The sequence below is a fragment of the Cervus canadensis genome, chromosome 1 (genome assembly GCF_019320065.1).
Source record: "Cervus canadensis isolate Bull #8, Minnesota chromosome 1, ASM1932006v1, whole genome shotgun sequence".
Classification (NCBI taxonomy): Eukaryota; Metazoa; Chordata; class Mammalia; order Artiodactyla; family Cervidae; genus Cervus; species Cervus canadensis.
In genome coordinates, this window is record NC_057386.1 from 34,753,935 (window position 1) to 34,824,557 (window position 70,623).

A 70,623-nucleotide genomic window follows, 5' to 3' on the forward strand; every position below is an offset into this window, starting at 1 on the left:
CTCTCGTTTTTCCCTGCCCCATGGTACGTGCTGTCCTGGGTCCTGGGAAAGCAGCCTTCATGAACTTTAGAACGACCTCTGCCTTCTGGTTTCAAAGTCTAGTCTCAGAAGTGAAAGTGGAAGTGTGTGTTGCTCAGCTGTGTCCACCTCTTTGCGACACCATGGACTGTAGCCTCTGTCCCTGGGATTCTCTAGGCAAGAATACTGGAGTGCGTAGCCATGCCTTTCTCCAGGGGACCTTCCCAACCCAGGGATTGAACCCAGGTTTCCTGAATTACAGGTGGATTCTTTATACCTCCAAAAAATATGACTAAAAATTGTGAGAACACACCCAAAGGAAAAGAAATAAGTAACTTGGTGCATGTAAGGTGGGAAGCACAGGACCAACTCCCCCCTCCCTAAACATACATGTTATCTCCTCTCATTCTTATTATCTCCATTTTACAGATAGGAAAACTGAGGCTCCAAGAGGTGAAGAGCATTGCTCAGGGACACACACCACATGATTAGTGAATGGAATAATCTGTCTGCTCTTCCAGAGACTGGTGAATTTCTTGCTCCAGTGAATTTCTGTTCCTTCTTAGCACCTCTATCCCTTGGTTCCCCTATCCCTCAGCTCCCCTTGGGAAACACACATAAAAGGAAGCAGAAGGAACTAGATGAGACATGGGGGAACACTTTATTTATCCAGCCGACTTTGCTCCACTCCTGTGTGTGTCCTGTTATAGAACAGTTTCCTCCTGTGGGTGAGCCCACACATCTGGGGTGTCTGGCACCAGGGTGCATGCAGGGCAGGGCTGGGAATTCCATTCCTCAGCAGCTCTTTCCTCTCCATCTCCCTAGAGGATTCCTTGATCCCACTCAATGATCTCTAGGAGAGTAGCAGCTCTCCCTCCCTCCTCCCATCCCTCCCTCTTCCCATGATCCCCTGGGCTCTAGCCATGACATTGGCTGTGTCCTCTTTTAGTAACAACTCAGCAGCACCCTTTCCAGAGAATTCCTTCATAATCTGAGATGGAGGACAAGCACATGTGTGTTGGCCTTGGGATGATCGAGCAGGGGCAGGAGGCTGTCCCTGTGTGCCCCCTGGGTGGGTCTGGAGGATGGACAGGTGGGTGGACATGAGTGGACAAGTTAGAGCCCATGGGAGTGGGACACTTTGAAACCAACCAGATCTGAACTCCAATCCAGCTTTTCTGCTTTCTGGGTATGTGATTTTGGCTCAGTCCCTTAAGTCCTCTGAGCCTCAGTCTTCTCATCTGTAAAATGGGGCTAAAACAGTACATATTTAATAGAGTTGTGAAGAGGATTACATGATCCAGTAAGCCATGATTCTTCCTAAGTGACAGCATCTTCCCCTGTCACGCTCACCTGGGGCAGACAGGTGGTGACATTGATATTTCCTTGGGCAGTAAATCCCTGAATGGCTCTACACTACCCCCGCCACACACACACACATGCACACATACCTTCTCCTCCTACTTGGCTTCTGTGTTTCTCCATCCTGGCTTTTATCCCAAGCACAAATCTGTGGGAACACTGATGGGGTGCGGGGGTGAGAGATTAAATTTGGATGTGCAATCTGGGAAGACTTCAAGGAGGAGGGAGAGTTTGTTCCAGGCCCTGAAAGAGCAACAGACTGCAGGAGAGGGGCCCTCCAGGCAAAGGAGATAGGGTGAGTGGACTCCAGAGATGGGACGACAAAGGCTGATGGGGGGAGAAGACAAAGAGCTTGGGAGAACCTCGAGGGAGAGGGCCATAGGAGGATGGAGAGGGGTGGATGGTGACCTGGGCAAGATGGGGGTGGGGCTGCCACGTGAAGGGGATTTGAGTAGGTGAGGCTATCCAGGGCAGGGGACAGGAGGGTGCTGGGGTGACAGCCATGAGCTTGAAGACAAATGAGCTCCATGCGGTCATGGAGCTCAGCATCTATACAATCTGACCTTTCTGCTTACCCTCCGCCTCCTGTCTGCCTGCTTCTCCTTATGTCCATCTGCACAGCCCTAGCCCTTCCACCCACTTTCCACTCATCCACCTACTTGTACACCAAAGCTTCCAGAAGGGAGAAACTCAAAATATGCAGGATCGTTAGAGTTCTACTCACTCGGTTCGCAAACTTGGTTATTAGGACTTTGCTGTTCCTATGCTTAATATTGGGGGCTCACACTTTGAAGGATAAAAGCGCATAAGAGAGCAGGGTGTGTTTCTATACAAATAGATCTTATTTTTCTAACATGTGTCCACAGGGAAGGGGATCATCCATTGGTTCACACCTGGGTCTCTTCTGTCTTTGTGCTCTGCCCCACTTAGAGGGCTGGCTTGTCATCTCATGGTCTTGAAGTGGCCACTCCACTTTCTGGCATAGCAGCACAACTGTGTTGAAGGTTCTGTGATAGAAATCCCTACAAAGGGAAGGGAGAGAAAGGGATTGGAAAGAACCAAGCATGTTTCTCTTTCTTTTATTAAACTTTTTGTTTTGTATTGGGGTGTAGCCAACCAACAATGTTGTGATAATTTCAGGTGGAGAGTGAAGGGACTAGGCTATAGGTGCACATGTATCCATTCTCCTCCAAACTCCCCCGCATCCAGGTGGCCACATAACACTGAGCAGATTTCTATGTGCTATACAGTAGGTCCTTGTTGGTTATCCATTTAAATATAGCAGTGTGTACATGTCCATCCTAAACTCCTTGTCTCTCCCATTCTTCCCCCTGGCAGACTTAACTTATTCTGTTAAGTCTGTGTGTTTTTTTTTTTCTTAAAAAATACTTCCAAACAAAGGATTAATTTCCCCTGATGAAGATGTTTATGGAGACTTTACTGTGCCTTTTACTATCGATGTGCTGTTTTCAATCAGGTTGAGGTAGGGGGAGATGGCCAACTGTGTAAGTGGATGACTATGGGCCCCATGTGAGTGGGGGGATGGAAGGGGCAGGGCTGGAGTGGGAGTTTCAGGGCAGCAGCTCTCCTTCCCCAGTGACATGTCCTGTGTGGCCAGGACACTCAGATTGAAGAGAAACACAGGTAATGAGCAGACCCTGCATATCAGGTATTCAGGGAATCAGCCAGTATTACATTTGGAACTTGATATTGTATTTCCTCCAGCCACTAGCCATCTGCCAGCCCCTATCCTGTTGAAATTTCTTCCATGCTGGCCTCTCCTTGTCTTCTTTCCCTAAGATGCTGACCAGGTCTCTTGTAATGGGCCATAATAGGCTCACACATAGAGATGGTATCAGTAGTCACATGAGGGACTTCCCTGGTGGTCCAGTGGTTAAGACTTCACCTTCCAATGCAGGGCATGTGGGTTCAATCCCTGGTTGGGGAATTAAGATCTCACATGCATCGTGGCCAAAAAAACAAAACATAAAACAGAGGCAATATTGTCAAGTTCAATATAGATTATTAAAAAAATAGCCACCTAATGCCACCAGATTCAAAAACCCTTCTATTCTGAGATGTCCTGTTTGAATTGAGCCCTCTGGACATTTCACAGGGTACCTGGCCAGTATTTCTTAGGACTGTCAAGGTCATGAAAGTCAAGGAAAGACTGAGAAAATGTCACAGAACAGAAGAGACTGGGGAGAGGGATAACTAAACACAGTGTGGTACCCTGGACACGAATGGAAACTGGTGAAACACAAATCAAGTCTGGAGTCTAGTCAATAGCAAGCAGCATGCCAAGCTGAAATTCTCAGCTTTGAACAAGGTACTCTGGTCATATAAGATATTGTGTTAAGTCACTTTAGTTGTGTCCAACTCTGCAATACCATGAACTATAGCCTGCCAGGCTCCTCTGTCCATGGGATTTTCCAGGCAAGAATACTGGAGTGGGGTGCCATTTCCTGTTCCAGGGGATCTTCTCAGCTCAGGGATTGAACCCATGTCTCCGGTGTCTCCTGCATTGCAGGTGGATTCTTTACCAGCTGAGCCATAGGGAAACCCCTATAAGACATTAACAATAGGGAAAACTTAGTGAGGGGTACACAAGAATGCTCTGCTATCTTTGCAACTTTTCTGGAAATCTAAAATTATTCCCAAATAAGAAGTTCATTAACATGAACCCATCTCCTCTTGAATCACTGCCATCTGCTTGAGGTGCTCCAGCAGCTTTTCTGAAATGACAGCTTTCAAGTTCAAGGCCTTTGATGAATGACTTACAGAGAAGTTCATAAAAATGGAGCAAAGACAGGGTGCTTCCTCTGCTCTGCACGTACATGCACGCCAGGCAGGAGGAGCAGAGCGGGGGTCCGTCCACTCCGCCACCCTTCCCACCAGAGCTGGCTTCCTGCCCCAGCACCCTTACACCCTCTGGCTGGTAACTGAGCCCGTGAGCCCTGCGTCTAACCTGACAGACCTCCGCCCTTAGCTGGTGATCCTTCAGTGCTTTCTGTTCCCCAGCCCCAGCCAGCTGCAGACAGGAAGGGTGCTGGGGTCAGGCAGTTCTAAACTGGATCCAACACACTCTTGGCCAGCACCTGCCACATCAGACCCCACACCACACCACGGCCAGGTAGAATTGTCATCATACCACCGGTTGGAAGAATCATTCATGTCGTCACTTACTGAATATATTACCCTGTGCCAGGAACTCTGCACTAGAAAGTGGACTCTTTCCCCATTTTGCAGATTAAAAAGCTACATTCAGGCAAAACGATTTTGTTTGCCCAACCAGAGAAGCAGAACTTGACTTCAAAGCACTCTCATTTCGTTCCCCTGCCTCTCTGAAAGCAAGGCCCTTCGCTTATGAATTAGACGACCACCCATTTTACAGAAAGGCAAACCAGGACAAAAGAAGTTAAGTTTGGCATGAGGTCACACAGCCTATTCTAGTTTAGTCAGAAAAGGAACTTGGGGGTCTACCTTGGTAGTCCAGCGGCGGCTAAGACTCATGCAGCGGCCTGGGTTCGATCCCTAGTCAGGGAACTAGATCCCACATGCTGCAGCTGAAAGATACTGCATGCCACAACTAAGACCTGGCACATTTCTTTATTTATAAAAAAAGAAATAAATAACAAATATTTTTTTTTAAAAAGGAAAAAAAAAAATGGGACTCAGTCTTCCTCCTCATTCTGATCCCAGCTGCCTCTGGATTCCTGAAATTTTCAGGGCACCTCTGGCCCCTACCTAGGAAGTCCAGCTGCTCCCAGACCAGACCTGTCCTCCCTTGCCAGGCGGCGGGTACAGATCCCCACCCTTCCCCACCTCACACTCTGATATCTGCAGACACAGCTCAGCAGGGGGTACAATTACCATCTGTGTCGCTGGCGTCTTTGCAGAGGCATATTTAAGCCTCTGCGGTGTGCTCATGGGAGAGAGCAGGTAAATAGGAAGCGTAGCAAAGTGGTGAAGCCAGCTTCAGGTCTGAGTGCACAGAGGGGGCACCAGTAAGTCACAGCACCACGGGGGAATAAAAGCAAAAGAGGAGAGAAGAAACTGCATCCCTGTCTTTTCAGATGTTGCCAAAGGTTCTCTGGGTCTCTGAATGATGCTTTTTCCAATGATGCAGGGCCCTGCCAGGAGTGAAAGGCAACCTTCACGGGCTACTCTGGGATGGTCAAGCCCGTGTCACCTGCCAGGGTCCTGATGGAGCAGCAGCCAAGAGCTACACAGTCAAAGGAGGAGGGTGTTCAGATGCAGGTGCTGGCAGGCACTGGAGGGGCGCCTACTTCCATAACCTGCCATAGGCCTCTGGCAGGGGGATGAGAGGCCACGGGCCATCCACGCGCGCCATCCTGGTCTCCTTGCTGGCCAGTCATACCCAATGGACCATTATAAAGTGGTTGGACACAAACGTGGATCTGTCTGTGACCTGAACAGGAATAAGCAGTCTCTGAGTTCTTAGGAAGACACAGGGAGACTATTGGGAAACTGTTTGGGTTCCTTAAAAATATGCTAGGCATATTGCATTTTTAAAAACCAGTTAATTATTTATCTAGTAAATATGTGGTGGGCATGCCTATGTGCCAAGAATTAAGCTAGACACTAAGGATATAGTTCTGAACGAGATGAAAATTGTCTTGGCTTTGTGGGGGCTGAAATTCTAGCTGTGGGGGCTGGGAAGGTCTGGGAGAAGACAGACAATAAGCAAGTAAATCCACAAGGTGAGGATGGAGTATGCTTTATGCAGCCTGGGATGTCTGGGCAGGCCTCTGGGGAGGTGACATTTGGAGGATGAGAAGGTACTGTAAGCCCGTGGATCAAGAGACCGTTGCACAGGTGGCATTTCTGGATCGTAGTAAAGCCTTGGGAGAAAGCTCTTCATATCATGTTTACTAAAAGGCATTACGTGTGTATCCTGTGGCAGATAGTGATACAAGCTCACCAAGAATTTCCTTTGATCCTCACAAAAGCCCAAGAATGTGTGCATTTTCTTTAATTTGCAGATGAAGATGGTGAAGGCATGCACCACTTATTTTGAGTTCTAAGGGGGGGCCAAGGGCATGAAAGAGTTAGGGCCAGCTCCACTGGCATGAGACCCGTGCAGGGCACAGGGCCTTAGCTCAGAAGGGCTCCGTGTTGGGTTTCACACTTCTGTTCTCATTTCCTGAAGTTCTTACCCATTCTTGAACAAAGGCCCACATTTTCATTTTGCACTGGGTCCCACAAATGATGTAGCTGTCCTGGAGAGGGCTTTGAAAATCAAAACGCAATGCAAAAAATGCACAGTGGGTTATTGTTGTTGGTAATAATAGCAACAATGGACATGAACTTGAGCCAACTCTGGGAAATAGCGAAGGATAGGGAAGTTTGGCGTGCTGCAGTCCATGGGGTCGAAAATAGTCCAACAAGACTCAGTAACTGAATAACAGCAACACTAATAGCAACACACACATTCACACTCCAAAGAGACGAGTATGGGGGCTTTCCTGTAAGCACCACCCCTCACTCCCTGTTCCCTCCTCCAGGTCCTCCCGGGCCCCAGCACTACTCACCTTCGTCCCAGGGAGGGGTCTGACTCTCCTAATTCCTGCACTTGGCCTGACTAGCCAGGCTAACCCAAGTGCCTCCCTTTCCCCTCTGGGTACCACTTGACTGAGCTACATAAAGCGGGGCTCCCACTGGTCCCCAGGCTAATCCTCTCCCGCCTGCCCTCCACCTGTTGAAAACGGCTCCTCCCAGCCTTGCCAAGCAGCGCCGCCCCTAGTGGGAGTCGGAGGCATGCGACTCCCTTTCAGAAGGACCCGCTTAGAGCCAAGCCGGCGCCACCTGTTCCCGCAGCCTCTGCCGGTCCCCAGTCATCGGAGCGTCTCAGCAGCCAGCCCCAGGTGAGACACGGCCAAGGATGTGCCCGGCAGGTCAGGGGCAGCACGGTGGCCTGGGGACTTCTGAGGAGCAGGAGTGGGGCGTGGAGGGAGCATCCTGGAGGTTGGACCCAGTCCTTATTTTAAAAAGGGGATGGGTGTGTAGCAGCGTGGTTGTATACCTGTGTGTCTGTATCAGCCCCTATCCACCTCAGGGAGTCTGTGGGCCAATGGCCAGTAGGACTCTCTACACAGCAGTGTGTGTGTCAGTGGACTCCGGTGTGTGGACGGATCACTACACCTTGGTGTGGGTCTGGCACTGTAGGTCTGTGTGGGGCAGTGCAGTGGTTGGTGGTAGAGCCCTGAGTGTGTGGGCATGGGAGATGGTGTCGGTGTATTTGTCTGTGGGGTAGCGATCTGTGGGTCTCAGAGTGCATGTGTATGTGTGTGTGTGTGTGCGTGCATAAGGATGTGAGTGTTAGTGTCTAGCTCTGCGTTGGGACAGTGATCCAACGTGTGTCTGTCTGCCTCTGCGGGTTGGTATCAGAGTGCTACAAACTGGGTGGCTGTCAGTGTCCCAGGAGAGAGCCCTCTGTGTGTGTGTGTGTGTGTGTGTGTGTTGTGTGTGAGTGTGGGTGTCAGAGTGTCTGTGAAGCAGTGGTTCAGTGTGTTTGCATCACGTGTGTCCCCGTGTGTCTGGGCGAGTGTGGGAGCCTGTTCCTCTATGTGGCAGTGCCCAGTGTGTTCATGTAGAGGTGTGTTGGTGTGAGCGCTAATGCATTAGCCTGGTGTGTATTACAGCAAGGGAGGCTGTATGTGTGTGTATGGGAGTGTGTGGATGGGACTGGGTGCCGGCGACTCTGCTTCCCAGCAGCGAGCGTGGCTGCGCCGGGTGGGCTGGTCCCCAGGACCTGGGCGACCCCTCCCACGGGCGGCGGGAGGACGGTCGCCTCTAGGACCCGGCGGCGGCCGGCCGCTGTCCCCGGGCCGCGCGAGTGAGCATGTGCAGAGCCGGGCGCCCGCTCGCCCGCTCGCCCCGCTGCCCGCTCGGCGCCCGCTCGCTCAGCCGCCGCGGCTCAGCCCGGACGTCCGCAGCCCAGGGAGCCAGGCGGCGGCGCCCTGTGCCCGGGGCGCATTGGGCCGCTCCTCGCCGCGGGCCACCCGGGGGCGTGCGGGCGCCGGGGGCGCCTAGGCTCTGGGCACTGCGGGGCTGCGGGCTCAGCGCCCCAGGGAGGCGGGGAGCGGGCGCCCCAGCCGGCAGCGATCGCGTGGGTGAGTGCGGTCTCCGGGTGGTCCAGCCGGGACCCCTGCGCGGGCGGCGGGCAGGCTTCCCCCAGCCGCGGGCCAACAAGTTTGTGTAGACGTGGCCGGGATCGCGGCGGGGCTGCACCTGCTCCGGCTCGGGGCGCGCTGGCGGGGGTGCCTCTCGCGGGGCCGGGGCGGCTTCGCCCGGGAGTGTGTGCGCTTGGGTGGAGGGAGGTTTCGGAAGAGCGGGATGGGGCGGGGGTGCTCAAGGCAGTTTCCCAAGCCGCGTACCCACCTTGGAACCCTCAGAGACTGTCCGTTTTCCGGGATGGAGCCTTGGATCCGGGCCCGGGGAAGGGGTGAGGACAGGATTTGGGGTGCGCACTGCCTTTTCTAAGAGGAGACGTTTACCTAGCGGCAGCTCTCTCTCGTTCTGCTAGCACGCCAGGTTTGCTGTCAGCGGAGGTTTTTCTCCGTCTCTTGGTGAACTTGAACGGAGGCATGGACAAAGGCGAAACGTATGTATTTTGTCCGGAAAATTACCCTAAGTAGAGCTTTTGCATCTTCCTAAGTGTAGAAGGAGATTCATGACTGGAGGCTGCTAATTGCGGTTTTTCGTCTCTCATGAGAAGCCTCCGGGGGGTCCTCTGCCCCGATAACCTCCCGGGTGTCTGTTTTCCCGGAGCATCTGTGCCCAGGAATGATGCCTGCTCGGTGCCGGCTCGCCAAGTGGGGAGGCAGGGGCGGGGAGGGAGACCTCTGACCCTTCTCTGAGCACTGGGAAGGCTGGACGCGAGGGTTCCAGCCGCACAGCCCTGCCCTGGGATCCCGCTGCTGCCCACACTCGCCTGGTCCCCAGCGGCACCCAAGATGGACAGACTCGGAACTCCACTGCACTTTTCTAACAACATTAGACGCTGTCGTCTCTCTTGTCGCTGGAAGGGCGGGCTTCAGTTTATGGAGCGCTTGACTTATCCCATGTAGGAACGCCATGGTTGGAATCAGGAGATGGGGAGAGGAGGTGACTTTTTCTTTTTCTCCTCTGAATCGCCTAGGTTTTCAGGCACAGGAAGTGAGGGCTGGTGGAAACGGGAATACAGGCAGCAGAGGGCTGGCTTGCTGCGCTCTGCCTGCAGCAACCTCGACCTGGCGGTTGCAAGTGCTAGAGAGAGGGCAAGGTGGGGGGAGGTTCTCTCCAGTATTCCCCTCACCGCCCCCACCCTCCCCATACACTTGGCTCTGGCCTCACAAGTCCCTTGGAGATGATGCCCCCTGGGCCCATTGGTTGCCCCCAGAGCCCAGTGGTTCCATGGGGGAAGAGCAGCTGTGTTCATCTCCTGTGCACACTCGCTAAAGGAAGCTTGGCCCACAGCTGGGCTGGTGAGGTTAGCCTGGCAGCCCTCATCTTCCTCGCAGACAAGCCCCCTGGCCCTCCCCTGCCGCAGCATCCTCCAGTCTTCAGCATGACCATTTCCACAGCTCCTCTGGAAGAGTGCTTTGTTTTGGGGCGAGGGGTTCCCTTGTTTCACTTGGAGCGCTGTGGGGTGTTGCCCTGTGCCCTACAGCATGTCTGGCTAGAAGTGAAGAGATGCCTGGATTGAGCAGATGGCGGCCCCCTGCCCCTCCCCTCCTGTCTGCCTAGTCAGGCGGAAGTGGATGTTGTGGACCACTAGTGGGCTGCTAAGGCCTGAGCCCTCGGAGCACTGGGGAGTGAGTTGCAGAGCTGCTTTCCTGTACAGTCTGCTTCAACAGGCAGCCCGGAGCCTCCAGGCTGGGACCGAACTGTGTCTGAGCAGTGCTTCTTGGGAAGGTGTGTTTCTCTATAGACACACCTGGCTTGTGCTCCCATCCGGCTCAGACCCCAGTCAGTCTTGGTGAGGCCAGTCCCCTGGATTCTCCATCTGGAGCGTCACTGAGGCCAGGGCAAAGGAGTCTGGGGGCAGTTCCGTGTTTATTTTTTAATTTTTCAATCAGTTTTTACTGGAGTATGGTTGCTTTACAATATCGTGTTAGTTCTGCTGTACAGTAAAGTGAATCAGCTGTACATATATCTCCCCCCTGTTCTGGATTTCCTTCCCATTTCGGTCACTACAGAGTGCGGAGCAGAGTCCCCGGAGCTCTATAGTAGGTTTTCATTAGTTATCTGTTGTATATGTAGTATCAGTCATGTCTATACGTCCATCCCAATCTCCCAATTCATCTCACCTTGCTTCCCCACTTGGTGTCCGTAAGTTTGTTCTCTGTGTCTATAGATGATCTTATTTACAAAGCAGAAATACAGCTTGGTGTTTAGACCTTTACCCATAGGATGTGAGTGATGATCAGACCCACCAGCAGGGGCAGAACTGGGCTGGAGGCAGGCCCCTCTCATTGGGGAGTGAGAGCTGGAACGTGGCCTTGGACTATCTTCTCCCTGGGCTTCTTTTCACTCTGCTGCTTTAAATCTCTCCTCCTCTCAGCTTTAATAATCAGCATGTGGACATATCAGGTGGTGGAGCGGTAAAGAACCTGCCTGCCAATGCAGGAGACACTAGAGACACTGGATTTGATTCTTGGGTCAGGACGATCCCTTGGAGATGGAAATGGCAAACCACTCCAGTATTCTTGCCTGGAAAATTTCATGGACAGAAAAACCTGGCAGGCTGCAGTCTTTGGGGTCACAAAGAATCGGACATGACTGAGCACAACACACATGTAGACATGTCACCTGGAAAGTTGTTGGAAGGGTGGCTCTTTTGGAGAACATAGTTAGGGAGGAACTGTATTTCCTAGGGTGGATGTGAGAGTGGTTGGAAGAATGGGCCGGATTAACCATGTGCGGCTTCAAATACTGCGAGCCTCTTGGTAGCTATTAAAGCTTTCCTTCTCCACTTCAGTTCTCTGTCTCTTACTGCTGAAAACTCATGATGGGGTCAGGAGGGTTCTGAGGACAGGAGGGTCCAAGGTGGTCCCCCCTAGCATAAGTCCACCATCCCAGTGACTTCAGGCATAGACCTAGAGGAGGGTGAGGCTAACTTTGGCTGGGTGCTCTACCCACTTGCCCAGATTTATCCAAATCACTCAGTGAGGTTTGGACAACCCTCAAGAGTTTGCCACTCAGTGGAAGAAACATCCAAGCACATGAACAAAATAGGGTTCTACCAAAGAAGTGGCCCAGAGATAACCTAAAAGAGTCTGTACTTGGCTCTTGGAAGAGTGGGTTGGGCTCCAGACCAACCAACTAAAAAGGGGAGATGCCACCCCCCATGGAGGTGTTCTCTCTTTCTTTGCAGCCCTTGCCCCTAGCTGAGTGTCTGGAAGAATGGATGGAGTTGAATGGATGAAGGCCACATGATATGGTAAATGATATCACAAACCTGGAATCTGAAAACTTGAGTTCAGTCTAGCAATAACTGTTTGTCTTTGGTCAAGTTAATTTGGCCTCTCTGTCTCAGATTCTGCCTGTCCATGATAGAGATGGTAATGATTTTGACTTCACAAGTTTATGGGAAGATCATTCATTCATTTGATGATCTGTTGATTCTTTCAGCACACTTGAGAGTGTGTGAGAGTACCTTGCCGTCTCTAATGTGGTACATACAGATTTAGTCTTTTTTATCTGAACCCTTCCCATCTCCAGGGGATCTTCCCAATCCAGAGCACTGAGTTTACTGGAAGAATCCCCCCTCCCCCCACCTCCTTTGCTTTGACTGGAGTTTTGACCTTAGTATTATGTTTTATACCTTTTAAGCACCACTTCTTAATTTGGAACTTTTCCCTTAAGTTCTGAAGTTCAGAAGATCAAAATATTTGCCTCTTCAAAGGCAGGGACCCCACCGCATTCCCATTTCCCAAACCTTGTCCCATCCCAGGGCCCAGCAGATCTCTGTTTAGTGGGTTCTTTGTTCTCTTTCTGAGCCTCCAAGACCCAGAGCCTTGGGACCTGGGGGTGAGGGCAGTATGGCCCTGAGCACTGGGGGAGGGTGACCCATGGGGACAGATTTCTGGGGTCTGCCCTGTACCCCACAGACACTGCCTGTGTCTATGAGGGGCCCATAGGCTGGGAGGAGAAGTGGGCAGTGTACCTGGGACTCAAGGCAGGACACGTCACCTGAGCATCCAGCCTCCCCGTTGAGCTCTGGGAGCAGCTCTGCTCTGGGGACCAGGAAGGCTTCATGGAGGAGGTGGCATTGGAGCTGATTTGGTGGCCGCAAAGCATTTCTGAGCCACAAGACAGGGCACCCATTAGCATTCCAGGCCGACAGAAGAGTAAGTGTGAGCGGGCTTGAAGCATCGCATGCTGGCCAGTGGGGCATCAAGTTCTGGAAGGAATGTTGAAAGGAATTTGCTGGGAGATTGACCCAGGAAGGGCCAGTGAATACCAGGCTGAGGGGCTTGAACTCGGTCATCTGAGTCCTGGAGAGCCATTGAAGCCTGGAGCTTTGCTAGTTCTTGGTATTAGAAAGATCTCTTTGTGAGGCTTCTAGGAGAGGGCAGCCTCTGGGAGAGGGGGACAGCGTCCAGATGACAGGCATTGAGCCTGGGCAGGGCAGTGGCAGGGACTGAGGGTGGGAAGAAATGGGGCGGGGAGAGGGTGGCTAATTCATAGCGCCGAGCCCAGCTGGAGGCTCTCAGTGGGGCTTTGCTGAAGTTTAGAGGCTGAGACACCCTCCTACCAATCATGGAGGCTGGGGCTCTGAGCCGCTGGACCACGAATGCCCATCTCCTTGTCTGCGGGAGCAACACGTGGGTTCCTGTTTTTTGTGTTTGGGGCTCACCCAGCTAAGAGCGCACAGCTCTGGATCCCCAGATGGTTACAGCCCACACGGCAGTGGCCGTGGCGTTCCTAAGGCTACCGGTGTTCTCTCCTTCCCCGTCTGTCCTCTCTGGTGGGGGCAGTGGTGGGGAATGGTAGAGTCACGTGACTGAACCCCAGTGGCTACTGGTCGGGCCTGGGCCCTCTCTGAGCTCTTTCTGCAGCCCGCAGTCCCCTGTGGCTGCCTTCTCTCCTCTCCCGGCTGTCGCCAATGCTCACTTGTTCAGTCCCTCGGAAACCTCAGCCTGGTGCCATCTGCCCAACGCCCCCCCCACCCCGCTTCAAACTGAGCTATGGCTGCCACCTGGGGTCCAGATGACAACAAAGTAACAGCTCAGGTTATCTGTGTCCCCACCTGTGCTAGGCTCCTGCTCCCGCCCAGAGACCCCCCCAGAAGCCTCCCTGTCCCAGTGCTCTCTTCTCATTCCTCGGAAGAAGCTGAGGGTCTCCCTCCCTGGGCCCTGGTCTCCTCTGGGGTTGCTCTTGGGCCTCTGGCAGACCTCCAGGCAGGGCATCTGGTGTCCACCTTGTCCAGCCTGAGGCTCTCTGCCTCCTTGGCGCCCCCTCCTTCCCGAGAAGCCTGGAGTCTCAGGCAGGGGTGGGGGGGCCCCTGCCCCCCTACCATTCCCCTGAAGCACTTTGCATGGTTCCCAGATGGGAGGTGTCACATGGGACGCGTGCCTTGGGGAAAAATGGCCCAGACCTGCAGAGAAGGGGCGGGGTCAGGAGGCTGGGACTGTCACCACATGGCAGCGTTGGGCTGGCTGGGAGGGGGGTGCTCTGTGGGTGGCACCATGTCTGGGAGCTTCATCCTGGCATGTTTTCAAAGAGATCTGATGGAGGCATACCAACCCGCTTTCAGGATTTCATCTTGCCTCCTTTGGAGCTGGGGTGGGGAGAGAGGCAGGCAGCTGAGTGGACACGGTGGGCTCTGGGAGCAGGGAGCTGGGGTCTGAATCCTGGCCCTAGTTTGTCTGGCCTTGACCAGCTGAGCTTTAGAGACCCAGGCTCTTAAATGGGGGTGATCAGGTTATCCCCCTTGATGGGAGATATCGAGTAAATAAGATGGTGCAGGTGAAACACACAATCCAGTGTAGCCTAATTACTAAACGCTGTAAAAGAGGGATGGGAGTGTTAATCGCTTCATTGTGTCTGATTCTTTGCGATCCCATGGACTGCAGCTGCCAGGCTCCTCTGTTCATGGGATTCTCCAGGCAAGAATACTGGAGTGGGTTGCCATTTCCTTCTCCAGGGGATCTTCCTGACCCAGAGATTAAACCCAGGTCTCCTGCATTGCAGGCAGATTCTTCAGCATTGAAAAAGCAAGCATGGACTTCTCTGGCAGTCCAGTCGTTAAGACTCCACACTTCCAGTACAAGGAGAACAGGTTCAATCTCTTAGTGGCGAGCTAAGACCCCACGTGCCTTGTGGCTTGGCAAATAAATAAGTATTCAAAAAGAAAGAAATAGCAGGCAGTTGTTAACACCTATCTTAGCACGGAGGCAGCTGCAGGTAAGAACGGTATACTGGTCCCACCGCAGGGAGTTGGAAGCTCACTGGAGGTGAGGGTGGCTGATGTCCCCCACAGCTCACTGCTGCAGGCCTCTCCTCCAGGGAGCTTCCAAGTTTGCTTCCTTTGCCACTGGCTGTAGGTAAGAGGTTTCCTCTGTCATTCGGCCCCATGACAATGCTTAACCCCCATTCCACAGATGGGAAGCCCGAGGTGCCACCTGTTCGGTGACTTGCTCAAGGCGGATTTGCTCTCATGGAGGGCCTCCTGGCTTTGGGGTGCAGTGGGCACAGCTGATGGGCAGTGGCTAGATATAGCCCCCCTTCCCAGGTGGTGGCTGCTTCTGTCCTTCAGCTGCCTTGTGGCTTGGCTCTGAGTCCTTGTGTAGATGCTGCACTTGACTCAGCACCCCTCCCCCCACCCTCCAGGCCTTTTTCCCATACAGTCACTCAACAGACATTTACAGGCACTGTCCTGCGGGCTGCATGCTAGGATCTGGGGATGTGATGGTAAATCAGGTGTCGTCTGTGCCCTGGGGGGGGGGGAGGTGAACATGGCAGAGAGTGGGGGATGATTGCAGAGCAGAAACCTGGGCCAGGGGACAGGTTGCTAATACTGTGGGTTTACAGGGCCCCACTCCCCACCCCCATCCAGGCAGCGGCAGGTATTCTGGGCTGGGAATCAGCTTTGCAATGTGGAAAGTTCAGAGTGGCAGCCCGTCGTATCGTCTTATCAGAAGCAGGGGTCATGGAGCTCTGGCCTGAAAGCAGCTGTCCCCTGCCCCCTTGCCCACTGTCCATCTCCCCAGACTAGGGGAGGGCCCCCGTGGGAAGGGGTGGCTCCAGAGAGAACTTGGTGGGGGGGCAGGTGCCTTGGCGAACCCAGGTGTGATCACTCAATTCCGGAATGATCAGCGTTGACCACACCTCACCCCGCTGTACCCTTTGTAGCATGTTCGCAGCTCCTCTATACAAACGTATATGGAATTCAGGCTGCATCTTGCCTTCAAAATTCTGAACTGTTGATCCATTGCCCACCTTTTGGCTCCATCTCATCAGAACCTTTCTTCCCACAACAGGGGTCCACACTCCCCTTTTATTTTAGTTTTATAGGATTTTTCACTGATAGAATCTCAATCTTGTAACCAGAAGCCTTTGGCAAGCAGATTTGGAAGCCCCTTTTCTTAAAATGACGACACAGGAAAGATCACATGTAAAGCTCAGCACCTGTGTTAACTTCCACGTGTCTCTAAGGCCTGAACTGGTGAAGCTGTGTCCTTCATGCTCAGGTATCGCTTTGTCTCCCACCTTTCTAGGGAGGCCCCCACAGCTCTAGATAAGCAGAATTTGAGATTTCATTGCCCTAAGATCACCCACTGTGGTGCTGGAGAAGACTCTTGAGAATCCCTTGGACAGCAAGGAGATTAAACCAGTCAGTCCTAAGGAAATCAACCCTGAATATTCATTGGAAGGACTGATGCTGGAGCTGCAGCTCCAATACTTTGGCCACCTGATAAGAAGAGCCAACATTGGAAAAGACCCTGATGCTGGGAAAGATTAAGGGCAGGAGAAGAAGGGGGCGACAGGATGAGATGGTTGGATGGCATCACTGACTCAATGGACATGAGTTTGAGCAAACACTGGGAGATGGTGAAGGACAGGGAAGCCTGGAGTGCTGTAGGTCATGGGGTCACAAAGAGTCAGACAGGACTGAGCGACTGAACAACAAGACCCCCACAGAAGCAGGTTTCTGATATCAGGATCCACCTATCAGTGTATCTTCTCATCCATTTAGAAAATGTATTCAGACACAGAGAGGGCTGAGCATCTATTCTGCTGGGACTCATGTTGTGAGCTGGGGTTACCAAAATGCATACATAGTATATGACCTCCAGCCTGGAGTCAGTTGCAGTCCTGCAAGGATGGTTGACAAATACAAGGACAATTAAAATCATCCCAGGATGGCAAATGCTGGGATGAGGGTCAGCATGGGGAGACAGAGAAATCTATACCAGTGGGTGGGTGGTGGTCAAGGAGAGCTTCTCAGAGGAGGTGACACCTGGGCTGATTCTTGGAGATACAGAGGGATTCACCAGGCAAAGAGGGAGGAAAAGACATCAAGTGAAGTATGTGCAAAGGCACCAGGGCAGACGTGCTGTGGTTGTTTTTCTGGGCCATGGGGTGTGTGTGTGTGTGTGTGTGTCTGTGTGTGTGTGTTTACACACACATGTGCATGCGATGAAGAAGCAGAAGGGAAGGGCCCAGCAAGAGACGAGCTGCTTGGGCTGGATCAGGAAGGGGCCTTGTATGTCATGCTAAGGAGCTTGGAGTTTATCCCAAAGCCACAGGGAGCTATTGAAAGGGGTTTTAAGCAGGGGAGCGCCGTGATCAGATTTGCGTGTTAGGAGGATCACCTTGGCAGCCTTGCAGAGGATGGATTGGAGGGGCCAAAGCTGGAGGCAGGGGGATCAATCCGGATTTCTTGGGATTTTCTCTGTGGTTTTACAAATCTGACGAGGCTAGCTGGGGTGGGCCTGGCACACACCAGCTAACAGAGAAAATAAAAGAGACCCGTCTGAAATGGCTCCCAGACTCAGCATTTAATTCCACCTTCATTTGCTGACTCCCTACCCTGCCACCCCTGCCCCAGCCTAAAAGACCCACTGGACCCCCCTAATTCTCAGATCCTACCCTCCCCAGAAGCCTCAGAAACTGGCGGCTCTCGGCATTGAATCAGAAAGGGTCATGCTGGTCTGACACCACCCCCTCCCAGACCCTGGAATGCCAGGCCACAAGAGCCCAAACGTTGTCTTTCCTCTCACACCCGGCTACTGTCCCCAGGGCACAGAGCAGCCATTGAGGGGCCGCGGGGTCCTGGCGGGGGTCCCGGGCCTGTTAGTTACAGGCAGCGGCTTAGTCACGCTCCTCGGAGCCTTTCACCCCGGGACAAGCCTGTCCTTGTGTTCTGGGCTGTCCTTATCCAGCAGCCCAGCTCGCAGCAGCTGCGGGCCCCTTTGCCAACCCCCGACAGTGCACTTCAGAGGCGCCGTCAAAGGCAACCAAAGCCCAGTGTGAGAGCTGAGTCCTGGGGAGCAGAGGGGCACCCTGGGAAGGCTGCTCCGAGAGCCTCCTTGCTTCTCTACACCAGGAATCCAGCCTCTGCTGACAGGTGCATGGCCCCGGGGGCTCTCCTGCTCTGCTGTCCTCCCTTCAGGAAGCAAGGAAGACTATGCAAGCCCACCCCCTCCTCTGTACCCTCTCCTGGGTTAAAACCAACCCACCTCTGTAGAAGCATTTCCAAAAGACAGTTTGCAGCCCCAGTACACACGTGCATCGAGCACCTGCTGTATACTCATGCCCTGGCCTGAGTGCACCTATAGGTAGTAGGGTCTCATTACAGGCTGGGCCACGTGGGGGTTCACAGTTCAGGCTCTGAATTCACGCTGTTCCAAACCTTGGCTCCTCTTCTCCCCAGTTGTGTGACTTTGGGAAATTTACTTAGTCTCCCTTTGCCACAGTTTCCTCATCTGTAAAATGGGGGTAAAGCTGTATGTATCTCTCTCTGGGTTGGAGTGAGGATTAAATGAGATGATACATAAAGTGTCTAACTCAAAGCCTGGCATATAGCTTAAGGATTCATACAAGGTCACTGCTGCTGTTTTTCCTCCTTCCTGTTGTCATCAGTGGATTGTCCTATTGCTCCAGGGTAGAGCGTTAGTTCCATTTTACAGATGAGGAGACTGAGGCCCCGTGAACTGAAATAGCCCACCTGCTGTCACATAGTCGTCCTGCAGCAGAGCTGGTGTTGGAACCAGGCTCTCTGTCCCTCGTTTCTGCAGCATAGCCAGCCCCTTTGGCTGACAGAACACAGAGGCGTGGGGCTCCTGACCCTGGGGCAGTGGGAGAGGTGGACCCTCCCATCGCCTCTAAGCGCCCTTTCTCTTTTCCAGGTTTCGGAGCCAGGACATGAAGGTCGCTAGAACCCAGGGATGGCGAAGTTCCTGACACTTGGGCAGAAGCTGCAGCTGCAGGGCCCAGGGCCGGAGCTCAGCAATGGTGCTATCTGAGCACCTGCTGGAAACGGGGCAGGAGGAGCAGTAGCCCCAGGAGAGAACAGGCCGGTGCTGGCATGCAGGGATGACACCTCCGGAGGCTCCGGCCTCCTTCCCGCCTGGGTGCTAGGAGCCGTCCCCGGGCTCCAGCTGGGAGCCCTGCCGCCCAGGGGCATGGCCAAACCTTTCTTCCGACTCCAGAAGTTTCTCCGCCGGACGCAGTTCCTGCTCTTCTTCCTCACTGCCGCCTACCTGATGACCGGCAGCCTGCTGCTGCTGCAGCGGGCCCGCGTGGGCCTCCCGCCGGGCCCCCGGGCCCCTGGCCCGCTGCAGGCCCTGCCTGTGGCCGCTGTGGCGCTGGGCGTGGGCCTATTGGACAGCCGAGCCCTGCACGACGCCCGGGTCAGCCCGGAGCTGCTGCTCGGCGTGGACATGCTGCGGGGCCCCCTGGCCCGGCCTCGGCCCGACCCCCGCTGGCTCCGCAGCCGCAACTCGGAGCTGCGCCAGCTGCGGCGTCGCTGGTTCCACCACTTCATGGGGGACCCCCCGGGCCCACCCGCGCTGAGCCCCGAGGCCCCCCAGCCAGCCACCAGCAGCCGAGGTAGGTGCTTAGCCTGGGTCCCCTTACACATATGAGAGCTCTTCCTGGGAGCCCCATTTGGGGGCACAGGACTGGTGTCCGCTCTCCCTGGCCCTGGCTGCAGCCTGAGAAGTGGGAACCGAAGGCCCATGGCCTTCCCACAGCCTGCTTTCCCCAGCCCCACCACAGACGGGAGGGGCCTGGGAGGAGAAGCCCTTGGGAGTTTTGCTCACTCCCTAGCTGGACTGCATGTGGCTGGGGGTTGAGATGTGTAAGCATCTTAGAGCTGAGACAGACCTGAGCTTAAATTCTGGCTCATTCCCCAAACTTACTGGGTGACCACGTCTCTTAATTTCTCTGTCCCTTGGAAATGGAGGTCGAGATACCTGCCCCAGGGTTGTGGTGAGGACTAAATGTGATAATGTACAGCAGCAGTTCGGTAAGTGGGATCCCAGGCCGCAACCCAGCACCACCCAGTAGCTTGTTGCAAATGCAGGTTCTCAGGTTCTCTTGGACTCCCCAAGTCTCGAACTCTGGGGCGAGGGCTGCAGAACTGCAGGCTGCAGTCTGGGGCAGCATGGTCTCCAGGTGGCTTGCATGTGCACTGAGGCTGAGGACCACTGGACTAGGGGGCCTATTGTATGCACTGGCAGTCAGGAATTATTATTATTATTTAATAACAATAGCTGACTTGTGTAGCAGTGACCGCACACCTGTAAGTGTTGTATTTACAGGTGCTATTATTATTGTTATGGGGCTTCCCAGATGGTGCTAGTAGTAAAAAGCTACCTGCCAATGCAGGAGATGTAAGAGACACAGGTTTAATCCCTGGGTTGGGAAGATCCCCTAGAGAGCATGGCAATCCACTTCAGTATTCTTGCTTGAAGAATCCCATAGACAGAGGAGCCTGGCAGGCTATGGGCCATAAGGTCACAAAGAGTCGGACATGACTGAAGCGACTTAGCATGCATGCACTATTATTATAACTCAGTTTTGCAGGTGAAGAGGCATGGAGATTGTTAAGTAAATTCTCCAAGATCATTCTCTTAGTTTTGGCTCCTTGGAAGCAAACCCTGAAACTAGGATTCACATGGACATGGTTTGTTTTGGATATGACCCCAGGAACACTGGTAGGGAGTGGGAAGTGAGACAGGGGAGGAGGTGGCCAGTACAGGATATGTTATGGAGCAGATGGGGACTTGGAATGAGGGTAGAACCTGCATCTTAGGGTGCAGCCTGGAGACAGCAAGGCGGGGGGGACACGGGCAGGGCACTGACCAGAACTGCTGGAGTCACACCACTGGGACTCCATCATGGGGTCAGCCTGGCTCCAGCTTGGAGCTCTTAGCACCGAGTTATCCAGACTGTGCGGGGCCTAGAGACTGAGCCTGTGTGAAGGGAGCACCCAGGGAGTGTCAGAGCCGTTGTTGGGTGGTGACTGATCTCAGACAGTGTCTCAGCATCTCTGTCACCACCTTATTTGATCCTGTACAAATCGCTGGAAAAGTGCTCTCCTGAGTGTAAGAAGTATGGTTGGAGCTTTGAATCCTCAGTGGCAGGATGTAGAAGAAGATGGTGGCCCGATACAGTGAAGACTGCAGGACTATGCCTTCTATAGAAGAAACTTCCATAGAAGGAAGTGTCCTCTGAAATCCTCTAGGTCATAGCCCTTGTGTGGGATTCCTCAGCAAGGCTTCCATGTAAGAATGAGGGAGAGTCGAGGAACCACTTCTGTAACTCATTTCATGTAGTTATAATTTCTATAAACTCCTCCCAACACATCAAGAAGCAGAGTCTCTATCAAGGTGATGCCAGTGTAGCTCATTTATACTAAGGTATAAAGAACTGACCAAAGTCACCATGGATTTCTTATAAAGAAGGCATGGAAAGAGCATGGATTTTGAAAACAGACCTGGATTTGTCTCTTGGTATTGCCAGTTATTGACTCTAGGACCTTGGCAAATTAGCCATGATTCCTCTTTTTATTTTTCTCAGTCCACACTTAGCACATATGAGTCTCCATGTGTGCTATTCACTTTACACTTGAGGAGCTCCGTCTGTAGTGGTGGAGTCAGATATGCATCTAGATGATTACTACCTAGCATGACTGAGGCGTCAGAGAGGCACATGCAAAAGGCTTGGGGCTCGTTACACAGAAGTGACAAGTTCTTAGTAACCTGGCTTCAGGGTGACTGGCCAGGAGAGGGGAGCACCCGGGGTGACCTGGTTACAGCCCCGTGTGTAGAATATCTACGTCCTGGAGAACCAGCGGGCACTCTTTAGGTCATCATTTAAAGAGGCGATGGAAGAGGCTGTAGTGAAAGCTGAAGGCAGTGGTGAGATCCAAACACGACAGACCATCACCTATTATACACCAGGGTTTCTGTCCTGAGTCTCTGAGTACCTTCTGCACTCTGGCTGACCCTCCCTGGTGATCCCCAAACCTGGCAAGGGAGGGGTTAATGCCTAATTCAGTGGGAACAGTCAAGCTCTGGTGTTGAATGGTGACAATTCAGACCAGTCCGTGCCTCACATCAGTTATTCAGTATTTTGAACATCCCCCAGGATTGGAGGAAGAATTCGCCCTGGGAGAGGCGGTGGTGTCACGCAGCTGAAGATCTTCAGAGGAAGTGGGGAGAGGCAGGCACTGGCCCTAGAACCCTCTGGGAGCCCCCTTCCTCTCTTGGGGCTCTGTGGGGCCCTGCATAGCCAGGCTGGCCTCCCTGGTGGAGGCCCGCCCTCGGGACAGCTGCTGGAGCTGCAGACAAAGAGGGCGTCTCTTCGCAGCCCCGGGCAGCCCGCCATCCTCCTGTAAGGGGATCCGGCAAGGCTTGGAAGCCGCAGGAGGCCCCATCAATCACTGAGCATTTCATTATACCTTGGACAACATCCATAATGGAATAAAATGTCAGTAAGTTTACTAGGGGAAAAATAGTAACTTCTCCATAGCCAGTTTGTTTTTTATTGATAGTAATTTCCAAAGACATTCCAATATCTCCGAAGCCATCGTTAATAGCCTCGCGGCATGTCCATTTTGATGTGCAAATGAACAGATGCAGAGTCACAGACAATAATGCATCGCCTCCGTTTCAGCCGAAAGTAATAAATCCGCCTCAGAATGTGTCCCAGTGCATCCCTGGGAAGTCCTTTCTTTCTACACATTCCCGCCTCTGTCAGGGAGTTAGAAAAGCCATTCATTATTTTTCCAGGAAAAAAGACTCACCTCCTCCTCACGAATGGGGGGAGGTATCTGGGTCTTGCTACAAACAGAGACGGGGCCAGCCGGGCGTGGGTGTTCCTCCAGACTGGTCAGTTCCACCCACCAGCCAACTGGGAGCTGGCTAGCCTCTCCTTGTTTTTGAAGAACCCAACCCTGACCGCTCGAAACCCTTTCTTTCTCTTTTATTAATGTGCTCTGCTAATATTTACGGAGCCATCGGCATACCCGGCCCCAGGTTACAGTGTAGGATGAGAATAATAATAGCTGTCGCTTATCCGAGCATCTGCTGTGTGCCAACCATTGTTCTGCCTAGATGGACATCTGTTATCTCATTTAATTTAATCTTCAAACAGCCTTATGATGTCAGCAGTGCTATCACCATTTTAATGATGAAGGGTTTGCATTTCGGGGAAGTAAAGTAATCTAAAAGTGTTTATTATTAATAATGACACATTGCAACAATAACAGTCACCCCTGAGCTTGTACTACATGCCACGCCTGCATTAGATAACTTTCCATGTTAGCTCATGGCATTCTCACAACCCCCCCCACCCCCATGAATTCCGTGGGACCGTATGCTTCACAGATGCGGAAGCAGAGGCTGCACATGCCAGGTCACGCAGCCAGATAGAGCAGAGCCTGGATATGAATCTGAGGCAGCCCATGCCCAAGAGCTTCTTCTTCCCGCCCCGCCCTGCAAACGTGTATGTGCCAGTCTCAGCCTCCAGGGGTCTTGAGCCCAGTCACCTTTAGAATCTCCTGGTTAATTTCCCATCAGCAGTGATAAATGTTTAACAACCCCCAAGCTTGTGTTTGGGATGTTTACTTGAAAGCTGTAATAGAATTTCGTCTTTGCTGAGCAACACATGTCAGAAATTTCTCAAATATTAGTTTTCTTTTACTAAGCAGGCAGGCTAAGGAGAACGATTGATTCTCGCTGACCTGGGTGAAAGCTTTCTGATCTCGGTAGTACTGAGATTTATATGAAGAGAGAGAAGCTTGCAGGGCCTGGGTGTCTGGAGCTCTGAGTAGAGGAGTGGAGCTTGTATCCATGGATGGACACTGGGTGTGGCCATGTGTGTGCTGGTGGGCATCCTGGTGAAGGTGGCCTCAAGAGGGTCATAGCCTGGAAGGGGGCAAGACCCTGTGACAGACACTGAAGGTCTTTGCTTTCACTGAAGCCCAGAGTTCTCTATTCTGAGGTTTCTGGGTCTTCAACCTTTTCTGGCATGACAGAGAGTCCTGTCTCCCACCATCTTGGCCATCTTCCCTTGCCTGGCCTTTTTTTAACCAGGGGCCCTGGGAATTGCACATTGGTGTAGCCAATAGGACCAGCGCCTCCTTGCATTTGGGCTCCCTGCTTTCCCTCTTGCACCTTCACAGGATGTCAGTGTGGGTTTTAGGAGCTCTGAGCCACTGTTGGCATCACGTCTGACCTTGGCAGCGAGTCATCACCTAAGGGGAAGTTGTGGTCCCTGCCCTCAACGAGCATGGTGCAGAGATGAGAAACACAGGTGTACACGATTTTTAACAACATTTAATGATCAGGATTTGCGTGACAGCAAGTTTTTCAGACACTCAATGTAATGGTGCAGGGAAAAGAGAGGCTGCAGAAGACTGGAGTGGTCAGGGCTGTAAGCCTTACCATCAAGGATGAGTAGGAAGCAAAGAGTGGATGTGCAGGAAGGAGCAGGGACATGACCAGATGTGGGTGGGAGAAATGAGCAAGGGGAGGGGGAGGGTGCCTTTATCCATTTGACAGTTGAGGAAACTGAGGCACAGAATGTTGAAATGATTTAATCAAGGTCAGAGACAGATTTAAACATGCTGTTCATACCCAGGAAAGTCACCCCTGATTCACGTCCCCAGGAATGTGGGCTGGCAGACTCACTCCTTCAAACCACTCAGCTGGTGGCCCTGAGCTGCTGTTTTGGGCAGCTTCTTGGCAGGAGTAGTCAGCACCAGTCTCGCCTGATCTGGGAGCTCCAGGACTGGTGGACGAGATGGTCACTCCTTCCCGCAAAGCCATTTGGGAGCTGGCTGGCTATGGGGAGGCCTTGGGCACAGTGCTTCCTGGAGACGCCCAACTTCCAGAGGCTACAGTGTGCTGCTCAGGTGCCACTTGAGACATCCTGGAGCTGAGTGCCAACATTTCCCCAGAGACGGGCAGCATCTTCATCATGGGTGCCTGATCCAGATCTGAGCGCAACTCTTGTGGGTGTGTGTTCACAGCTCGGACAGTGTGATGGTGTGTTTGCAAACTCCTGATGCATAGTTCCTTTAATGTGCTGTGGTGCACGTGATGTTTACACACCTAATGCACTTGTTAGCGTTCAGGTTCTCCAGGCTCGCTGTGCATTTCTGGGAGTCAGCTCCCCGTCTTGGGGTGTGGTGGGGCAGGACTATTTCCCACTGACATGTGCACCGTTGGGTCAACATTGTCACTGCTTTGTGGAGACTTGCCCCTCAATGTCCCCTTCCAGGGATGTGCTGGAGATGCCTGACCTGGTGAGGGCTCAGGGTCTTGTGGTCCTAAGGATTCCCACACAGGACAGCCCTCTTACATGTTAATAGATGCCGCTTATACACCTCCAGTGATGGGGGCTTCCACCCTCCTGCGATGGCTGATGTTTTCTTTTCTTTCTTTTTTTTTTTTTTTGATGTGAACCATTTTTACAGCCTTGATTGAACTTGTTAACAATATTTCCTCGGTTTATGTATTTATTTATTGGTAGCATAATGTGTGGGATCTTAGCTCCCAACCAGGGATCAAACCCACCTCCCCTGCATTGAAAGGCGAAGTCTTAACCCCTCGACCATGAGGGATGTCCCAGCAGGTTTTTTTCTCTTGGACTAGCTCTCCCTGTTTGCAAGATCTCTATATTAGCTAAGATCAAACTTTGCGTAACTCATTTCTTCCTTCTGGATCACAAGGAGGCAACAGAATCTGCCTATCAGGACATTCATGGATGCAGACAGGCCTCTCCTGGCTTAGGAAGGACAGGGATGAAGAGGAGAGGGGTCCAGGTGAAGCAATTAAACCAGCTAGACTTGGTGGGTGAGGGCTGGTGGAAGAAAGTTGTATTCTGGCTGATGCCAGGCTCCTGGCAGGGTGTCTATGGGACTATTGGCTATTAACTAAGAAAGAGGGCAGGAAGGGAACAAGTTGGATGTGTCCAGAAGCACTGTGAGGAAGGTTGGACCACAACCTTGTCCCCTGGGCTTCTCTGAGAAGTGTCATAGCCAGGAAGGGCAATGCCAAGGGTGGGTTCAGGGATTAGGACCCTCCCGCTCTCCGGGGTGTCTGAGTTTCTGCTGTGGTTCTCCCTCACCCCCTGCAGGCACCTATGTGGGATGCTTCAGTGATGATGGCCAGGAGCGGACACTGAAGGGGGCTGTATTTTTTGACTTGAGAAAGATGACCGTCGCCCACTGCCAGGATGCATGCGCTGAGCGGTAAGTGGGGGCCCTAACGGTCAGCTCCACTGGAAATAAGGCTAAGAGGGAATCCCAGAGAGTGGGAGTTGTGTCCCTGAGGTGGTGCTTCTGCTGCCAGTGGGCTGTTGGAGTGCGGTTAGAGCTCGACGGATCAGATTCAGTTGTCCAAGACAAGGTTTACTGACGAGATGGCAGGGGATTGTGGAAAGAGCTCTGGGCTCAGTGTCAGGAGACCTGGGGCTCCTGTCCTGAGATTCCAGGACTCATCCTTATCCTGGCCTCAGACCCAGGGGCCGTTCCTGGATCCAGACCTCAGTGCCCCGGGCCAGGCTTGGGACTCACCCCAGGCCCCACTCTGCCTGCAGGTCCTACATCTACGCTGGCTTGGAGGCCGGGGCTGAGTGCTACTGTGGGAACCGACTCCCAGCGATGAGCGTCGGGCCGGAGGAGTGTAACCATGAGTGCAAAGGGGAGAAGAGCTCCGTGTGCGGAGGGGTGGGCCGGCTCTCCGTGTACCGCGTGGAGGAACTGCAGCCCGGCTCCAGGAAGCGTGAGTGCGCCCGCCTCTCCCTGAGCTCTATCTGCCCCTGCTGGCTGCCACCTCTGCGTCCACAGCCCTTCATCTAAATTCTGTGGGACGGAAACCGTGCTCTGCCTTCCCTACCACCTTCCCTGGACAGGCTCGTGGCAGGGGGCGAGGTGTTAGGGTCTGCCAAAGATCGCTTGAGATCATGACCAAACCACATCTTTCCTTGTCCTCTGTAGGAGAGAAAAACCGATCAGGAGGCCCAGAGCCTTGGTCTAGGTGTTTCTCAGACATGCTGTGTGGCCTCCCATCTTTGGGTTCCAGTCTATTTTGTCAAGTGCAGAGGGGCGGACCAGATAGTAGGAATGTTTCCTAGCTATACAACACCTTGAAGTGCTGGTAAAAGTGAAAGCCACTCTGTCGTGTCCGACTCTTTGTGACCCCATGGACTATACAGTCCCTGGAATTCTCCAGACTAGAATACCGGAGTGGGTAGCCTTTCCCTTCTCCAGGGGATCTTTCCAACCCAGGGATCGAACCCCAGTCACCCATATTGCAGGTGGATTCTTTACCAACTGAGCTATCAGGGAAGCCTAGGAAGTGCTGGGTAAAACTGAACAAATGTTGCTATAAATGCAAAGCTGAACTATCAAAAAAGTAAGGAAATCCCTGGCTCCAGCGGGAACTAGGAATCATGGCGGTGAGATGAAGATAGTTGACGATGCTATGCAGCAGTGGGTCTCCACGGGGGAAGCTGCTGGTCTTGGTGGCCACACGCCTTAGGTTTTAGTGTCCACAGAGGACAGAAAAGGAGGTTTTGAGTCCACCAGGGTAGAGACCTGGATTGAAACTTCTTTGTGAAGTTGGATTCAATTTCACTGAAGTATGTACATCAGTGAAATTTTAGATTAAAAAAAAAAAAAAAAAAAAAACACCTGCCAGAGACAGAAAAACTTGTCTGTTTGACCTGAGCTTCAGGTTGGGATCAGAGGAAGGTGGAGAGCAGGTCATCTGTGGCTCCATCTTGAAGGTGCCCTCCTGCCCTAAGTGGCCTGGGACTCTCACCTGGGGAGCGGGGGAGAAGGGTGTGGAATGGGGGTGACAGCCTGTGCCACACCTGAAGTCTAGAGGCAGCTGAGGTTCTGCCAGCAGCATGTCACATCACTGACTTCTCACAGCTCATGCTGCATCCTTACCTCTCAGCATGTATAGGGCGCCTGCTGTATGTCAGGGTCAGAACTGGGTGTGGGGTGAAAAGGGTGACCCAGATGCTGCCTCCCCCCAGGCTTCAGGGAGGTACTCGCAGTGGGGCATGGGTTCAATCCCTGATCCAGGAGCTAGGATTCCACATGCTGCATAGCATGGCAAAAAAGAAAAGGAAAAAAATCAACAGATTTGTGGAAGGAAGGGAGAAAGGGAAAGAAGGAAGGAAGGAGGGAGGGAAGAAGGATGGACACTGTCCCCGAGGGCTGGCGGGAGTAGCAAGTCAGGAGTTCAGCAGCTTCAGCCAAGTGATCCCTTGTCAGTGACCCTGGTGAGTAAGGTTCTGAAGTCTGCTTTCTGTCAGGAGCCTGGCTTGACCATAGCCTGTCTGGGCAGTTTACCTTCTCCGATTTGGAATCTGCTCCTCCTGAGTGTAATTCCACCTATTTCAGGATCTGAAGCTGCTATTTCCCCCGGGTCAGGCCCCAAGAAGGGCAGGCACCGCTTCTCACCAGATCCCCATTTCCTTCCCCGCAGGGAGGACTGTCACATACCGGGGCTGCTTCCGACTGCCGGAGAACATCACACATGCCTTCCCCAACTCCCTGGCACAGGCCAACGTGACTGTGGAGACGTGCTCCGGATTCTGCTCCCAGAAAGTAAGAGGAATTATGACTTCACAGCTCTGTCCTTTAACCATCCAGCCAGAGTGGTGGTCTCAGGGAGGGCAGGTGCCTGTGGGGGACTGCAGCTGTCCGTCCTCCTTGGAGCCCTGGTGGGCGCTGAGGAGGGAGGGAGGCAGGTTTTGCAGCAGAGTCGCCGAGGACACCAGCAGGGAGCCTGCTGATGCTGAGATCCGAGCCTGGGTGGGGGATTGTCAGTGAAGGTTGTAAAACTGAAAGGATCGTGCCTTTCCCGACGTGAGCTCTTGGCACAAGTGTCAGATGTTAAATTGACTTGGTTTGGAAGCAGGAAGCTGCTGGCTCGGGGCTTGGGGAGTGCTGATGGATTTTCTGTTATTGGCACTGACAGCGTTGGGCCAAGAATCCGACTTCAGGGGCTGTAGTCGCTCAAGTCCCTTTGGTCCCTCAGCCAGGGCTGAGGCATGGAGTGTGACTCTTTGCAAGGGCTGGGCTGAGTACCAAAGGCCATGTGCCTGCACCGCATGTCGGCTCCGGGGTGGGAGACATGGATCAAGTTCAGACGGGGTTTGCATGTGGCACGATCGGGGTGGGGTGTGAAGCAGGGCTGGTGAGACCTGCAGGCTGCCAAAGAGCTTGGAGATCTGAGGCTGGAGACCCGAGATCTCCAGACTGGGCCAGATGCTATGGCCCTGGAAATGGCCCTGAGTGGCAGTAGGCTAGGGCTTGGGGCTCCAAATCCTGGGGTCCACTGGCTTTCATGGCACTGTAACACGTGGCAGTGGAACTGAGTGGGGCTAGGAGACAGGCGGGTCCTGCCCATGAAGGGGATGACGATGGTTATCAACAGTCCTAACCGGTATTCAACATTTATTCCATGCCAGTCTCTGTTCCAACTTCACATGGGTTAACCCACTTAATCCTCTTGACAACCGTATGGGATAGGTGTTCTGAGTAACTGCATTTTGTAGGCGAGGAAACAGAAAGCTTAAGCTTTCTGCCTGAAGCCACACAGCCAGGAAGGGGGAGAGCCAGGAATTGAACTCTGCCTAGTTCTGTAGCCTTCTGGTGCTTTGAAGGGTGCAGGGCGTGGACTTCAGTGAAAGCACGTGGAGTTGGACATGAAGACACGTGCCCTCCATGGGCCCCCACTCCCCAGGAGCCGCCCTCCCTCTGCTCTGTGCTCTCAGCCCTCTTGAGATGCTTCCCTTGGAGATGGGGGGAGACAAAGCCTTTTACCTACATGCTTTCCTCTTGCACAAGCGCAGCCTTTGAACTGGCTCTCTTCCATCTCCGGCATGTCCAAAGCCACTGCCAAGGGTGTCTTGGTGTCAGGGCTCCTGAGACACAATGCTGGGAGCCGAGAAGATCATTTTGTTGATTCAGAGACACCTGGACTGGGGCCCCCTTCTCCCCCTCTCCTGCTGGTGGGACCAGAGCCAGTGGAGGTGGCAAGGACACCTGCTCCCACAGCAGGGAAGAAAACCTCCTACCCTGGGCTTCCTTCACACCTGCGGTTCAGAGCGGCTCCCTGGAAAGACCCCCACTGTAATCAGAGGAAGTCAACTGGTCCAGACCTGCTGGCCTCCCGGGTCAACAGATGTACAGGCATCTTCCTGTGGGCTGGGCGCTGGGTTGCAGCCTTCCCCTGCTGGTCAGCTCTGATCCTCCCAGCACTCTGTGAAGGGGGGTAGTCTGACCCCTGCTTGCTGCAGAGCCAGCACAGGTTTGCAGGAGTGAGAGTTCTCACACACGAGCATGGAGGGACCGGCTTTACATCCCACTCTTATCTGTCTGTCTGTTAGTCCCTCAGTCATGCCCGACTCTTTGCAACCCCATGGACTGCAGCCACCACCCCCCACCACCCCTACCTCTGGGCTCCTCGGTCCATGGGATTTTCCAGGCAAGGATACAGGAGTGGTTTGCCATTTCCTTCTCTTATATATATATATATATATATATATATGTAATTTAATTAGTTAATTTATTTATCTTAGCTGCACTGGGTCTTCATTGCTGTGTGCAGGCTTTCCCTAGTTGCGACGAGCAGGGGCTACTCTTCACTGTGGTTCCAGGCCTTCTCATTGCGGTGACTCCTCTTGATGCAGAGCACAGGCTCTAGGCGTGCAGGCTCAGTAGTTGCGGCACACGGGCTTAGTTGCTCCACGGCACGTGGGATCTTCCTGGACCCGTGTCTCCTGCATTGGCAGGCGAATTCTTAACCACTGGACCACAGGGAAGCCCCCCCACATCCCACTCTTGACCCCATGCCCCATGCTTTCCATGCTTCTGCCTCTCAGTGTGACATCGGTGGAGGAAGGGGACAGGTGGGTGGGCTGTCGAGGAGGAGACAGGAAAAGAAACAAGAGGAAGGGAGCTGGCAGCCTCACAGCTGTGCGTCGTTGGTGCTTTAAATTTGTTTCCATAGATAAGACGCTCACGTGGAACACGGTGAAAGGACATCCAAGGGTGTCCAGGGGAAAGCCTTCCTCTCACTCTCTGTGTTGTCCACCTGTCCTTCCTTGGATGCAGGCGATGGGCCTAACCTCTCCCTCCCACTCTCAGAGAAATTCTATGAATATTCAGGCAGCTGTTCCTTTACAGAGTCAGGATGGCGTCACAAACCCCACAGGTGGTGACGAGCTGCATGCACTACCCTGCCCCGATCTCCTTCCCTGTGTCTTACAGATTGCTCCAAATTGGCACAGGAAGCGCTTCCTCACTCTTCTATGCCATTACATGGATGTCCTATCATTTATTTAACAAACACCCCACTGTTAAGCATTTAGGTTGTTTCCAATCTTTTGCTTTTACAAACAAGGTTGCGATGACTATCCTTATAGGGGAGTACTTCTGTGTTGGTGGTGGATCTGCGGGACACAATTCCTAGGCGGGGCTAGTTCCTTGTTCTGTGAGTAAACTTTGCTGTACTGCCCTGGTCAAAGGCTGTGTTCATTTTATGCACCCCTCCCCGCCCCAGCTCTGCGTGAGAGAGGAGCAAGGCACCCCTGAGACTCTGCTGTTGGGGAGGATGGTTTCAAAGCCACATCCCAGGTGGATGCCCCGCTGTATGGGGGCACCTTCCCTGGGGCAGCCCGTGAGGGGCCCAGACACAGAACTCGAAGCTTGTAAACTCTTCAACGCCTCTTTCCAGCCGTTCTTCAGAGGTACTGACACAAATCCAGGTCGGTGCAGTCTCGCATTGAAGCATGTGCCAAAAGAGACCTGCAGGCTCTTGGTACCTTATGCCATTTTGCACCTTAACGCTTCATACTTCTCCCCTTGAGATGGATTTCGTGGATGGGTTACCGGCTCAGCTCTGGGCAGCGATGCTGCGAATTGTTCAGACAGAACAAGGATGAAGGGGCACCCAGGGTTCTCATAAATGGCCTTTGCCCTCCAGGCGTCAGGATCTGTGCTGAAGGCTTGGCTCCTGTCCTCGCCTCCCCTGTATTGTTGGATGGGGGGTGGGGCTGTTTTCTTGGGTCCCATTGTTTAGATCCACAGAACGCTGCAGCTGTGAGGAGTAGTCACTATTTCCAGCTTTCAAGTTGAAAGCAGGTCTTGGCAGGACACACTTAGTGAGACGGGGCCAAACGCATGCGCTGACACTTACCGGGTGGGGGGTGGTGCCATTCCCCCCTGAAGAGAGGCTAAGACAGGAAGCAGGGACTCTGGCATACATCAGAGTAAGGTCAGTGCCTGATGGAGATGAAGGAGACTGGGAGGAAGGCTTAGGGAAGAGGACTGCAAATTTTTGGAAGGGTTGTTAGTTGCTCAGTCCTGTCCGACTCTTTGTGACCCTATGGACTGTAGTTTGCCAGGCTCCTCTGTCTATGCGATTTCCCAGGCAAGAATACTGGAGTGGGTATCTCCAGGGGACCTTCCCAACCCAGGGACTGAACCCAGGTCTCCTGCATTGCAGGCAGATTCTTTACTGTCTGAGCCACTGGGGAAGCCTTAGAGCTAGCAGATGCTGGGCAGTGTCAAAGGGCAAACGAGGGGTGTGAGGAACGCACATAAAACTGAGCAACACCTGGGCAGGGGTGAGGGGATTGGGAAAGCAGCCAGCCTGCCCACCCGGGGTGCAGGACCCCATGGCACCACGTGAAAGGTGGGGTGGGGACAGAGGCCTGCCTCTGAGTCCAGATGTTTGTAAGTTGCTAAGAGGGAGCTATGGACGGTGTGGTGGGGGAGAGGGCGGTATAACTGGTGTGGGCCTCATAGCTGTGGGTAGGATGCTGGGATCCCTTTGGGAGGCAGTAGTCCTCAGGGCCACCCCCAGAGATGCCTTGGCAATACTATGACCTAGCTTTGCCTGTGACCTGGCTCTGGAATTAGGGATTCCAGGTAGGGCAAGGATGAAGCTACAGATGTACTTGCAGGTAAAGCCCCATCTATCTGAGAGAGTGAGCCTTTGGTCCCCAGAGTGTCTGTTCCTCCCCTCTCCCTCGTCCTGCCCTGTGGCTGTGAGTGTGACTTGGACTCAAGCCTTCTGGATGGTCCCCATCAGCTCTCAGTAGGAGCTGGACTAGGACCCCGATCTCACTCTATAGCAGGGTTGCTCACCCTTGCATCTGTTATCAGTTGGGTCAGATCATTTGTGTGGGGATCTGTCTGTACAGTGTAGGATATTAAGCATCCCTCTACCCTGCTACAGACCAATAGCACCTCCACGCTTAGATGTGACAACCCAGACTGTCCCCAGACATAGCCAGGGTCCCCTGTGGTGCCCCCATTGAGAACCACTGTCCAGCGGGCCACCTGGAACCTGTTGGCTCAGCCATACCAAGACCCAGCTCACATTCACCATGCATCTGAATCCTGGTGATCGATTATCTTCTGCAACTATTTAGGGAGGATGAAGGAGCAAATTCCACTTCCAGCCCTGAAGTCTGGTAGATACAGGATCAGTCGGAAGTTGAGGCCTGCAGAGGTCACAGTTCTATTTGCCGGAAGGGTTTTCTTTGTCCTCTCCTGGATGTGGAGGGTGAGGGAGAGAGGTGAATTGGGGGATTTCAGGCTGTACTTTCCTGCCTGGAGTGCCAAGCACTTCCTCTCCGGAAAGGCCAGCAGCAACCAAGGCTGCAGAAACGTCCCAGTGGCAGTTTCATCTCATCCTAATTTGGCTTCTAGACAAGCTCAGATATACTGCAATGTGGGAATGGTTACGTGATGCCATGGCCATACAGTGGACTATAATACAGCCATTGAAAATGTTTTCAAAGTCTTTTATGATGGAAATGCTCACAGCAGAATGTTAAATGGGGCACAGCTAAATCGGGGAGTGGGGGCTACAGGCTTAATTAGGGCTGACGGGCAGGGGCGCCAGGAGCAGCAGATGCCAGAGGTGGGGCACAAAAGCAGGAAAAGAGGGGGCACCTTCCTTGTGCCATGCCCCAGTTTTGAGCACCATCTGAGGTTTATTTGTGGCTCCCGATAAAAATCTCTGCTTTTTTTTTTTTCTTTGCTAGTTGGTTACAATGGATTTGGGGAGCTCCCAGAATGTAGTTTGACAAGGAAAGAACACTTTGGGCCATTGATATCAGCATCTTAATGATCTGACTGTCTGCCAACAAGAGCAACTTGACCTATGTAAATGTGTTTTTAAACACAGTAAAATGATCTTGTCTAATTTTCTGCGATCGTGTTGGAGCTGGAAGAAAACCTGCTCATTCTCAGTCCTTCGGATCCTGTCACCTCCTTCATTTGGACAGAAGGTGAGAATGAGCTTAGCTGTTTGCAGTGCTGCCCATTCGGGTGAGGGGTCATTAATTTTGAAGCCCCGTTATTGGTGCAAGAGTAGACAGGCCCTTTACGGGAGCGTGTGTTCCACGGCAGGGCTGATGTGTGAAATCCAGCACCATCTGTAAATAGGTTACTAACGTGTGAAGCTTCAGCTATTAAGCCTTGTGATCTGAGGCTTGTTCTCTCAGCAACGGCTAGTAGTTCTACCGAGAAAGGCTTTGCAGGGAGAGGTGTTATCCTTTCTGCCTGCCCCCTTTTAGCCCCTTTTGGGGTGTGTGAGTTCTGCATACAGAATAGTAACCACCTGGATGTTTTCCCATCAATGTATCTTCTGAGGTTTTTTCCCTTTGTCCGTTTAACGGAGGCGTTAACCCAGCCGCCTGTGTGATGGAAAGGCACAGATTAACTCCAAGCTTGCTTGTTCTCTGCTGGGCGGTGGCCTGACCAAATCCCCTTGGATCTTGATAGATGCAGTCCGTCCTGTGTGGCCCCATTCCCTCCACTGGGCATGAAATTTCACGTCTCTGCCAAGGATTGGGTCTGTAAGGGTCTGGGTTTTCTGAATTAGTACCTCTGTCTGCTGTCTGGGGCTCCAGTCTCGGAGAGCCATCGCCCAAGGGGACATTCCCTAGGGGACACTCTGACGTTTGCCCCGAGCTGTCTTGAGGTGGCACCTTTGAGGCTGGAGATGTGGAAGGGGACTAGGGAGTCAGCGCTTCCAGTGGAGAAGGGTGGATACAGAGATGGCCCAGCACCCCCACCGCCACCCCATGTGTTAGCCTCCCCCAGACTCAGACCAACCAATCTGCCGAGAATCTAGTCTCTGCAAGACATCTTAATAGTATGGTTGTTCCTTGAAGAACACGGTTTGAATTGTACTTGTCCACTGATACATAGATTTTTTTCAGTGAAGAGGTACCACAGTTTACATCATCAGCCACTGGTTGAATCTGCGGGCATAGAACCACAGACTTGAGGAGCCGAGGATTTTGTTATCAGCAGTGGGTTCTGGAACCCATTCCCTGCAGATACCAAGAAATGACTGTATTTCATTCCATCCACAAATCCCCTTATAGCTGGAGAAGTCAAAACTCCATCTGTCTGAATTTAAACTCATACCAGAACCCTTAATCATTAAGCTACGCCCCCCTTTTACAGATGATAAAATCAAGGCTCACACTGCCCAATAGTTTGTTGATAGTCATGTAAATGGGATTCAAAACCTGGGATTCCTGGGGCTTCCAAGTGGTGCTAGTGGTAAAGAACCTGCCTGCCAATGCAGGAGACATAAGAGACATGGGTTCTATCCCTGGGTCTAGAAGGTCCCCTGGAGGAGGGCATGGCAAAGCCCGGGATTCCTTATGACAAGCCATGAACTGGGTCCGCTTCCCATAACTGCCTCTCCAAACCACACAGCTCTGCACCTGCACTCAGGTCAGAGGGAAACATGCTCTCAGTTCCAGGATCAGTGGGTTTACATTCAATCTGACATTTGCCTGAAAACAAGAGTCAACTCCCTCACCTCCCATCTCCCTCCAGGGGCATCTCCTCTCCTTTTTGTGTCTTAAATGTTACTCAGTTCTGCCTCTGGAGGCGAGAGACTGGTCAAAGCCAACCTCCATGCTGGTTCATGGATTTCATCACAAATCTACCGCCTTCATGTGTTTGCCTCCCAGAGATTAAGTGTGGTGTGTGGCAAAGCCGCGGTCTAGGAGTCTGGAAGGCTGGCCTCTGCTCCCACTCACATACCCTGACGGCCTGAGGTTGTCATGGGCTTCCTTCCACCTGCCTCCAAGCCTCAGTTTCCCCTTCTGAAACCTAAAGCTCTCATCTCTGAAGTTTGGGGTGATGCTGTGTAATCCTAGAGATCCTGAGAAAGGTGCCTAGAGAGGAAGCAAGGATGGAGGAGAGGAGATCCCAGAGCGGGTGCTGCTTGGGGCCTCACTCCTCGCCTGGTGGAATGTCCACTCCTTGACCCCTTGGCCACGGCCAAGCCTTTGCATATGGATCCCCACCCCACCCAGGGATTCCCAGGTGGCGCAGTGGTAAAGAATCCACCTGCCAAAGCAAGAGACACAAGAGACACGGGTTCGATCCCTGGGTGCAGAAGATCCCCTGGAGGAGGAAATGGCAACCTACTCCAATATTCTTGCCTGGAGAATCCATGGACAGAGGAGCCTGATGGGCTGTAGAGTTGCAAAGAGTCAGACAGGACTGAGCATGCATGCATGTACACGCCCCACCACTTGGAAAGCCCAGCCCTGGCCATGTCATGACCTGGCTCTAGGCTGATGCCCACCCACACCACAGCCCCAGCTCGCACCCGAGCTCCCATCCTGGGCACCCAGCCTCAAGCTGTAGAGGAAGTACTGGGATGAGAATGTATATCCCCCCTCTGCCCTCGGACACAGGCTGAGCCGGCTCCCTTTTGAACCCCTCATCTGTTTGAAACAGTGCCACGTCTGGGCTCCCATTTTTCTGCCTTGCTTTCTTGGTTCATTTTCTCCTCTTCTCTCTGTGCATGTGTTCTCTCTGTCTCTTTGTCTCTTACTGGAGCTTGGGGTGGAGGTACAGGAAGCAAGGAGGTCGGCAGAGAGATAAGATTCATCAATATTTAATTTTTATGGAAATCCTGTCTTAGAAATCCCCAAGGGGCTGAAAATTGTTCTGTGTTTTCAGAATCCAGTGATGTTGCTGAAGAGGTTATGTTGTAAATAAAACCACATTACTGTCTGCAGCTCTCCCGTTGCTCTGCAAACACCCGGAAACTTGACAGTTTAATCCACTCAAGGAAGCAAAAGGGTTCGGGTCACTGGTGGGGGCAGCCCAGGAATACAGGCTCCTGAGGCCTCAACATCAGCCACTGCCACCAGGGAGGGAGACAGAGCCAGCCCAACGAGCAGACTTTTTGTTTCTTTTTTTTTTTTTTTACCATGTGGCTGAGATTCTTGTCTGAACAGGATTCTCAGGATGGCAGAGCTCCCTGAGGTTCCTGTTGTCAGAGAGGGTTTGCTTAGATGGAGCAGACTTTCTTCTCTTTACTCGTGCCCGGGGCACAAGTGACCAACAGAAGGCTCATGTCCGAGTGCATTGCCAACAACTCTGGGGGGAGTCGAGATCTGGAAAGGACGTTCATTCATTCATTCCTTGGTTCCTCCATCCAACATTCATTAAGCATCCACCATGTTGTCAATACTGTTCTAGGTACTGAGAATTCAGCAAAGCATACCAGGCACTCAAAAATCTCGGCTTACATTCTCATGGGTAAAGGCAGACAGTGTCTGTGTGTTAGTCATTCAGTCGTGTCTGACTCTTTGTGATCCCATGGACTGTAGCCTGCCAGCCTCCTCTGTCCATGGAATTCTCCAGGCAAGAATACTGGAGTGGGTAGCCATTCCTTTCTCCAGGGCATCCTCCTGACCCAGGAATTGAACCTGGATCTCCCACATTGCAGGCAGAGTCTTCACCATCTGAGCCACCAGGGAAACCCCAAAGACAGATAGTAAACCAGGTAAAATAAGTGAAATAGTATACTGAATGATGACAAGTGCTGTGGAGAAGAAGAAAGCAGAAACCTTACATCCTTATATATTTTCCCGTGGGAAATGAAGATGTGTATCCACTGAAATTCTTGTCCAGGAATGTTTATAGCAGCAAGATTCATAACAGGTAAAACTGGAAGCAGCCCAGGGGCCCATCAAGTGAATGAATCCACAAACTGTTATGTCCACACACGGAATAATACTCAGCGATATAAAGGAGCAATCTACTGCCAGATAAAACAACATGCGTGGACTTAAAAAATATTTTTTTTTCTGAAAGGAACCAGACTCACAAACATATGCGCTGAGGGATTCTATTTTTAGGCCATTCTAGAATAGACAAAACTCATCTGTGGTGATGGAAATCAGACTAGGAGGAGGGAGGGAGAGATGAGTGGGAAGGGGCTGAGGAAACGTGGGAGGGAGGTGTGATGGGTCCTGATAACCATTCATCAAACAGCCTGGGTAGTACATCAAGGTCAGAGCATTCTTTTTTTTTTTTTCCATTGACAAACTTCTATTTTTCATATTTACCGCTGATTTTTTTTTCAATTGGAGTATAATTGCCTTAAGGTGCTGTATTAATTTCTGTTGTACAACAACATGAATCAGCTCTATGTACACATATATCCCCTCCCTCTTGGACCTCCCTCCCACCCCACTCCCATTCCACCGCTCCAGGCCATCGCAGAGCTCGGAGCTGAGCCCCCTGTGCTACATAGCGATTCCCACTAGCTATCTGTTTTACACATGATAGTGTATATGTGTCAGGGCTACTCTTTCAAATCATGATGGACCTACTTACAGGGCAGGAATAGAGACACAGATGCAGAGAAAGGACTTGTGGACATGGGGCGGGGTGGGAGAAGGAGAGGGTAGGATGAACTGAGAGAAGGTCAGAGCATTCTGCTGAGGGAAGTTACATGCATGAAACAGAAGCAGACAACACAGTGAGGGGTTGTGGCGGGTCTCAGTGATGGCAGGAGGGATTTGCAACTTGAAATGGGGTGGCCCTGGAAGGCCTCGTGGAAGAGGTCTTACAGAAAGCGAGGGAGAAAACCATGAGGGTGTCTTGGGAAAGACAGTCCAGGCAGAGAGCACAGGACGTGATCCGCTCCGCTGCCATAACTGAGTTCCACAGCCTGCCAAGTGGCTTAAAGAATGGAAATTTATCTTCTCTGAGTTCTGAAGGCTAGAAGTCCAAGATCAAGGAGTTGGCAGAGCTGACTTCTTCCGAGGCCCGTCTCTCTGGCTTGCCGATGGCCTTCATTTCCCTGTGTCATCACTCTGTCTGTGTGTGTCTGGGTCCTAATCCCGTCTTATAACGACACCAGTCAGACTGGATGGGGGCCCATCCTAGTGGCCCCATTTTAACTTCATTGCCTCTTGAAGGGCCCTGTCTCCACATCCAGTCATATTCTGAAGTATTGGGGGTAAGGGCGTCAATATGGGAAGTTTAGAGGACACGATCCAGCCAGTGTCTGCAGAAGAGCAGGGACACAGATGCAGAGAGCGGTGTGCACGCTGCTGGCTGGTACCCGGCTGCTGCTTTCCGCCGCTCGCTGTGATGAAGGTGTCCGTCTGGGATGAGTTGGGATGAGGGCTTTGCGGGAGAGGATGGATGGGCAGTGGGAGAGGCCGGAGGTCGCAGTTCCTGTGATGGCTTTTCACTAACTCACAGCAGCGGGAGAGCTGGCTTCCAGAAAGCCAGCGGCCTTCTGATTGAGGGTCAGGACACAGATTTGCTTTCTGTTGAGAAATGACACGGGGCCCTCGGGGCAGGTGGAGTCTAGTCACAGATACTGATGGGGCTTGTCAGGCTATTGTCCACTCTCTGCAAGCCCAGCGGCCCCAGGTGCCAGGGCTGGATGTCACTGCCGCTCTGTCAGCAACTGCAGCTGTGGCCAAAGGGGTCCTGGTTCCAGGGTTAGGGCCCTGTTGGGGCCACTGAGTCCTCAAAGCGGTTCTTTTCTTTCTGTGACTGATCAAGAGAAATGAGACAGATGAACCTACTTTCAGGGCAGGAATAGAGACACAGACAGATGTAGAGAACAGACTTGTGGACACAGCGGGGGAAGATGGTAGTGGGACGCATTGGGAGATGGGAATTGACATATATACAATACCATGTGTCAAACAGATAGCTAGTGGGAGCCTGTTATAAAGCACAAGAAGCTCTGCTTGGTGCTCTGTGATGACCCAGATGGGTGGGATGGAGAGTGGGAGGGAGGGAGGTCCAGGAGGGAGGGGGTATGTGTATACATGTAGCAGGTTCGCTTTGTTATACAGCAGAAACTAACACAACATTGTAAGGCAATCACACTCCAAAAAAAAAAAAAGAATAAATAACTAGGACCACAAGTGCTGCTTGGGAGAGGGGCTTCCAACCTTTGCTTGATCCTGAGCTTTTGGGGCCCTGGAGGGGGAGCCAGAGTGGGAATTTTAGGAACCAGACTCTCACATGCCCTGAGTGTCCGGAGGGTGGTCTGCGGCCTACCTCTGTGAGGAAAGGTCTTAAGAGCTAGGAGTAGCCGAGCACCTACTATATGCTGGGTCCTTTTAATGCATCATCTTCCCTCCATCTCCCTACACTCTATGGCATTAATATTATTGTCCTCTGATGACCCATGAGACAACTGAGACTTGAATGGGCCCGGTTAGTGGCCCAAGGTCACATAGATACTCAACTGTTGCCGTGGGATTCGAGTCCAGGTCTGTTGCATTGCAAACATGGTGTTTTCTCTTCTACTCAGTGCTTCCTCGCTGGTGCCCCTGGAACATGAACTCATGGACACGCAAAGTGACTGCTTGCCCCCAGCCTCCCATCCAGGAAAAAATCCTCAACTCACGCCTCGTCCAGAAAAAGCATGGGGGGATAGATGTCCGAGTCAAATTGGTCCTTGTGGTAGATCAGAGGGAGAGAAATGAGATCCACTGACTCTTCTAGGCAGGACAACTCAAGGAATGTGTCCATTTTACAGATGGAGAAGCTAAGGTTTCAAAAAAGGAGGTGACTTGCTTACGATCTCATAGAATGTTGAAGAGCTTTTCTAGTGCAAGAGGGAGCACTGAACTCTGGAAGCAGGCTGTGTGAGTGTGTGTGTGTGTGTGTGTGTGTGTGTGTGCAGGGGTGTGTAAGAATAGTGAAAGCATCCTGTCTCCTGTCCTCATGTGGCGGAACCCTAAGAAGGAGATGTGGGCCTGGCCCTCGGTGAAATTCTGGGCACATTTTCGCAGAGACAAAGCCTCCTCTGAGGCTTGACGGAGGAGGTGGGAGGTGGGGAGGGGCCTTCATGGGGGCTGCAAGGCACCTGAGGGAACAACCCCCCTGTGTCCAGGAGAGCACCCTCCACTGGGGGAAACCTCCCCTCGCCCTTCCTCCTAAGGGACTGCCCCACCCCCAGGCTCTGCATCACCCTCCCTGCCTGGGACACCATCCATTGTCTTTTCTGAGTGTCAAGATCCTTGGCTCTGCCAAGCCACGCTCAGAAAATGCCATTGATTTTCCTTTATTTATTTATTTATGAAATTTTTGCTGTGGGCAAAAAATAAAAAGGTTTGTTCAGCGTTTCCCCCAGCAGGGAGAAGATTTCTCCGCCCACTGCCTCCTCGCACACACTCAATAGACTCCTCTCATCTCTCTGCCTGGGGGAGGGGCGGGGACTCGAATCGCTCATTGTTTGCAGGACGCATGGGAGAAGCAGAGTCCTGGTACGTGGTGCTCTGTACACAGTAGGTGTTCAAATAACAGGTGTGGGAGAGATGGGTGGAGGGATTGTTGAGCGAGCCTTGGCTGATGGCCACAGGGTTGGGGGGAAGGAGGCAGAGGATATCCCATTCCCCTGTGAGAATACCTCTGCGTGCCAGGCCCAGTGTTGGGCAATTTGGACCTTTCTCATCTAGTTTTCGGGCTTCCCAGGTGGCTCAGTGGGTTAAGAATCCACCTGCAATGCAAGAGACGCAGGAGACTCAGGTTCAATCCCTGGGTTGGGACAATCCCCTGGAAGGGGGAATGGCAACCCACTCCAGTATTCTTGCCTGGAGAAATCCCATGGACAGAGCACCCTGGCAGGCTACAGTCCATAGCGTTGCAGAGGTGGACACGACTGAATCTACTGAGCACACACGCACATCTAGTTTTCACAACGGATGTGCAAGGTGGGTTTTATTACCTTTGTTCCATGGTGACATTCAGAGAGGTCCAAGGTTATCCAGCCTGTGAACCTGAATTCACATTCAGGCTTGCCAGAGACTAGCGCCCCAGCTCTCACCACTGTATGGTGGGTGCAGCCTCCTGCCCAGAGGTAACCAAGAAAATGTATGTAAAAGACTTCCAGGTGGGACTTCCCTGGTGGTCCAGTGGCTAAGACTCCATGCACTCAATGCAGGAGGCCCAGGTTCGATCCCTGGTCAGGGAACTAGATCCCACATTCTGCAACTAAAGAGCCCACATGTGGCAACTAAGACCCGGTGCAGCCAAATAAATAAATATTAAAAAATAAATAAAGACTGCGAGGAGCAACTTATCCTTCTAACTCTGGCAGATTTCAGGAAGTCCCCATCGAGTGGATCAGCTCAGAGCAATCAAGGCCTGCCCTTGTCCACCCCTGCCGTCCTGAAAAGATGCTGTGTGGGAAACTGTCATCCACCCTGCCCACCACCCCAAAGCAGGACTGCAGAAACAGGAGTCAGGTCGCCTCTTTCCAGGGAGGGCTGGCAGGAATTCCACAGTCTGTTGGTTAAAGATGCTGAGCACCTCACTAAGCTGCCCTTGGGTGGGCTTCTCTGTCCCATTCTCACCCCCGCACAAGTGCGTTCATGTGATTCCCTGACCTGGAGTGCCGTTCCCTCCCCAGCACTCCTGATGTCTCCAAGATCTCAGCTCCAGTCCCCCCACTGGAGTTACCCCTCCTAGAAGCACCATTTGCACTCTGGTGTTAACTATGGCTTGTCACTGGCTGGCAGTGAGCTGCTGGAGGGCAGAGTCCCATCTTGTTGAGCTGTCTCCCCAGGTTTGGGCTCAGTGCCTGGCCCTGGAAGGACGCGCAGACACCCATGTTGATCCCAAGCAGCTGCAGGACATCCGCAGAGATCGCCCCAGTGCCTGAGCAGTGGGGGCGTGGCCCCTGCTTTCACCATTCATTGGAGACACATCTCTTTTTCTCCTCCCCGGCAGGAGTTCCCCTTGGCCATCCTCCGGGGCTGGGAGTGCTACTGTGCTTACTCTACCCCCCAGTTCAACCTGCGGGATGCCGTGGACAGCTCGCTGTGTGGCCAGGAGTCTGAGGCCCAGAGGCTGGCGGAGTACTGCGAGGTCTACCAGACTCCTGTGCAGGGTGAGTTCCACCCCAGAGGTGAACTGGCATGCAGGGCTTTCCTTCTGTACTTGGTCTGGGAGTTTGGACTGAGTATATGGTCCTGGGATGGGGGAGGCATCTTGGTGGGTGGTCCTATCTTGGGATAATGTGAACAGAGAGGCCTCCGCCATCCCTGGAGGCTGGACAGAGGATGCAGGGATTGGTGTGAAGAGCATCTGACTTTTATCTGAATCTGGGGATGAAGGTGGTTTGAGGAAGAGCAGAGAGGCAGGATCCAGAGGGATAACATAGCAAGGTGGTGGGGCTGGGTGACATGGGAGCCCAGTGGCAGCTGGGACATCCCTGAGCCGGCCCGTACCTGGGGACCAGTGAGTCACCCGGGCTGTGCCCAGACCCCAGCATCGTCCTTGTCTGAGAAGCAGGTCTGCCCAGCTGACCCTAGGGGCTGATAAGAAGAAGAGCAGCTGGGGAAGGTCACTGTCACCTTTATCAAACACCTATGGTGACCCAGCACAGCCCTGGGGCCTTGGGAGATGTTCACCGGAGGGTTCCATGTGCCCTGACACAGCTCTAGGGGGACCTCCCAGAAAGAGGGGGCACAGAGACTAACTAACACCGGAAGTTCTGAGTCCTGATTCCTTGCTGCTCTATCTGGTGTATGACATTGTTCTGCCCGGCCACGACCCCCAACCCACCTCCCCTGCAGAGTCTGAAATTATCTGAGCTGGGCCAGGAGGGTTCGGCTGTGACCTCTTGAAAGACAAGGTTGGGCACCCGCAGGGCACTGATCCCCACTAGACTCGTCCAGTGGGAGGTCTCGTCATCACTGGGGCTCTCTGGCCAGCCACAGACCCGTGCAGCCAAGGTCCAGGTGGCACATCCCTTCCCCTCTTTGAGCCTCAGTTTTCCCATTCCATTAAATGGGAGGCTTGGGTCTGCACTTCTTGCCAAGAGGAGTCGGGCAGTGAGTCTGGGAGTCACAGTGGAAACGGGGAACCCTGAGATGACTTCTGGACTTTCAGACACTCGATGCACAGACCGGAGGTTCCTGCCCACCAAATCCAAGGTGTTCGTGGCTCTGTCGAGCTTCCCTGGAGCTGGGAACACGTGGGCGCGGCACCTCATCGAGCATGCCACTGGCTTCTATACAGGCAGCTACTACTTCGACGGAACTCTCTACAACAAAGGTGAGCGAGGGCTGCCGGGGAGGGAGGAGGTAGCTCTCAGGCCCAGACCCCAGCCTCTGCAGCCCGGGCCCTCCTGGAGCACCAGAGCTGTGCTTCTCACTCTTGAACGTGTCAGCATCAGCTTGTCTGTGCGTGCTCAGTCGTTAAGTCACATCCGACTCTTTGCGACCCCAGGGACTGTTGCCCGCCAGGCTCCTCTGTCCATGAATTTTCCCGGCAAGAATACTGGAGTGGGTAGCCATTTCCTCCTCCAGGGTATCTTCCCAACCCAGGGATTGAACTGACGTCTCCTGTATCTCCTCATTGGCAGGCAGATTCTATACCACTGAGCCACCTGGGAAGCCCTAAGCAATACCTTGAGGGCTTATTAATTCAACATAGATTCCTGGTTTGTACCCATCCTGCCACCAAGAGAATGTGACTCGATTAGTCTGAAGTGGGGCCTAGGAACTGGCATTTCTAACAAGCTCCTGTGTGATGCTGAAGCAGTCAGCTCTAGGACCACACTTTGAGAGGAAATTCACAAGATCTGATCTGGATTCAAAGGGAAAGCCTAGTCACTTAGATTCCCTCTCAATAAACATTTTTTAAATTTTCCTTAATTTTTACAGCCCTCAATAATTAGGGGAAACTGACTTCATCTGTTCATTCCCCCCCACCTCCGCCCCTGAGGTAAATGTAGCTTATCAAAATACTGTTTCTTAAAACTAGGTCCAAAAATCTTCAAGAGTTTAATGATTTCTAATATTTCTGTTGTAGAAATAAGAGGCCTCATTATGTCAAGTAAATGAACTTTAAAACGGTTCAAATCTGTGCACTGTTTAAGACTAAGAACCTCAGATAAGCCAAGTGGGATACATATTTGGTGAAATAGATTTCTCTGTTGTCAGGTGTTACAACAGTTTCTCAGGGATTCTTAGCTCAGAGTTTGGCTTAGGGAAAGAGGATCCTATCAGTAACATCCTGGAGAAAATAGAAAGTTCCTAAGGTTCTGTGATTACCCACAGCAGTCTTGATCTGGTTGGTAAAAAAGCCAAGGGTGTCCATATAACCCAGTCTCATCATAGTTGGGAGTCTTTTTAAAAAATTTTTTTGAAATCATGTTTATTTATTAGTATTATGTAGCACAAAGCTTGATGGTTGGTTTTCTTTTTATGTGTTTATTTATTTGTTTTTGGTCATACTGGGTCTTTGTTGCTGAACTTTTCTCTAGTGGTAAGCAGGGGTTACTCTCTAGTTGTGGTGCAAGGACTTCTCATTGCAGTGGCTTCTCCTGTTGCAGGGCACAGGCTCTAGGGCACTCAGGCTCAGTGGTTGTGGCTCATGGGCTTAGTTGCTCTGCGGCATTTGGAATCTTCCCGAACTAGAGATCAAACCTGTGTCTCCTGCATTGGCAGGCGGATTCTTTACCACTGAACCACCAGGGAAGCTCATCCTTGGGAGCCTTGAGTGTTACAGCACCTGTAGGCAAAGTAGCCAGATGAAGACTGTGGTCCTGCTCACTCTGGTCTAGTCCCCTGGGAACCACCTACTGTGTACAGGCTGCAGCTGCCCACCATATTCATCCAGAAGGCCTTTACCTTATTCAAACAGTTGGCTGTATTGGTCGACACATGGCTAAGTGACCCAGTGGCTCGACAGCCAGGTATGAAGGGTTGCAGTGACCCTGTCTCTGAATGGCTCTAGAGATACCTGGATGCATCTTTGAGCCTTACGGGACTGGTTAGGTATAGGCACAGGTCACAGAGCACTGTCAGAGCAATGAACACACACATGCATGTGCACACACACATGCACACATGAAATTCTCAGGGCAACTCCAGTGCCCAAACACCAAACCTGTTATGGGTGAGCCTGGTCTGAGTTATAAAGAAAAGTGGTCACTGCTGAATTAGGCTGAGACAGTACAAAAGACACCCTGACTCTCAGGGTGTCAAAGACCAGATCGCATGCTTCCTTGGCCCATGCATTGACTCATTCTTTCCTGGAACTTCCCAGCTGTTTGACAGAATGAATCAAAGCAAAGACTTTTGGTGTTTGGCCCATGGCAGAGATGAGTTTGAAAACATATGTTGAGTTTCAGCTGGTGACCCCAGACTTCCAGATTCAAAAGAGACTTGCATTTTCCAGGCATCAAAGACTCCCTCGCTGCTGGCTGTAGATATAGATGCTTCCCAGCCATTCGTGGGGGTGGGGGTGGGACTCCTTTATGTTTCCAAGAGCTGAAGACCAACTCATGTACATTTATGGAGCGTGTCCCCAGAGCTGATGGCATGGGCTATGTTGGGATGTGGCCAGGAGATTAGCTTCAGGGGACATCTTTGCAGGAAGCCTTCTATTACCTCCCACCACACTTCCAAACTGGTCCCCCTACTCTTTGTCCCCATAAGCCCCTATCCTCTGTATTACATATACTTGGGCTGTCCCCCAAATAGCTGTTGTTGTTATTTTTCCTCTAAGTTGTGTCCAACTCTTTACAACCCCATGAACTATAGTCTGCCAGGCTCCGCGGTCCATGGGATTCTCCAGGCAAGAATACTGGAGCGGGTTGCCTTTTCCTTCTCTGGGGGATCTTCCCATCCCAGGTGTCAAACCCAAGTCTCCTGCATTGGAGGTAGATTCTTTACCACTGAACCACCTGCCCTCCCCTCAATATAAGCTTATAAGCTTAAAGACAGACCCTGAGTCTTACCCCCTTTATCCATGACATGAAGTTCAGCACAGCATGGGCACATGATGATCTTTGTTGATAAATGCATGATGCTGCATAGGGCTGGGGAGAGTCTCCGGGGATGCAAGACTGGAGCTCAGTTACAGGACATAAGGTCAGAGGGTGGGGCTACAGCTGCTGACCACCCTTGAGCCTGTTGATGGGGATCCCGCCCACTCCATGGGAAGGTGGGTAGATGGCAAAGGCCTCCCAGGGACACACAAAGCCACATGGAGAGAGCCCTGGCTCTGATACTGTGGTGCTGTGTGATCTTGAGCAAGTCACATACCCACTCTGAGCCTGCAGCTGTGGTTCATTCACCCGGCTCTCTGCAATGCTCATGTGAAATAGCCATGAAGGTGCCCAAATGGATGCATTCAGGCCTCTGCCTCCTGACTTCCGGGACCCACAGGAGGTGCCTGATCTGCTTTCTCTTGCAGATGCCATCTTTCCCCACTTAGATGCCTTCCTCTCTCACTGTCTCTCGGGCAGGGTCAGGCCCTGTGGTTAGAGGCCGCCCCCGTGGCCCCTCAGTGCCCACCAGTGTCAGCTCTCCCTGGGGGCACAGGTTAGCGTTCATACCTGTCTGCCGCTGTGGCAGTGGGGTCTCCATGATGCCTTTCTCACGGGCAGGGTTCAAGGGCGAGAAGGACCACTGGCGCAGCCGGCGTACCATCTGCGTGAAGACCCATGAGAGTGGCAGGAGGGAGATTGAGATGTTCGACTCGGCCATCCTGCTCATCCGGAACCCGTACAGGTCCCTGGTGGCCGAGTTCAACAGGAAATGCGCCGGGCACCTGGGCTATGCAGCTGACCGCAACTGGAAGAGCAAAGGTGAGCCTAAGGGGCTGGCAGGGCAGGGGACGGGCTGCCTCTTTATTCCTGGAGTCATCTGCTGACACATACTAACCAAAGCCCTGCTGTGTGCCAGGTGCTGGGTGAGGCGCCAGGGGTTGGCTAAAGGGATCACAATTGCCACCCTCAAGGTGGGCACACAGTCTAACCTTTGGGTAATGGATTAGAGAGACACAAGTCAGGGCAGTGAGTGATACATACAAAATGAAGCTGTCAGAAATACAGCTGTGTCCAGCAGAGTGGGTGGTGTGATGAGACACGAGGCCGGGCAGGCTCCTGCTTCTGTCCCTGTGTGATCAGCTGAGGCTGGTGGGTGTTCTCCCCATTCCCTGACACCCTCCCCCTAGGCCACTCCCCTCCCCAGCCATCCCTGCCTCCCACTGACTCCCCTTGAGCCAGTGGGCAGGCTGAACTCTGATCCCTCCTGGGCCTCTTACCAGCCCAGTGACCCCAGGCAAGCTGCAGACCTTGTCTTCTGAGCCTTGCTTTTCTCACCTTAAAACCCTATGGCCCCTACCTCTTAGGGTCGTTAAGATCAGAGAAAGCAAATGTTTCCCACAGCATTGGAGAGCAGCGCTAGTGGTAAAGAATCCACCTGCCAATGCAGGAGACGCAAGTGACGAGGGTTCAATCCCTGGGTCGGGAAGATCCCCTGGAGGAGGAAATGGCAACCCACTCCAGTATTCTTGCCTGGAAAATTCCATGGACAGAGGAGCCTGGTGGGCTTCAGTCCATGGGGTCACAAGGGTCAAATACGGCCGAGTGACTGAGCACAGCACAATAACCCAGTTATGGACACTTATTTTGTTGGGGGTGATTCTTGATATTGGCACCCTTCTCTCCACTGAGGGGAGGGGGACACTGACTTTCTAAATTTTTGCTGGAAAAAAAAAAATCTCATGGACCAGATCATCTGTCCAAGATTGCAGCTGCCCCAACCCTTGCCTTGTTGTACATCACTGGTTAAACCGGTGATCATATCCATCTGTCAATAAGCATCAATTAGGCACCCCATTCATGTAGCTGCACAGGAGCACCTGGGACAGGAAACCCAGCCTGCACAGCATCTTTATGTCCTTGGGAGGCCCAGCATCTGCCCCCCACACACTGCTCGGCCCCCATCACCCAGACTGGATGATGTGCACAGTTGCCAAGGCAACATCAAGGTGAACCGAGAGTCATCTCAACAGAGATGCCCAGGCTTGCTTGTCTAACTCCGCTGTGTCCCATAGGCCTGAGACCCTGGGCTCTTCCTGCCCAGGGATGATCCCAGAGGTCAAGGTCCATCAGAGGGAGAACCAGTTCTTGGAACACTCAGACCCCATGTGTCTTGGTGTGTTTCCATGGAAACTGCTAGGGGAAGGCGGACCCAACCTCACATCTCCCAGGCAGGCTTGGGGCTCTTCAGAGCCCAGCCTCATAGTAACTGTCCCCCTCACGAGGCCACCCCTCACAAGATCCTTCCCTGGTGGGGGGATCCAAGCAGGTTGGTCCCAGGCAGAGGGGGATGGAGCATCCTGGCCCCCAGGAGGGGAGGCCCCAGGCCTGCCAGGCCAGGCTCTGACATGGCGCCGCTTCTTCCCGCCCCGCCCCCCCCGCCCCGCAGAGTGGCCGGACTTTGTCAACAGCTATGCGTCGTGGTGGTCCTCGCACGTGCTGGACTGGCTGAAATATGGCAAACGACTGCTGGTGGTTCACTACGAGGAGCTGAGGCGCAGCCTGGTGCCCACACTGCGGGAGATGGTGGCCTTCCTCAACGTGTCCGTGAGCGAGGAGCGCCTGCTCTGCGTGGAGAACAACAAGGAGGGCAGCTTCCGGCGGCGCGGCCGGCGCCCGCACGACCCCGAGCCCTTCACCCCCGAGATGAAGGACTTGATCAACGGCTACATCCGGACGGTGGATCAGGCCCTGCGCGACCACAACTGGGCCGGGCTGCCCCGGGAGTACTTGCCCAGATGATAAGCTCCAGGCCTGCGCTGCCCGCCCCACCGGGAGCCGGCCGCCTCCACGGGGCCGCGCACCTGTTCGCTGGGATGCTCGCCTGCTGCTGCCTCCGCGGGATGCTCAGGGGAGGGGGCTGTGCCATCTGCAAGGAGGCCCGCCCTGGGGCTGCGTCCCTGCGGCACAGGGACACCTGGGCCTGACTCCCGGCCGTTAGACCCGATGTCACAGGACAGATGCAAAGGGACACACACTCCTCGCCAGACCCGCTTAGACCTGCCACTCTCCGCTCACGGTGTCCCGTTAATGCACCTAAGTCACCACCCTGGGCGTGCCTGACACTCTTGGACTTGCAAACACAAACGTCAGTGCAGGCAGCCAACGCCAGGTTATGTGTTCCCAGGGGCTGCCTGTCTGTCTCTCCAACACACTGACACGCACGTGCACCCCGAGCTCCCAGGGACCCGGGGTTTCCTGTCGCCAGCCCGGTGCAGGCTTGTTGGCCATGGGGTTTGACTGCAGGATGCTGGGCTGGGTGGGCTTAGAGCCCCAAGGGGCCAGAACCCTGGCCTGGAGACAGGCTCACAGTCTATGGCCGCCGGGCCAGGCAGCCCTGAATGCACATCTGCATCCCCCAGTGTGTGTGGTGTGATGACCAGCTCTATAGCCCAGCCTCTCCCTTCTCTGTGGATGGGCTGGTGGTGATACAGGCAGAGCAGAGCTGCCCACAGACACCCCCACCTCAGGACCGGCTGCAAATTCTGTGCACCCCCCACCATCCCATCCAATATCAGCACTCCTTGAACTGGTGCCTCCTTGCCTGGCTTCTTTCTCTGACTCTCCCCGTGAATCTGGGGACTCACGCCTTATCCCAGAAACAGGGTGTAGGGGCTAGGAGACAGGGGTTGGGTGGGTGGGGGCTGGGCCTCCAGGATAGGGCCTATTTGCCAGCAGTGCCAGTGGAGGAGGGCGCTTGGGCTGGGCAGACCCAGGAGAGATGAGTCTTGGGGGCCACTGGGCTGGTTGCTCCACCCATCTTGACAGCTCCTTTGTGGGATCCCCCCACTCTTGGTCATGAGGAAGTGGGGGGCAGCATGGCCCATCAAGACCCTGGGGGGAGAGGCAAGGCTGCAGCTTCTGCCTGACCCCCTATCTGCCAGCCCTCTTTGTCCCTCTGTTATTCACCCTCCACTTCCTGTCACTGGGTCTTTTTGTCACAGCCTCTGTCTCTGTTTTCGTGACACTGACATCTTTCCCGTTCGGGGATATGGGAAACTGGAGCTACTGGGCACTGCTGTGTATGAGCTTACAGGCCTCCTGAGAAGACAGTCTCCTCCTCACAGCTCAGGGTTTAGAGGGGCTGGGGGAGGGAAGTGATAAACCCAGCAAGAGAGGAGTGTGTGTGCTGGGTGTGGGGGTCAGAGAATGCATTGCAGCGGCTTTGAACTGGTCCTGAGGAATCTGTAGAAATTATTCCAGTGGAGCGAAGGGGAAGGGGAATTGAGGCAGAGGGAACAGAATGAACGAAGGCTCAGAGGCTTGGAAAGACCCTTGTGTGTTTTGAGAACAGGTGAGTGGGTATGGGCACATGCCTCTAAGTCTGTGCAAGAGGAAGGTGGGAGTGGGTGGGTGAGAACAGAGGAGGGGACAGAGAAAAGGATTCTCCTTACAGCCAGCTAGTGCTCAGTGTGGGAGGGGGAGGGGTGCTGATGCTAATTACCTTCTTGGATCACCCTTTGCTACATGTCCTGGGCTCAGAAATGGGGCTGCAGAGGTCAGGGGACTGAAGTCTAGAGGGTGAGGTGAAGCTGGGAGCACAGCCAGGACAAGTGGGACCCAGGGAGGGCTATCGAGAACTCGTCCACACACTGAGGGAGAAAGGTGGATGGGCTTGAACTTGGGCAGCCCCTGAGTCCCCCTGAAGCCTCTCCAGGCCTGGGCTGGGCCTGCTGGTCTGACCTCTGCATCAGCAGGAGAAAGCTGGGTGAGGGGTTTGGGAAAGCCGGGCATGGGAATGTGGGACCATCTGCTCCCTGGCTGGAGATGGGGAACTGACATCACCCCGGCAGGCAGAGCTGAGGGCCCTGCAGGAGAGGGCCTTCCTCAGAGGGAAGCCTCCCTAGCTTTCAATTTTTAATGAATGGCCTTGAGCATCCATTCCTGGTGGCCTCCAAGTTCTTTTTGAGTCTCCCTCAAACCCACACTGATGCTGAGGCCATTTTAGATCCTCCTAAAGCATTGCTGGGGCTCAGCTCAAGGCTGGAAACTCCAGGGTCTTGATAAGCAATTATTGAAACAGCATGGCTCGAGGATCAAGTATGTGATGAGCCCTGATGAGGCTGATTCTCCTGAGTAGCAGGAGCAGTTGAAATCCACCAGGAGTTTTCACCCTGCCTTGAAAGGGGGCCCAGGGAATACCTGCATCCCAGAGTGAACCTAGAAACTCAAAGGAGACTGCAGCCCTGAGTGATGGAGGAGAGGGAAGCCAGTCCAGAGACTGGCTTCCTGGCAGCGACCCTCACTCTCCTGGCCACCCAGACAGTCTCTGGGGAGAAGACTCAAATGTCAAGGAGTCTGCACAGGGCAGTGAAGTGGCTGGAGGACTGACTAGGACCACAGCCAGGGCATGGCCCCCTGGGCTTCCCCCACCACCCCAGGGCTCAGGAGAACGGCAGTCCCAGCCCGTTTTTCCTGGTAGTTGATGAGTCTGTTCCCTGTTGCCAAGTACCCAGAGACCCTCGCTCCTTCTAGCTGGAGGGCCACTTGCTCAGATGGCCTTGGAGTTTACTGTGCACCTTAGCCAGGCACACAGATAAGTGGAATGATGGGATTGAGGTGCATTGTGTTGAGTCAGTCCACCTGGCAAGACACCTGAACCTCGGCACCTGATCCTGGACGGTGGGTGAGTGAGATGTTAAGGCCCCGTGTGCTGATGGTTCTCAGCAGTCATCCCCCAGCTCCTGAGGAGCACGGGAAGGGGATGTGTCTGTTCTTTTGGGAAAGTGTTTGTCCTTCTCCAAGTTAGGTCTCATCTCTAGCTCTCAGCTTCTCCATAAAGAGGATGCTGTCCCAGCGAGCCAAGGAGTAAAACAGGCTTGAATTTAGGACAGAAGCATGGCAGATGTAGCTAATCAGACCAGAACAGAGAACTCCTGTTTACAGATTCCAATTTTAATAGCCAGGCTGTGGAGTTGCACAAACCTGTGTTAAAACATGTAATTTTCATGGATTTCCTCTCCCGTTGTGGATCAATTTGGAAAAATCAAAATATATAATTTGAAAAAACTAAAACTCATTCTTGATAATCCCAGTGATGTGTTAATGAGAGAGAAGAATAGACAGGCTTCCAAACCCTGGGAAGAAAACTGCTTAATTATGTGAGCGTCTTATAATGAAGTCTCGTGCAGCTAAAATTAGATTGGGAGTGCATGAATATGCGAGAATGTTTGCACACCAGAATGCATTTTTTCCCCTTAAAAGTAACAGGAACCACTTGGTTCTTAGGGGGCCCCAAGAGGGGAGATAGAAGTGCTGGGGTTGATCTTTGTGGCTGCAAGAATTCCTGGGACTCAGGTTTGTTTTCTTTTGGCTGGAAATTTGTTGGAGGTGTTTAAAATGTGATGCTTCCAAAGTAGTTCATTAAGGTTTCGGGAGAAATTGATTGGTCTGAATCCATATTGATGAGCACTCAATATTTCCCGAGTTGGCCTGAATAAGGTTGAATTAGAGTAGAGTGGAAATAGGATCAAGTCTGCAGATTAAAGGGGTGGGTCATGGTCCCAGCTCTTCTCTGCTGTGATCTTAGAACAAGCCTTTTCTCTCTCTGGTCTCAGTTCCCCATCTGTAAAATGAGAGATGAGTTGGAGGCTGTTGGTTGCATCCCTGATGTTCATTTCCCCATTTCCTTTCCCAGCAGCCCCTGATGTCTCTTGGCAGGGGCAGGTTATGCTCTGCTGGAGCTGTCTCTGTCATCATTTCTGGAGTGGGATGCATGACCTGGACTAAGCCCACACCTCATCCCATCTCTCTGGCTACAGTGATGGTCATGTTTCCTAAGGCAACGGAGCCAGAGGGAATTTCAAGACTTTTTTCTGGAAATGTTGAGTAAAGGCTGTTTTTATTCACCTTGCTAGATGTGAACGAAGAAGTAGGTAACCTTGGGTCTTGACAGTGGCTGTCTTGGGAATCCTGGAGAGGACCCCTCCCAGCATGAAGCTGACAACTGAAGGGAGAGTCAGGAGGCAGAAAGAAACCAGGTCCTTGGTGATGCTGTTAAGTATAGGATCTATCTTTGCCTGTGACTGGCCCTGCCTGCGGATGGTTTTGTTACACAAGCCAATAAATTCCCTTTATTGTTTATGTTGGGTTGAGTTTGGTTTCTGTTACTTATAGCCCAGAGGGTTTTTACAAAGGGCTTGGATTGAGAGACCCTGGGATTCTGATATTCTCTATCTCTGTGGCAGAACTAGATGAAGACAGAGACATGAACAACAATGAGCTGTCGGATTAAGCAGTTGCTTTTTACAGGAATGGGGGTGGATGCGAGATGCTCAGTAGGAAGCTGTGCTCTGTCAGCCAGGACAAGTAGCATTTTTAAGTTGGTACATAATGAGGTCACCTGGGTTTCCTTAGAAAAATCAATCCTCTTGATTGACCAACCCAAACCATAAATTGTCTCATTCAATCCCTACCAAATTTAGTTTCTGAGACTGAGTTGCCCAAAGTTCAAATCCTTTATTTTACAGATAAGAAAAATGAGATTGGGAACGGGGGTGGGTTTCCTATGAAGCTTTGAGAATGAGGTGTGGGGGTGGCTAGGGCCAGAATATGAGCTCCTTCCCTGAAACCACCTGATTGCCCTGTACTGCATTCCTATAACTCTTCCAGAAGTTTCTAGAATTGAGGCAATTGTGCACATTCAGCTTGTTTGGAAGTGACCCCATTCATTTTACTGCTAATTCTTTGCCAAGATATTTTTGGTGGGCACTTGAGTTCAACGTTAAGGGCCATTTATCAAGCATCCCTAGGACTTGAAAACTTCATCAGAGGGAGGAGTGCTTTTCAAAAGACTGAGATTAGGGACGGGGACCATAATCGCCCCTTGGAAGGAAAGCTATGACAAACCTAGACAGCATATTAAAGAGCAGAGTCTTACTTTGCTGACAAAGGTCTGTATAGTCAAAGCTATGGGGCTTCCCTGGTGGCTCAGCTGGTAAAGAATCTGCCTGCAATGCAGAAGACCTGGCTTCAATCCCTGGGTTGGGAAGATCCCCTGGAGAAGGGAAAGGCTACCCACTCCAGTATTCTGGCCTGGAGAATCCCATGGACTATATAGTCCATGGGGTCTCAAAGAGTCGGACATGACTGAGCGACTTTCACTTCACTTCATGGTTTTTCCAGTAGTCATGTACAGATATGAGAGCTGGACCATAAAGAAGGCTGAGTGTCAAAGAATTAATGCTTTTGAACTGTGGTGCTGGAAAAGACTCTTGAGAGTCCCTTGGACTGCAAGGTCAAACCAGTTAATCCTAAAGGAAATCAACCCTGAATATTCATTGCAAGGGCCGATGCTGAAGCTGAAGCTCCAGTACTTTGGCCACCTGATGGGAAGAGCCGACTCATTGGGAAAGACCCTGATGCTGGGAAAGATTGAAGGCAGGAGGAGAAGGGGGTGGCAGAGGATGAGGTGGTTAGATAGCATCACTGACTCAATGGATGTGAATTTAAGCAAACTATGGGAAATAGTGAAGGACAGGGAAGCCTGGAGTGTTGCCGTCCATGGGGTTGCAGAGTTGGACATGATTTAGTGACTGAACAGTCAATCAAATCAGGAGCTCAGAGTTTTCATTCCTAAGTCATAAGCATTCCAGGCAACAGAAAGGCCCTGCTCCTCCAAAGTATTAATAGATAAGCATCTTTGGTGGATCTGAGCCCAGCAGTCTGTGTGTGTTTATGTGTACATGCAGGTGTGGGCTCCGGCTGCTGAAGACAGCTGTCCCTTTAAATCACACGCCAGCCATCCTGACCACTATAAGCCACAAGAGTCTGGATGTTGAAAAAGTCAGTCTTTGTCAGGTTTCCTCCAGAATGGATAGTGTCCTAGGAGAAGTAAAATTCTCTTAACATAAAAATGATTTTTGTTTATTCCTCCTCTTCTTCCTCTTCTTTTTTTAAATTCGTTAAGCAATTCAACGGGCTTCCCTGGTGGCTCAGACTGTAAAGAATCTGCCTGCAATGCAGGAGACCCAGGTTTGATCCCTGGATGGGGAAGATCCCCTGGAGAAGGAAATGACTGCCCACTCCAGTATCCTTGCCTGGAGAATCCCAGGATAGAGGAGCCTGGTGGTTTACAGTCCATGGGGTTTCAAAGAGTTGGGCATGACTGAGTGACGAACACAGCAACAATCAATTCAACAACACTTTTCATTCACTTGAAAAGCTATATTTACTTATTTGTTTCACTGGCTTTGAAACCAGTGAAGACAGGAACAGTGTTGTATTTTTTAATACATATTTTACTTTATTTGGCTGCACTGGGTCTTAGTTGCAGCCACATGGGATCTTTGATCTTCCTTGCAACAGCCAGGATCCTTAGTTTCAGCTTGCGAACTCTTAGCTGTGGCACACCGGATCTAGTTCTCTGACTAGAGATCGAACCCAGGCCCCTGAATTGGGAGCAATGAGTTTTAGACACTGGACTACCAGGGAAGTTCCAGCAGGCATTGCTTCTTGATACCAAGGAGAACTGTCCTGGTTCCCCCATTCAGCCTGGCAGGGAACCAGCAAGGCAGGAAAATTCTGGCCCTGGCCTGACATCCTAACAGGATGCTCCACTCCCAGGGGTTACCACTGAAACCAGCTCTTAGCATAATCCATTATTTCCTGTTATACTCAGGCTTCCCCTGTTCCATAGTCACATTAACCTCCATCAGATAATTAAGGGTTTGGCTTTCCATGAGAGACCTTAAATGTCACCTCTCTGCTACCCGATACGTCTTTGAATGACACGGGCTTTAATGAGATGTTCAAATATAGAAAACTGAGTGACTCCTTGCTTGGTCGTGACATTTATTCAGCCAGAGTGATCTGACTACACCACTACATTACTTATAATTTCTACCTGACCTTGGGTGGTGGAGTGTAATCTTTAAGGAAACTATCCATTTAATCTCCTTCGCCTTATTAGCATTTAATTACTATGACAAATTTTCAGATGTACAAAAGATGTTAGGATTATAATTCAATTTTCCCTTCAAACGGCCCAGTAGCCAAGGACAGTGGGACCATCTCTGACACCAGTGAGTTCTGACTGAGGAAGCGTCCTGGGCCTGACTTGGTCTCTGGCCCCGTGGAGCAGCAAGCAGGGCTTATCCCAGCCATAGCTGCCCTGTCCGGGGACCCTGTGCCCAAACCTTCTCTCTCTCTCTCTCTCTCTCTCTCTCTCTCTCATCACTGGACTGAGCTTTGTTTTGCTGCTCAGGGTAAGGCTAAGTCATGGGACCGGGAAGAGGACAGAAGATGCAAAGGATGTCTGCTCAGATCTGGTGGCTGCGCTGGACAGTGGAGCCCATAAGTGAATTGTTTTTTAAACTTTTACTTATTTAGTTATTTTATATTTGGCTGCACTGGGTCTTCGTTGCTTCTCGAGGGCTCTCTCTAGTGTCGGCGAGCAGGGGTTACTCTCTAGTTGCAGTGCCTGGGCTTCGCATTGCTGGGGCCTCTCTTGTTGAGGAGCACAGGCTCTAGGCACACGGGCTTCAGCAGTTGGAGCTCTTGGGCTCAGCAGTTGTGGCACACGCTTAGCTGCTCCATGGCAGGTGGAATCTGCAATGCCGGAGACCCAGTTTCTATCCTTGGGTTGCGAAGCTCCGCTAGAGGAGGAAACGGCAACCCACTCCAGTATTCTTGCCTGGAAAATTCCATGGACAGAGGAGCCTGGCGGGCTACAGTCCACGGGGTTGTAAAGAGTTGGACTGAACAACTTTCAATTTCACGTTAGGAATATTTTCCCATTCTGCTATAGTCTTTTTAAAGATCTTCCCCCCTCCCCCAACTTCCTTTCTTTTCTAACTTTCCTGTCCTGTCCTCAATAGAGTCCCGATGGTGACAGCCTGGTATAATCCATTCATACTGCTCTCTATAGTCTTCTGAATATGTAAAACCATGTGTGTGTGAGTGTGACTATATCTATATCCATGAATGATAGTGTATCAGTTAGTGGAAGATAAAAAGGCACAACAATCTGCATTGTACAATCACACTTTTGCAAAATCATATGATGGTCCCCAATATTTGATTTCACTCATTTAGGAAGGTAGCATGATATTCTCTAGTAACCTCCAAAACAGGGAGCCTGCACCCCACTGGCACAAAGAAAAAAATATTCAACGTTCTATCTCTTTATTTTTAATCTCATTTCTTTAAAATTTCTATTTTGTATTTGTTTACCCTACACTTAAGATATTCACACATGCAAATAAATATCCATGTTCTGGAAGTACATGCTATCATTAAATGAGCAATGACTAATACTTAGAGACCACCAGTCTACAGATTCAGGGACCGCTTTATTCACACAATTCCCTTTTGATGAATATCTAGGCAGTTTCTAGCTAGGGCCACCACAAACTAGGCTGTAAAAAGCATCACTCTACATATGCATTTCTGCACGAGTGCTTTTAGATCTATATATCAGATTCCCAAAAGTGAAACTGCTGATTCAAAGGGTATGTGTACTTACAATTTTTAAAAATTTTCTTTCTTTATTTTCAGCTGTGTTGGGTCTTCGTTGTGGGGTTTCTCTAGTTGTAGTGAACAGGGTCTACTCTCCAGGTGTGGTACATTGGTTTCTCATTACAGTGGCTTCTCTTATTCCGGAGCACAGGCTCTAGGGCACAGGGGCTTCAGTAGCTGGGGTGCAGGGGCTTCGCTGCCCCAAGGCCTGTGGAATCTTCCCAGACCAGAGATGGAACCCATGTCCCCTGCATTGGCTGATGGATTCTTAACCACTGGACCACCAGGGAAGCCCTGTACTTACAATTTTAATCAATACTGATGGCCTGCTCTCAAAAAAGTTTGTAACGATTCATATTCTCATTACCAATGTATACAATGTTTATCTCCCTGCATCTTTACAGGCTTTAGGAATTATCACTCTTTTCCAAGTTTACCAATCAAGTGGATGGGTTGAGAAATGGCATCCAGTCTTTAAGGGCACCATCATGTCATGGACTTCCCTGGTGGCTCAGATGGTAAAGCGTCTGCCTACAATGCAGGACACCCGGGTTCAATCCCTGGGACAGGAAGATCTCCTAGAGAAAGAAATGGCAACCCAGTCCAGTATTCTTGCCTGGAAAATCCCATGGATGGAGAAGCCTGGTAGGCTATAGTCCATGGGGTCACAAGGAGTCGGCCACGACTGAGTGACTTCACTTTTCTTTCATGTCATGTACAGGTGAGGGCATTGGACAAGATGACCTTGAAGATCCTTCCACTTCGTGTCCGTGCTTTTCTAATTATGTTTCCAGAGCTCACCTGTTCCAGGTGTGCCTCGAGTCTCCATCCACTAGTCATTTCTGAATCCCAGAGATGTCTGTGGAACAGTTGCCAGAAACCAACAAACTGAGGATGGGAAAGAAAGCAAGCTGAATGCCATCCAGGGGATCATCTTGCCAGTACTGCTCAGCTTGTAAAAACCATCTTGGCCAAACCCCTGTGATTTCATCCAGAACAAATAATAAAAAGCAGTGTGCAATATTTCTAGGATGAGCATATTCATAGTAAATATTTTAAGATCAATGGCTGCACAAAATGCATTTTCCTTGGAGTTTCACTTTTCAAATGGCTTTGTATTAAAAGTGCAATTTCAATAAATATTCATGGGGAAATTCATTGATGTGTTTTACCATTTACAGCTAAAATTTGTAAGATTCTGGGGGGAAAAAAGATGTACGATGCGTATTTTACCCTCTTAGGAGAAAAGTGGTGAAAAATGCATGATACGCTTTTGTTTTTTCTGACAATAAACCCTCTGAGGCGGGGAGCTATCTTTGTACTCCTGATCCTCTCCAGCCAGTTCCAGGGCTGTTGGCAGTGTGGGCAGAGCGCAACTGCGAGAAGATCTGACAGAGGAAGGTGTGGGAGGTGAGGAAGGCCTGTGTGCAGAGCCTTTTAAAGTCCCTAGAGCCCCTTTTATTTCATTCTTTTAATTAATTAATTAATCTTTGGCTGTGCTGGGACTTTGTTGCTGCATCTGGGCTTTCTCTAGTTGAGGCGAGCAGGGGCTACTCTAATTGCAGTGCTCAGACTTCTCATTGCAGTGGCTTCTCTTGCTTCGGAACACAGGCTCCAGCTGTGGCACAGGGGCTTAGTTGCCCAGTGGCATGTGGGATCTTAGTTCCCAGACCAGGGGTCGAACCCATGTCCTCTGCATTGGCAGGCAGATTCTTAACCAGTGGGACACCAGGGGAGTCCCAAATTCCCTTTTAACATCCCTTGTGGCTCAGTTGGTGAAGAATCCGCCTGCAATGTGGGAGACATGGGTTCGATCCCTGGGTTGGGAAGATCCCCTGGAGAAGGGAAAGGCTACCTACTCCAGTATTCTGGCCTGGAGAATTCCAGGGACTGTATAGTCCATGGGGTTGCAAAGAGTCAGACATGACTGAGTGACTTAAAAAAAAAAATCATCCACATCACCTGCTCTAACATGAGCACTTACTGCATATCTGGTGTTATGCTTAAAACTTCCTGTACCTTTTCCCACTGAGAAGGTACAGGAAGAAGTAGTCACTATGATTCCCATTTTACAGATGAGGAAACTGAGCCTCAGAAAGGTTAAACAATTGGTTTTCATGGTCACCCAGCTAATTAAGTGGCAGAACCAGGATTCAGACTTGGGTGCATCTGGCTCTAATGTGCTCTGTTACTGGTCCCTCCAGGCCTCAGCGTCCCATCTATAATTTCCCCAGATTGCCAGGAGTTGGCTGGGGCTGCAAGGATTGAAGGAAGTGAGCCGTTGTGCTAAATGCCTTCCTGTTTACCTCCTCAGCCTCACAGTGCCTGCTAGGTGCAATTTGGCCACCTGCTCTGCACACGAGGCATCCCACAGCCCCCGTGACATCATTCTTCTTGGCCCCTTTGCCTGTGGCAGGAAGCTAACTCACATAGGCAAAGCACTGAAAAATCTGGCTGCTTATTCCTGCCAATTTCCTCAGAGTCTCGGGTGAATGTATTTATTTTTATAATGGCAGGTTGTACCCTTGGCAACAATCAGATCCTATTGTTCCCTTGCTTAAGGTGCTGGAAGCACTGCCCAAGGCCAATAGAATAAAACCCAAACACCCCCTCCAGCCCCTGCCTTGGCTTGGTATTCAAAGCCCTCTGTAATCTGGCCACATGACCATCCTCTTCCTTCTTGTCCTCTTCATGTGATGGTCAGCTACTGTAGAGGGTTAGCTGTCCTTTGCCCAAGTTCATGGTCTTCTATTTCCCTGGAATGTCATTCTTTCCCATCTCTGACTATTAGCATCTTAAATACTGTTCAAGACCCATTTGAATGGACCTGCCTCCTCTGAGAAGCCTTCTCTGTTCCCCCAGGCGGGGTTCACAGGTCTCTCCTCTGTAATCCCCACAGTCCATTTCCACGGTTCTGCCACTAACCGTCAGTGGCCCTTGTCTTATCTGTATCTGCCTTTGCAGTTGGACTGTGAGCTTTCTTAGGGCAGGGGCTATGCTATTTATCTCTGCTTCCCCAGCATCCCCCCCAGACACTTGGCTAAAAGTAATAGTAACACCCTCAGATAGGCAGATGACACTACCCTTATGGCAGAAAGCAAAGAAGAACTAAAGAGCCTCTTGATGAAAGTGAACGAGGAGAGTGAAAAAGTTGGCTTAAAACTCAACATTCAGAAAACTAAGATCATGGCGTCTGGTCCCATCACTTCATGGGAAATAGATAGGGAAGCAATGGAAACAGTGACAAACTTTATTTTTTGGGGCTCCAAAATCACTGCAGATGGTGACTGCAGCCATGAAATTAAAAGATGCTTGCTCCTTGGAAGAAAAGTTATGACCAACCTAGACAGCATATTAAAAAGCAGAGACATTACTTTACCAACAAAGGTCTGTCTAGTCAAAGCTATAGTTTTTCTAGTAGTCATGTATGGATGTGAGAGTTGGACTATAAAGAAAGCTGAGCACTGATGAATTGATGCTTTTGAACTGTGGTGCTGGAGAAGACTCTTGAGAGTGTCTTGGACTGCAAGGAGATCCAACCAGTCCATCCTAAAGGAAATCAGTCCTGAATATTCATTGGAAGGATTGATTTTGAAGCTAAAACTCCAATACTTTGGCCACCTGATGTGAAGAACTGACTCATTAGAAAAGACCCTGATCGTGGGAAAGATTGAAGTCAGGAGGAGAACAGGGTGACAGAGGATGAGATGGTTGGATGGCATCAACGATTCGATGGACATGAGTTTGAGTAAACTCCAGGAGTTGGTGATGGACAGGGAGGCCTGGAATGCTGCAGTCCATGGGGTCACAAAGACTCGGACACGACTGAGCGACTGAACTGAACTGAACAATGACAGCATCAGCGACAGTAACGGTAGTGAACTTTTATGGAGGGTTTAAAAGGTGATTTTACTGAATCCCTCAGGACAATAAAATGACGCAGATATTATATCTAATTGTATTTCACAGGCAAGGAATTGGGGGCTTGAAAAAACTGTGTGGAAATGAGGGAGCTGAGAATTGAACCTAGGGTGCCCAGTTGCCAGCTAACTGCTCTTACCCAGTGGTTCCATTCAGTGCTTGTGAAATGTTTGTTGAGTGAATAATCAAACACATCAACGAGCAAATGAGTAATGAGGGGGGAAGAATCACAAAAATATAGAAAAATTATCCACTCCATTGACTAAAGCAAGGCGTTTCCTATAATCTACGTAATGATCATAAACATTTTCCTCCATCATCCAATGGTGGACCCCTCACCACTCGGGAAAATTCCATGGACACACTTATTACAGAAGCCACACCAGTGGGTGTCATTCCAGATATGTTCCTAAGGGATACAGAGAAGCACGTCTCATCCTTTTGGGTCCAGGACAATCCTCTGATGACCCTCAGGAGGACAGGAACTTAGCATTGCGGCCAGGCCAGCAGGGATGGGGGCTTCTGGCTCATTTTCACAGCCCCTCCCATGATCCTCCAGGGACATACTGGTTTGAAAGCTGCTACAAAATGTCAGAGAGCAGTGCGGGCGGGGAATGTCTGGAGAGCCCAAGGAAGCCAAATGGAATGCAGGACGTGAAGAGAAGGGCAGATGGAGAGCTGCCTTGGCAGAGCGGGCGCCAGGCTGCAGCTGGGCTTTGCTTGTGGGGAAAACAGGTACTGACACAACGGAGGTCACTGGTGCAGGAATGTGGGAAGAGTAATCTGTGTCTCAGCCCCAGAGGCACCTACCATGCTGGATAAGCACTTACCAGACAAGCTTAGCTCAGGGAGGGGCCATATTTACCTGCGGTTCAGCCAGGAGCCAAACATACAGACTGCGGCCTGGTCCCCTGGCCTATTGACAGCCACATCAGTCCTGCCTGATGCTCAGAAGGAGGGGAGCAAGTCCTAGAGTGTTCTCCATCCTTCCTTCTCCCACCTTCCCCCTCACAGGGAGAATTCTAGAAACATGGGCTCATACAGACTTTCACTTGCACATGCACACACACACACAAGTGCGCTGAGAAATTTGGTCAGGCTTCCAGCACTTCAAAGCATGAGTCAATTGGTGGATCTTGTTTCTGGAGAGAAACCAACATGTCCCGAAGGCTGCTGAGCTGGGTTCCAGCCTCTGAGAGGCTGCCAATTGACTCTTCAATCTCCATTGTCAACCTTGGCACTTTTCTGGCCTTGCACATGGTTAGGAAAGTGAACCTAGATGCCAAGGGTCCGACAGGGGCCACAAAACAAAGTTGCACAGCCAAACAGAACAAGAAGGAAAAGAAAACACATTTCATAGGGAGGACTGAATTTATACTTAGGAAGACTGAAATAATTTCCTAAGGTGTTTTTGGAAACACAAGGAAGTGTTTTCCTTTCTGAACTTGAGAGGCAGATCCAGAGATTGTAACTAGCTCCCTGGGAGCTCGAGAATCTGTTTCTCCTTCCATAAGAGCTAGGAACCAATGGCAGTGAGATAAACAGTCTCTGCCAGAACCACAAGAAATAGGATATGGGAAGTCCCATCCAATTCAACAGAATCCATCCATCCATCCCTCCACCCTTCTATCTATCCATCCATCCATCCCTCCATCCATCCATCCCTCCATCTACCCATACATTAACATTCATTCATCCAGCCAGCCAGCCTAGGGTCATTCACTCACACAGTTAACATTTATTATCGCCTGTCTCAGGTCCAATGCAGGAGACATGGGTTTGATCCCTGGGTCAGAAAGCTTCCCTGGAAAAGGAAATAGCAACCCACTCCAGTATACTTGCCTGGGGAATCCCATAGACAGAGAAGCCTGGCGGGTTACAGTCCATGGGGTCCAAAAGAGTCAAACATGATTCAGCAACTAAACAACAAAAGCAAGCCTTGGGTTTACCTTTGGCCTGGCTGGAGTACATGTACCCTGAATGGACCCCTCTTGATTATCTATGGAAAGGCAGGAGTACTAGTCATAAGGACTCATCCAGCTCTAATTCAAACACAAAACAGAGGATAAACCCTCTCAGGTGTGAAAAGTCTCTTGGCTTGAGGACAAGGCAGTAGTTTGTCTGGGGCCTGGCCTAGGCCACATTCTGGGGAAAGACCTGCTAAATCAGGACAACTTGTATCACCATTGTTTAATCCCCTCGCTGAACTCCACACTTTCAGTCTTTGAAAACTTTCATTAAGGTTTTGTGATGGAAGGAGGCTGAACGATCATGTAAGAGTTTTTTTTTTTTTTTGGTAGCAATTTTACGGAGATATTTTGAAGGAAGCAAACATATGCCTATTAAGCAGGGGGAGAATTATCAGTGAATGTTTTTAAATGACCAATAAAAAGGAAATGATCATTGCTCATTGTTTTTTATGGATCATAATGTGGCTTTTTTTTTTCTGATGGAAATATCCACCAAACTCCCCTCCTTAGACGCTGGCCGCTAATTACACAGTTAACACACAGTAATGTAGGCAAGTGGGTTCTTGCCTGTCGTAATTCATCTTCATAAACGTAATTGGCCCAATGAATGAGACCACAAAATAATTCTGCAAACAGGAGACAGATTCAATAAAAACTGATTTTACTCTTCTCTCTGCCGAACCTACAGGCTTGAGAAGGGAGTTTTTAACAGCATATCAGATTTCTCCCCAGATGGCCACTCCCACCCTCATTTGTTTATTATTGAGGACCTTCTCTATTCACATCATTAGCTAAATACTAGGGAAAAGCACAACTTGAAACAAATTTCCATGACAAGGAACTGGCCATCAGTTAAGGAAATATGTAAGCAACAGACAAAAGAGTTACACGTATTCCCCATCCCGATCCCCACTCCCACCTCCCTCTCCACCCGATTCCTCTGGGTCTTTCCAGTGCACCAGGCCCGAGCACTTGTCTCATGCATTCCACTTGGGCTGGTGATCTTGTAACTCTATGGCTGATTCATATCAATGTATGACAAAACCCACTGAAATGTTGTGAAGTAATTAGCCTCCAACTAATAAAAAAAAAAGAAAAGAAAGAAAAGAAAAGAAACAGTGACATAAGGTGGAGAGTTTAAAAAAAAAAAAAAAGAATGCTCCAGGGGATGCAGAGAGAGGGCTATGGGAGTTCAGAGGCAAAGCAGGTGTTTCCTGATGGAAAACCAGTGAAGGCTTCGTGGAAGAAGTGGCATTTGACCTGAACTGTGAATAAAGAGGGCTTCTCAGGTGGTGCTAGTGGTAAAGAAACTGCCAGCCAAAGCAGGAGATGCTGGAGATGCAGGTTTGATCCCTGAGTGGGGAAGATCCCCTGGAGGAGGGCATGGCAACCCACTCCAGTGTTCTTGCCTGGAGAATCCCATGGACAGAGGAGCCTGGTGGGCTACAGTCCATAAAATTGTAAAGAATCGGACACAACTGAAGCTACTTAGCATGCACGTACGTGAATGAAGAAAGGGTAGGAGAGAGTGGGGAGGTGATGGTGACTCAGACAGACTACTGAAAGTGAAAGCTGCTCAGTCAAGTCCAACTCTTTGCGACTCCATGGACTGTAGCCCACCAGGCGTCCCTGGAATTCTCCAGGCAAGAATACTGGAGTAGATTGCCATGCCCTCCTCCAGGGGATCTTCCCCACCCAGGGCTCAAACCCGGGTCCCCTGCATTGCAGGCAGATTCTTTATCGTCTGAGCCACCAGGAAACATAGTGGAGCACAAATGGGTGAAGGGTGGAGAGATGGAATGGAAAGATGGGTTAAAAGTGGTCATGAAGTGGGAGAGACAGATTTCTAGCTTTTTAACTCTTGGCTGCGCCCCTTCTGCTCTGCATGCATGATACAAGATAACTTGACACCATCAATAGAGCACACCTACTGTGTGCCAGGCCCCAACCTAGGGCTGTGTGGGAGACCCAGATGATTCAGCTTCAAAGTCTCCCTCCAGAAACTCAGAAAGGAGTTATAAATGTTGAGGTGGCCAATACTGGCTGTATTTATTACTGGAGGCGGTAGGAGGTTGGGGGAGGGGGCGGCGGTGGGGTCACTGTTCAAACAGGCAGTACAACTCCCAGGTGAGCTCACCATCCATCCAATTCCACATCACAGCAGGCATTGTTAGCATCAAGCTCTAGCTGTTTCCAAGGCAAAAGATTTTTGGACCATTTACTGCCAACTACTTTTCTTCTCTATCTCCATCGCCAACATTTCCCTCCTTGGAAATTCAAAAGAGCCAGGGAAAAAAAAGACAGTGAGAAAAAATTGTTCAGGGAGATAAGAGGGTGATGCAAATGGAAATCACAAAGAAGAATCCCAGGGAATGAGAATTTCAAGATGGAAGTGGTTGACAGTGTCCCATGGTAGAGAGAATTAAAAGGAGAGGTGACAGGTGTCCATTGGATTTAGCGTGGAGAAAATAACTGATGAGCTGGTGAGAGTCATGTCAGAAGAGTGGGGCCGAGAGGGGAGCAGAGGCCAGGGGCAGGTAGATGGGGGGTGAGTTGATTGGCTGGGGAAGGAGTCCCACAGTTGATACTGGGTGGGTTAGCTACATGCCCACCATCTTGCCTCCAACTTTGCTTTTTGTTCTCTATTCTCATCAATAGACTTAAGACCTCTTAGGAAATTACAGTATTACAGAATAAGTTGTATGCCACGATGACATCATTACACTGGAAGGTCTTTGAGATGCCTTAGGAAGTGTCCTGAGTTCAGGAATGCCCAACCTACAGTAGTGGTTCTTATCTTTTCAGGCGACTGAAGTCTTGGCTTGGTAACCTAGATGTATCTTAGATTTCCCCAACCTCTTCCCACTTACATTCCCTCTGCCCCCACCTTCTATTTATTCTTTCTGCCTATCATCCCATTTATGTGTTCTCTGTACTCCTGTGGCTTCCTTCATGGTAGTCTGCATTTTTGGTTCTAATGCTTCACTGCTTCCTAATAAATTTTACTTGCCCACCCTTTCTATGGCCTCATGTTATTCCTCACTCCTTGACTTTTGGGACTGTATGACTTGTCAATAAGATGTTAGTATTCGTGAAGCAATCAGAGGCTTGAAATGTTCTTGTGCAATGAATTTGGTTCTTTTATACTCCAGCGATCCACCTGAGAAGATTATGTACCAGGCAGATGCTGCCACTTCTGACTTGGCCTCAGAAAAAAAAAACAAGTGAAAAAGACCTGAGTCTACCTTGTAGGTTGGAGCTGAGCCCACCTAGATTAAACCATAATGTAATCAACTTGCAGATCCAAGACTGTGAAAACAATCACCTAATATTTTAAGCCACTGAATTTGGGAGCGGGGGGGTGGTTTGTTATGCAGCATGACTATAGCAATACCTGACTGATACATCCTTGCTAGTTAAAGTCCTCTACTCTCATTCCCGAAGTCCAACTGCCATACAAGCTCTTAGACCACCTCAATCACTACAAGCAAGAAACACTTTCTTATTATAGCTTTTAGTTTTTCTTCCAGAAGGTTTACTCCTTTATGCATTTTGTTCATATATTCAATAAATGAAGACTTGTGCTAAGCCTTAGCAAGGGCAATGGGGGGCAAGTAAGGGTGGCTATAAATTGGAATGAGATGCTTTCTATTAATACTTCTTGAAGTGAGAGAGAGACGTGAAAACAAATAATTACATCCCAAGGTGTTAGCCATATTTCTTATCTTAAAGCAAACCAAGTGGAGATAAAATAATCATTCTGGCAAATGCCCTTGTTTATACTTAAAAGCAATTATCTGTGGGTATTTTAAAAAGTAAAATCTATAGTAATTATGAGTTTGCCTTTTTTCTTTTTCACATATCACATGAGCCAGTCTTACCATATGTCAATATCAAATACATTTTCCTTTAAAGTTTGTTTTGCACATCCTTCTGGAAGACGGGGAGAGAGATGTACTTGTAAACAGACAGAAATGATTCACAGGATCATGACTGCTTTCCATCAGCTGCATCAATTATATACAGCAATGGGACTTGGTGAAATACATTTACAACTTGTTAAAAACACTCCTTGAAACAATTCAGACCCTGTTAAGTCCTGGTGTGCTCAGCCAAGCACGGGCTGGCGGTCGGCATACCTTACTCTTCACAATCAAATCCAAGATGACCTTGGCCTGGAGGAAGGCAGGCCAGGTTAGAGTTTCCTTGCAATCTCTCTTTCTGTTGTCATGAGACAGAAAAGAGAGAAGCCAGCGAAGAAATGAGTACACTTTTATCAGGTTGTCAGTAAAGCATCCAGTCAGTCATCAAGTCAATTAATACTCTGTATTAATTGTCTCTGTAAAGCATCCAGTCAGTCATCAAGTCAATTAATACTCTGTATTAATTGTCTCTGTATTAATCTATATCTCTGTATGGAGATATAGCAATGCAAGTAAAAGAATAAATACATAGTCACACCCTCAGGTTACTTATGGTCTCATACAGATTTGCATACATACTCAGTCACTCAGTCGTGTCGGACTCCATGGACTGTAGCCCGCCAGACTCTTCTGTCCATAGGATTCCTCCAGTCAAGAATACTGCCATTTCCTTATTCAGGGGATCTTCCCAATCTGGGGACCAAACCCAAGTCTCCTGCATATCCTTGCATTTGCAGGTGCATTCTTTACCACTGAACCACCTGTGAAACCCCCTCAAACGAGATTACAGATAGTTAAACAGGTCATTTCCAGCTCTTCCATCTACTAACTATGTAATCTTTTTAAAAATTCACCTCACTTCCCAGTCCCTCAATTTATTCATCCATAAAATTTCAAAACTAATAGAATTCATAATCAAAAACAAAAAATTATAAAAATTGCATCATGGAATTGCGAGAAATAAGTTAGTATATGTTACAGCAGACATAACCAGTTGCCTACTCAATATCCATAATCCCCCCTTTTTTTTTTTTACTAGGAGAACCCTAATTTTGTTGGAAAGGCAGTGTATCCTGCCAAAATATTCATTTCCCAGCCTCCCTTGCATCTATGGTGGCAGTTGCTTCAGTTCTGGCCAGTGACAAATAGATAGAAGTCTTGGCAAGGGCAAGACCTAATAAAAGGACAACATTTCACAGGATATACTTTTCATTCATCTTCTTGTCAGAAACATACATGTGGAACATCCAACTACTACCTTGAGACCATGAGGATGAAACCACACACTCGGGATGGTGGAGCAGAAAACTGGAAGGAATTAGACTTTCAAATGATATCTCTGGACACTCGCATGAACTCTATTCTATATACTTACTTCCAGATTCATAATAGAACGAATAGTTCTCACTTAAGGCACTTGTTTGCTTAAGCCACTCTTTGAGGGGAGTGGTGTCTGTTCTACACAGGTGAATAAATTCCTAACTGAAAACAAAATGCCTGGTGTGTAGGAAGCATTCAGTAAATGCCATTAGTCTTATTAATGTTATGACTACACCGTGTGATGGTGGTGTGATGCTGTCAGACCACTTGTCAGCTTTCCCTGGGGGTCCAGGGGTTAAGACTTCATACTCCCAATGCCATGAGTGTGGGTTTAATCCCAGGTGGGGGAACTAAAGATACCCCATGCCAAGCATGCACACAGCCAAAAAAAAAAAGAATCTGGGTAGCTCAGAGAACACAGGGAGCTGTCAGACCACTTAGGAGGGCCTCTAATCCAGACTGGATGTTAAAATTCTTGGAGAAAGAGACATCCAAGCCAGACCTGAAAACTTGGGTGAGAGTGCTGTCAACTGTAAGTCTGAAAGGTCTTTTCAAGTAGACCCCTCTTCTCATCCCCATTGTCCTTCTGTTCAAGAAGCCTCTACTTAGGGCATCCCAACAGGCCCTCAGCGGGACCCCTGCCTTCAGTCTTGCCTAGATCACCTTCCACAGCAGTTTCCAGAGAAATCTTTCTAAATGGGTTTGGTTATATCTCACCCCCAGATGAAAACCTCTTCAGAGCAACCCCTCACCTACACAGAGCTTCTCAAAGTCTCAATCAAAGGGCGCTGAAACAGGCTGTAACCTCCCTGGAGGCTTTGGCAAGACCTGAAAAGCTAGAAAATTTATTTGAACTTTTCCAATTCAGTCCTTAAAAAGATCATGTAGTTTTTGCATTTTCATTTTGTAATATATTCTTGTTGGCTTTAATATGAAAATGTTTTAGCTTCCTTCCTAATGGGCTTCATCCGTATTCTAGGAATATGCACTATTTTTAGCCAG

General features: G+C 51.0%; 1 protein-coding gene across 3 annotated transcripts; it reads left to right on the forward strand.

The window, feature by feature from the left end:
- The first annotated feature begins 7,197 nt into the window (after positions 1 to 7,197).
- On the forward strand, positions 7,198 to 54,113 carry WSCD1 (WSC domain containing 1). Of its 3 annotated transcripts, XM_043477311.1 has the most exons (10): positions 8,315 to 8,516; positions 8,930 to 9,007; positions 18,744 to 19,446; positions 25,987 to 26,101; positions 26,449 to 26,633; positions 28,350 to 28,471; positions 42,920 to 43,079; positions 44,084 to 44,248; positions 47,592 to 47,792; positions 49,420 to 54,113. In XM_043477311.1, exons 3-10 carry the CDS (start codon positions 19,020 to 19,022, stop codon positions 49,770 to 49,772), a joined length of 1,728 nt encoding a protein of 575 aa, XP_043333246.1. In that variant the 5' UTR covers positions 8,315 to 8,516; positions 8,930 to 9,007; positions 18,744 to 19,019; the 3' UTR covers positions 49,773 to 54,113. The 3 variants fall into 3 exon arrangements, with proteins under 3 accessions (XP_043333250.1, XP_043333246.1, XP_043333239.1); XM_043477315.1 differs by lacking the exons at positions 8,315 to 8,516; positions 8,930 to 9,007 and adding an exon at positions 7,198 to 7,268; XM_043477304.1 differs by lacking the exon at positions 8,930 to 9,007.
- Positions 54,114 to 70,623: the final 16,510 nt, after the last annotated feature.

What these genes read in the sequence shown, in the direction of transcription:
- WSCD1 (XM_043477315.1), top strand. Translation starts at nt 19,020, where the DNA reads ATGGCCAAACCTTTCTTCCGACTCCAGAAGTTTCTCCGCCGGACGCAG. An exon ending in CAGGATGCATGCGCTGAGCG is followed by an intron (nt 26,102 to 26,448) that starts GTAAGTGGGGGC and finishes CTCTGCCTGCAG; the next exon opens with GTCCTACATCTACGCTGGCT. An exon ending in CGGAACTCTCTACAACAAAG is followed by an intron (nt 44,249 to 47,591) that starts GTGAGCGAGGGC and finishes TCTCACGGGCAG; the next exon opens with GGTTCAAGGGCGAGAAGGAC.